The 70,437-nt window shown below is 40.5% G+C and overlaps 4 protein-coding genes and 1 long non-coding RNA gene across 9 annotated transcripts in view; 3 read left to right on the top strand and 2 right to left on the bottom strand.

Annotated features, from left to right (window-relative positions):
- Window positions 1–14,441: 14,441 nt before the first annotated feature.
- LOC115786078 (uncharacterized) lies at window positions 14,442–18,244 on the bottom strand. The gene is made up of 3 exons (XR_004020395.1): window positions 17,853–18,244; window positions 16,125–16,214; window positions 14,442–14,584 (listed from the first exon to the last, which is right to left on the bottom strand). It is a non-coding gene; the product is annotated as an uncharacterized LOC115786078 (long non-coding RNA).
- A 2,345-nt stretch (window positions 18,245–20,589) lies between these two features.
- hip1rb (huntingtin interacting protein 1 related b) lies at window positions 20,590–48,993 on the top strand. Of its 3 annotated transcripts, none has more exons than XM_030738106.1 (32): window positions 20,590–21,012; window positions 33,909–33,972; window positions 34,913–35,055; window positions 35,203–35,259; window positions 35,575–35,655; window positions 35,766–35,842; window positions 36,042–36,103; window positions 36,677–36,817; window positions 36,907–36,964; window positions 37,397–37,472; window positions 39,405–39,572; window positions 39,694–39,746; window positions 39,840–39,912; window positions 40,244–40,427; window positions 40,529–40,617; window positions 40,718–40,834; window positions 40,925–41,026; window positions 41,219–41,413; window positions 42,603–42,750; window positions 42,959–43,045; window positions 43,166–43,273; window positions 43,485–43,621; window positions 44,181–44,291; window positions 44,419–44,477; window positions 44,762–44,792; window positions 44,926–44,988; window positions 45,115–45,215; window positions 45,677–45,782; window positions 47,099–47,222; window positions 47,315–47,376; window positions 47,529–47,759; window positions 47,868–48,993. In XM_030738106.1, the coding sequence occupies exons 1-32, from the start codon at window positions 20,932–20,934 to the stop codon at window positions 47,874–47,876; spliced, it is 3,198 nt and encodes a 1,065-aa protein (XP_030593966.1). In that variant the 5' UTR covers window positions 20,590–20,931; the 3' UTR covers window positions 47,877–48,993. The 3 variants fall into 3 exon arrangements, with proteins under 3 accessions (XP_030593966.1, XP_030593965.1, XP_030593967.1); XM_030738105.1 differs by having other exon boundaries at window positions 20,592–21,012; window positions 39,691–39,746; XM_030738107.1 differs by lacking the exon at window positions 20,590–21,012 and adding an exon at window positions 27,378–27,501 and having other exon boundaries at window positions 39,691–39,746.
- A 2,161-nt stretch (window positions 48,994–51,154) lies between these two features.
- LOC115785871 (RILP-like protein 1) lies at window positions 51,155–58,552 on the top strand. 2 transcript variants are annotated; one of them, XM_030737788.1, is made up of 8 exons: window positions 51,155–51,603; window positions 53,500–53,650; window positions 55,391–55,512; window positions 55,604–55,879; window positions 55,972–56,160; window positions 57,281–57,426; window positions 57,508–57,606; window positions 57,751–58,552. In XM_030737788.1, exons 1-8 carry the CDS (start codon window positions 51,313–51,315, stop codon window positions 57,839–57,841), a joined length of 1,365 nt encoding a protein of 454 aa, XP_030593648.1. In that variant the 5' UTR covers window positions 51,155–51,312; the 3' UTR covers window positions 57,842–58,552. The 2 variants fall into 2 exon arrangements, with proteins under 2 accessions (XP_030593648.1, XP_030593649.1); XM_030737789.1 differs by having other exon boundaries at window positions 55,394–55,512.
- A 2,929-nt stretch (window positions 58,553–61,481) lies between these two features.
- On the top strand, window positions 61,482–64,521 carry rilpl2 (Rab interacting lysosomal protein-like 2). The gene is made up of 4 exons (XM_030738160.1): window positions 61,482–61,968; window positions 62,048–62,199; window positions 63,627–63,749; window positions 64,148–64,521. The coding sequence occupies exons 1-4, from the start codon at window positions 61,675–61,677 to the stop codon at window positions 64,167–64,169; spliced, it is 591 nt and encodes a 196-aa protein (XP_030594020.1). The 5' UTR covers window positions 61,482–61,674; the 3' UTR covers window positions 64,170–64,521.
- Window positions 64,522–65,913: 1,392 nt separating this feature from the next.
- kmt5ab (lysine methyltransferase 5Ab) overlaps window positions 65,914–70,437 on the bottom strand; it is a 7,174-nt gene continuing 2,650 nt past the window's right edge. Inside the window, exons 3-8 of one of the 2 annotated variants that reach the window (XM_030737846.1) lie at window positions 69,343–69,490; window positions 68,973–69,174; window positions 68,761–68,848; window positions 67,142–67,201; window positions 66,850–67,040; window positions 65,914–66,466 (exon numbers count right to left, since the gene is read on the bottom strand). In XM_030737846.1, the coding sequence (XP_030593706.1) occupies window positions 66,256–66,466; window positions 66,850–67,040; window positions 67,142–67,201; window positions 68,761–68,848; window positions 68,973–69,174; window positions 69,343–69,490 (900 nt within the window). In that variant the 3' untranslated portion in view covers window positions 65,914–66,255. Of the gene's footprint in view, window positions 66,467–66,849; window positions 67,041–67,141; window positions 67,202–68,760; window positions 68,849–68,972; window positions 69,181–69,342; window positions 69,491–70,437 lie in introns of both variants that reach the window. The other variant, XM_030737845.1, reaches the window with a different exon arrangement.

Here is a 70,437-nt window from a genome sequence, read left to right on the forward strand (position 1 = left end):
TCTTGTGTCATCTCATCAGGCATGCATTTCCTTTTCCGCTTTCGTCTCTCTTCACTCCGAAAATGATCAGGGACGTCCATTGCTTGTGCTACTAGGGAGGCCTCTGCAAGCAGCGAGTCCCATCTATTGCGAAGAGCCTGCATTTCCTCTTGTAGTGCCTTGATGTTTGCAGCCTCAACATCCAGAGAAATATCTCCTGCCTGAAGAATCACATTTTGGTTTTCAATGCACTGCAAAATCTTTACCCACACAGTAAGAAGGACGATGGCATTAAAGGTCTTAAAATAACTGATCAAACCATTTGCCTCGGACTTGGCGTCACTTGTCAGACTGCAGGTGGCTAAGACACATTCTAGTGCCTCAAGGATGGACGGCAAGTGAGTTGCCACAACTCGTACTCGCACTCCATCGAGTGTCAGAGAGAGACGATGAAGAGAGCATTCCGTCTTTTCTTTCAAGGTTGCCCATCGCTCTGGGCTAGCACTGAAGAGATTATAAAGACGATTTACAGAGCCAAAAAATGTTGCAACCTTTGGACATGACTCAGCTGCATAAACACCAACCAGATTGAGGGTGTGGGAAGCACAGGGGGAGAATGTAGCACGTGGATTGACTTTTAAAATCTGAGCTTGTACTCCTTTCACCTTCCCAGATATGTTGGCTCCATTATCATATCCTTGTCCTCTACATTCTTGTAAGGGTATGCCTTTGGACTGCAACGCTTCTAGAATCATTTCGGAAATTTCCTGGCCTGTCTTTTTGTGAAAATCTTTGAATTCGATAAACCTCTCAACTATCTTCCAAACACCACTGTCTTCTTTGTCGCGATGTACATATCTTACCAATAGCACGTTCTGTTCTGTATGAGATATGTCTGGTGTTGAGTCACATATGACAGAGTAATATATTGCATCTTCTCGTTCTTTCAGGATAGTGTTGAGCACTCTTTTGCCACAGAGCTCAATGAACTCATTCTGCGTGTCTGGAGTTATACATGACCCTTTCTTCTTTTGTCTAACTTTTTCTAAGTGCTCATGTAAGAAGGGATCATAATGGGCCAACAACTCAAGGGTTCCAAGAAAATTGCCATTATTGACATCATCCAAATTTGAGGTTTTGCCTCTGAATGCAAGATTTCTTGAAGCCAAATGAAGAGTTACATCCAAAAGCCTCTCTAAGATCTTGGTATGTTTCTCTGCTTCTGTCTGGAACTGTTTTTGAAGGTGCCCATCAACTCCTGTGGCTACCAATAATGAGTGCTGAAGGCTTTTCCATTTTACATAGCACTGCTTATGGGGAGTGTGTGTCTCATGTTCTGGGAACTTTCTATACATTTTTTGCCACTTAATGTCTGATAACTTAAGTCCATCCTTGCTGTTCAGTGCACTTTTAGATGGCCTTGTCTGCTCATGTGAGAACAGAAGGCATGGGATGCAGAGCAGAGCCTTTGCACTGTCACTGTGGATCAACCAGTCCCTCCTAATCTTCTCACGCCCATTGGCCGACTTAACGTATTGAAGATAGTCAGGGAATGCTTTGCCTTCCTTGTCTTTGGGTGCCACTTTGGTCAGGTCTACACTTTCACTAGCCAGTCTGCAAACTAGAGTCTCTCTCTGCTGAGCAGTTAGCTTGTCTGGCCACAGTCCTGGGTCCTCTGACAACAACAACTCTGCATTTCCCTCACTTGGCCCTTCCTTTTCTCTCTCTCTCTCTTTCTCTTTCTCTCGCTCTATGTCAAAAATCATAATCAATATTTTTGATTGATATTGTAATCACAGTTATTTAACATGATTATTCATTGGCTTTGGTAACATGAATTTATTGAGCATTGACAATAGCTTTTAAGCACAGCACTACACTACTAAGGCTTTTTACCAGACAAAAATAATAAATTGCTTTATTGCTTAATATATTACTAGTGTGCACTTGAGCCTACAGTGATACTGGTAGGCTATTTACATGTTGATATATGCAGCAGAAAAATTGCTAGGTGGAACATTTATTAAGTCTCAGCACGGAGTTTCACTTTCAGCTCTGCTGTGTTAGTAGACAATAGGCTACAGCACACGCACTGAACCAAAAGGCTACCAACATACCAACGTAAGGGGGGGGAGCTCGCCCTTGAATACTTGAACAACGATTTCAACTTGTCTTTGCTCATCTCTAACCTCAGGCTCATCTTCAGAAGAGCTGCCAGGACTGGCCACTGCTGCTCCAGCTGCTGTTTGTTTCTAAAACTGGTTAATGTTGACAACTAACGTTAGCCGACTCATAATTGTCTTTATACTTAAAGCCGCAAGCAACCTGGTTGGCAACTAGCTAACGACTTCACGTGAGCATACAAACATCAGCAGCAGCTGCCTGACGTGGACTACGTTAACTTTAATTGGACTTTGCATAACAAGTAAACTCGGTTCACCTTTGGGAAAGGAAGCCATCAAGAGCTGCCTCCCCTCATTCTGCCTTCTTTCTTTTTCCTTCCTTTCTTTCACCTTTTGATAACCTGATTTCTGCTTTTTGGGCAGCATGATGTCTAGCCCCCAGGTCATTCAATCTGGGCTCACTGACGTTACACTTGTCGCCGGTCACTGTCGGGTGGACTAAACCGTTTTGCGCCTCCAAGAGGGGGGCCCCCAAGAATGTCCAATATGTTGAGAGGACTGTGACTCAAGTTCATTCCCTCAGTTGATGTTATCAATATATTTGAAATATTAATAAATTATTAATTGGAGGGCCCAATTCATTCGAAATAAAACATCACAAAAAAAAAAAAAAAAAAAAAAATCAGGATTTTCATGGGCCCCCTCTCCCTACTCGGGCCCTGGGTAGTCAGGTCCACTTTTCCCCCCACTACCACGCCCCTGGATGGGACGCTCGAAACAGACGCTTCGACACTGTGTCGAGCTTCCGAAGCGCAGATGTTTCGAATCACTGCTCCGAAACCTGGTTCAAAGTCACGTGAGCGTGGCAAAGCGAGGCTTTGGTGCATTTCACCGTAGCTGCGATAGGTGGCTTACCTGCTGACACTGCCAGAAAGCATAAAAGTCAACCCCAACACATCGAAACTTAGAGGGTTTTTTATCAGAGGAGAGAGGAGGAAGAATTTGATATAGTGACATTGCAATTGATAGCGTGATTTAGTGAGTGATAGATTAGTCAAGTTAGAATATTTATTCATAGGTTACTTAAAAGCTGACAGGTAGGATTACATTAAATTAATTCAGTTTAAAATATAGTTAGTGATAGTAGCAGCGAGATAAAGATAGGTACGAGATAGTGCAGCAATTTCAGGTGTAGTCACATAGACTAGATAGATCAAGACGGAACATCCCTGTAAGAGATCCCGATCTGTAGTGTGGGAGCATTTCCATTTGGAAACACCAAATAAAGTCAGGTGTATGATTTGTGTTAAGCAGCTGGCCTACTGCAATAATACATCTTCTATGATGAGTCATTTGAGGAGTGCCCATCCTGCCATTTTACAGTAGAGGGTTCAGAGGGAGGTAATGCTCCCTCTATACGTAGGCCTGCTCCTGGGCCATCTAATCAAGGTATGCATTGTTTGAAAGATTATTCAGATTGAGCCTTAATGCATTAAAACTCACTGAGAATGGCCACAGTTTGAAATGGCACTCAGTAATGCCCAAACAATGATAAATCTCAGCCACATTACAGGACTCCATTGTCAACACTGAAATAGCAAAAGAATGCTGAAAAATGAGAATTGTATTGAATCAATATGTTTCCTGTCTGTATTTATGCAAAAACCACCAAAGTCACAATATATTTGTTTCTGTGTGTATTTGTGATAATATTAAATGTAATTCCCAAAGACTTTATTATTTTCAGATGGAAATGTGACAGCGCACTGAACAGAAACTCCCTATAACACAGCTTTGGTTGTTTAGCGTATTTTGGCAATGCTGTTGTATGGCCAAGTAACAGCCTCATACCCAAAGCGGTGTTTGAAGATACATCTACTTTTACTCTACAGTTACTCTTCTGGGATTGATTTTATGTTCTTTTTTAAAAGGCAGACAGAAAGAGTTGGATGAGGCTCTGGTGAACTTGGTGGTGAAGGATTTGCAGCCCTTCACTATTGTGGAGGATGAAGGTTTTAGGGCCTTTGTCCGAAAGCTTGACCCCAGCTACAACCTGCCATCAAGAAAAGCACTCAAAGAAATGGTGGAGAAGTACAAGATCACCAAGGAGAAAGTGACGGCAGCCTTGTTACAAAATATTTTATTTCATACATTTGTTGTGCATTAACTGAATTAATAAGCAACTGAAACGCATATTAAAACACAGTTCTTTACAGTCACAGCTTGCGGTCTTTGACAAGAGAGTTTTTCTTGCTTTTTTGGATGCTGGTTTCTCCTAAAACATGTGCGGATCATAATTATTGATAGTGTGGTGTAATAAGTACCCTCGCTTACAATTGTTCAGCACTTGTGCGTTTCATTGTTTCAGAGAACGTCATTATACAGATGTGGAATGAGCTAAAGTAGCCACTGGGTGTCACTATAGAGATGTGTTTCAGATTGTTTCGAAGCCTCGACACAATTCCGGCACAATCGCTTCAAACGGTTCAGTGTTTCAGAAAGCCTCGCTTTGCCCATCACTACAAGATACTAACTGACTTGAAAACTTGACATGAGGGCACACAACAGGAGAAACAAATGACAACAATGAGGAAGGCAAAAAAAAAAAAAAAAAGCAGACAATATATACACATCAGGGCAATCAGGGAAATAGGACACACCAGGGAGCGCAGCTGAACAGAATCTGGTTAACAAGACTAAGGAAGCAAAACTGAACAAGAGCAAGACCAAAGCTAACAAAGTAAAACAGGAAACAGGTAGACTCAAAGACAAGAATTTAGACTTGACACAGGAGGGAGGTATAATGAGGGAACAATACATAACAAAACCATACACAAGACTCACATGACTAAGCTCAGCACAGAACTGAAATATGAACATACTCAAATGGAAACAAAAGATAAGAAACCAAACCGAGGGGTCACAGAAAATAAGGCAACAAAACCTCAAGGCCATGAACATCAAAAACACTGGACCCTTGACCCAGGGCCATGATATCATGTTGCTCCATTTTTCTATCCAGATATACTTTTACTGCATTAGTTGTGCATTTGGGCTCTTTGTCATGCTAAAAAAAATGAAGCTATTACAGATAAGATGTTTTCCAGATTATATTGCATGCTAGATCAAAATCAGATGGTAATTTACTGAATTAATAATTCCATCAATTCTGACAAGATCTCCAACACCTCTGGCTGAAACACACACTAAGGACACACTGCACATGGTGCTTAGATATGCCGAGCTTTCAGCTGATAACTCTTTGGGAATCACCTTGTTGAAAACTATTATTTCAGGTCAGAAATTTGCCTTTATATCTATCTATGCACCTTCTCAATATGAATTGGATTTCTTTCCTAAACTAACATCAATCTTGGCCCAATTATATGATTATTCATTTATCATAGGTGCAGATATGAATGCTTGTGCCAATTTAATGTTGGATAAATCTGTGCAACTTTCTTCTCCTTCACAAGTACATGCATCTAAAGAACTGCAAGATCTCCTATCAGCCTTCAGTCTGGTAGACTTATACCGTGTAGTTAACCCCACCTTCAAACAATATACTTTCTACTCAGCCAGACATCAATCTTTCTCCAGGTTAGATAACTTATTAGTATCCCCGTCTTCATTCTCAAAATTCATAATGCAATAATTTTACCTTGTCCATTATCAGATCATAGTATTGTTTCAGCTCAGTTAACACTCAAAACTCTCCTACTAAAGCTTCACGTTGGCGATTCAATGTCTCACTTCTCAGAAATGAAGAATTCTGCACTTTCTTTCGTAATGCCTTAAAAACCTTCATTGAAATCAATACAGGGTCAGTAGGGGATCCCAGATTTCTGTGGGACGCAATCAAAGGGTCTATCAAAGATACTACTATTTCCTTCTCGTCTTATCTTAGGAAAGATAGATTGCAGAAAATAAGTGAATTAGAGAAGACACTTAACAGACTTGAATCAGAACAACAGATTACACAGAACGCTGCATTGTTGGGGCAAATATCGGCAGTTAAGACAGAGCTGAACTCATTGTTGAGACAAAGAGCTGAATTTCTAATACACAGAACTAGAAGAAACTACTATTTTAATGGATCTAGGCGGAGCCATCTACTGGCCTTACGCCTGAAACAAAATGAGATATACTCTAATATCATGGCCATACAAACACCCACTGGTACATTAACCGAACCCTGCGAAATTAATTTGGCTTTCAAAACTTATTATTCCACCCTCTACTCATCTGAAGTTTTTTTTTAATACAGAGACCTGCAAGCACTTCTTTGAGAATCTTGAGCTTCCTACTTTGGATACTCAGGATTCGGAAAGTCTTGGCGCTTCCATTACGTTGGAAGAGTTGAAAAAAGCCCTTGCCATCATGAAAAAAGGAAAATCCCCAGGTTGGGATGGTATCCCACCAGAGGTGTATTTGTTTTATATGACTAATGCAGCAATTGACGAGGGCTTTTTTAACCCAAACACTAATGCCGCAATAATCAATCTACTCCCTAAACCAAACAAAGACCTGACCCAATGCAGTAATTATAGACCCTTGTCGCTTCTTAATGGGGGCGTCAAACTTCACGCCAAAGTGCTTGCCATTCGACTAGAAAGATATTTGTCTAGATTAATTCATATTGACCAGACCGGATTCATGAAAAGCAGATTAGCATCTGATAATGTACGCCGTTTATTGCACATTATAAATGCGACGGTTGACTTCCCCTGCTCAGTCTTATCTCTCAATGCTGAAAAAGCGTTTGACAGACTGGAGTGGGCCTATCTTTGGGCCACCCTGGACAATTTTAAACTAGGTTCCCAATTTATCCAAATGGTAAAGGTTCTGTATGCTACCCCCTCTGCGATGGTGTACACTGGTAACATGTTTTCCACCTCATTCCCCATATTAAAGGGCACTCGCCAGGGCTGTCACCTGTCCCCATTACTTTTTGCTCTCTCTCTCGAACCACTGGCCCAGAAAATCAGACAACATCCTTCAACCCTCCCTATCTCTGTCAGCGACACTGAACATCGTATATCGTTATATGCGGATGATATTTTACTTAATATTCGTGACGCAGGGTCCTCTTTACCCCATTTACTATCCACCTTCAATTTGTTTGGCTCACTATCAGGTTATAAAATCAACTGGAGCAAATCCTCATTGTTACATTTAAATTCTGTCGTATCAGCTCTACCCATGCCACCTGATATCCCAGTGGTGAATCATTTCATTGTATTAACACATCTCCCTCAATATTTCACATAGCCTCATGTAACTTTCAAACTGCATTCGCTCTCATTGAGAAGGATTTACAATTGGTACATTTGGTCAAAACTACCAAATTCCCTTCAAGCTCGTGTTTCAATAGTTAAAATGGATGTTCTCCCTCGTGTGAATTTTTATTCTTCTATGATTCCTCTTGCTCCGCCAAAGGGCTATTGGGAAAAACTACACTCTCTCATATCTAAATTCATATGGTGTGGGAAGAAACCTCGGTTGAAATTAAGAACACTTCAGAGAGATAAACCACTGGGTGGATTAGCTCTGCCTAACTTTAAGATGTACTTTTGGTCCTTTATACTTCGGCTCTTGCTCGTATGGTTTAACCCCGAAGCCTTAGTTTCCTGGAAACCATTGGAAGAAAATCTTTCCCAACCATACAGGCTCCAGGATCTCGTGTACTCTAATATACCTCCCAAAGAAGCTAAATTAAAATTGGGTCCCATTATTTCTCATTTGCTGAGCACTTGCCATACAGTGTTGAACCACACAAAAGCTGATTTGAAATGGCATAAGCACTCTCCCATATTTAATAATTTTTCTATTCTTATTGGGAAAAAAACCCTTCTTTTTTCCGCAATGGAGGGATAAGGGGGTCAATGTTCTCAAAGATCTTTTCAGTGATCAGGGCCTGTGTTCCTTTAGTGATCTACAAATGGAGTATAACTTATCGAGTTCAACGTTTTTCTTTTACTTGCAGTTGAGATCGGCCATGAAGGCATATGGGGTACCGTGGTGCACATCTCTCAATACCCACCCTTTGCATGAAATCCTTGCCCCACAAAACCAAAATTGAGGTATTGACTCTAAATTATATAAATTTATTTCATACCCCCCAGCCAGGTTACCTCTGGAAAAGATTTGGGAAAGGGACCTCTCCGTTGTGGGAGAGGCTGAAATTGACTGGGATATAGTGTGGGAGAATCTACACAACACCTCCAAAAACCCTGACCACCAGCTCATACATTTTAAATTCATACATAGGCTTCATTTAACGCCCAGGAAGCGTCACGCTATGAAAATCATTATCTCTCCAAATTGCAATTTATGCTCACTTAATACTTTAGGATCATTTATGCATATGTATTGGGACTGTCCTAGTGTGACGACTTTCTGGAGACAAATCTCCACCACCTTGAGTGGTTTGCTTCAGGTCAACATTCCGTTGTCTCCATCCTTACTCCTACTCAATGATGATTCCAAACTAAGGATCTCCTCCCATCAAGAACGGTTACTATGGGCTGGCCTTACGGCAGCTAAGAAGATGTTGGCACTGAGATGGCAACCACCTCACACATTGCCATGGCAACAGTGGGCCAATTCTTTCTTAGATATTGTTATGATGGAGCGATCAGTAGCCAGGATGCATGCGGCCAGCCAGAAAACAATAGGAGCATGGGATGCAGCTTACACTCTGGTTAAGGAAAAAATACAGCACAATTCTCTGTGAACATCTAATCTGGTGACTGTATGTTTTATTTTCAGCTACTTAATTGTATCTTTTATTTTTGTGATTCCAATTGTTTTGAGATCCGGGGTGGGTGGGGTTGGATTGATTTTTTTTTTTTTTTTTGGGGGGGGGGGGGGGGGGGGGTTGCGTGTATGTTCTATAGTCATATTTAAGTGCCTTATTTCTCTTGATGTTGTATTTGTTTGCACATTTGTGGATTCATAATTAAAATAAAAATAATTGATCAAAAAAACCAAAAACAAAAGGGAATCACCTTGTTGGTGCAAAAATGCAATTTTATGCCTTTCAAGCTGTGTTTCATTTTTTGTAGATTCAACTAATGAAATGGAAACAAATTGTGTATTTTTATATGAAGCAGCTAGTAATAGTGCCTAAAAATCCTATTTAAACTTTGTTCTTTGCTAAGTTGTTTGTCAACAGTCATTCACCCCCTTAAGTTAGGTGCTTTTTTTATACTTGAATGATTCATAACTCAGTGTTAAGTTGCTTAAAAAACAAGAAAAATATTCCTCTGAAAATGGTCGGGTACAAGAACTGGACTAAAAATGAGCGAAAAAGCAGCCAATGTTCAAAGAAGAACTTTGAAAGACCTTCGGAAAGTGTGAAGAACTATTGCTCAAGGCCACCAATTACAGGAAGGTCTGTCTCCATGGTACTGTATGAATGTTGTTTTACTGAACAGGTGTTCAGTGAAAGGTTTCATTGTGGTTGTATTTCTGCAGAAAAAAAAATGAATAGTTATAGGAAATAGTTATGAAAGTTCATAACTAACCTATTTAGTTATGTTATGAACACATAAATGGTGAAAATGTACACATTTACTCTTTAGTCACGTCCTTTCAAGTTGAGTCATCTGTTTTCAGTGGTTTTATATAAATGAGGGTGTGAGCAGACAGCTGTGATAAAGTAACCCACGATATGCTGTATGCACTTTTAGTATTCTCATGCAAATTGTGTGAATTTAATCCTGGAAAATGTTTGAAATTTGAGGTTTATACATTTCCACATATACATTTATCTGGAAAATACAGAAGACACACACAGAAGACAATTTAATAATCAGGCGAAAAGCAGCCTATTTCAGCCTATCTATAAAGGGTAATTATGAGGCTCACAGTGACAGTCTGTTGACCTCTACTGCTGTCTAGTGGATAATGTCTGAAAATGTTCCTTTCCATACACTTGTTGTAAGAAGTTTAGATATACTCATGATGGGTAAATTATTTTAACACTTTTTTCAGGGTGGAATAATTGTACAGCATACATCTTTAATGACTTTAAAGAAAAAGAACTGGGTGCACAAGTTTGATTTTATTTTGGATTTTAGAGATACAGGCTCACCTGTACATATACACTCACTTAAATCTTTTAATAAGCAGTGCTGAAGGTTCTACAATGCCTTAACTTGACAAGGACGAGCCTTATAAACTTCTCGTTAGTTAGTGATTGACTACAACTGGTAGTTCCTCTTTGCCAGCATAAAAAGGACCACCACCACCAAGAGGAAAACTACTACCGACAAACTTGACAGAATACAAGACACAAGAGACAAGTCTAGCAAAATAAAAGTAGCAGACCATAAAGCATAGAAACACAGACTTGACTAGACATGGGGAACATAGGAAAGGCAGAGCAAATTTAATACCATAAGCACCAAAAGTAAATACTCACAACTGAACCCCTAATTAAAACTACAAAACTAAAAATTAAAATTTTAACTAAAATTTTTTTACCAAAACTCAAAACACTGGGCAAAAGGTCCAGGACCATGAAAACTGCAGATTCCAAGATCATCGGTTCAAACAATTGCACACAAGTAAAAGTTATTCAGATGTGTCACCACTTCCCAACATCTGGAAGAAGACCCAAACTGCCAAAAATTTTAACCATTAGAGATACAATTATTTATAACCATCTCTCAGACGTATCCTTAAGAACAGGTACTTTCAGTACTGCTGATTTTTATTTAGACTCTTAACGCTGAAAGATCAATCCTCCAATTGATCTTTCTGAGTTAACTTCAATAGTAACTTCCTCCAAGGCATCAATGTGTCTATTAGACCCCTTTCCTACAAGACTGCTCAAAGAAGTCCTGGTTCAATTTTAAATATGATCAACTGATCTTTATTAATTGTCTATGTGCCAAAGACTTTTGAGGTGGCAGTAATTAAACATTTCCAATAATTAAACCATCAATTGATCCATCTGTCTTAGCTAATTATAGGCCAATCTCCAACCTTCCTTTTCTCTCCAAAATCCTTGAAAAAGTAGTTGTAAAACAGCTAACTGATCATCTGCAGAGGAATGTTTCATTTGAAGAGTTTCAGTCAGGTTTCAGAATTCATCACAGTGCAGAAACAGCATTAGCGAAGATTGTCTTATGGCCTCTGACAGTGGACTCATCTCTGTGCTTGTCCAGCCAGACAAGTGTTTGATACTGTTGACCATATTTTATTACAGAGATTAGAGCATGCCATAGGTATTAAAGGTACTGTGCTGCAGTGGTTTGAATCATATTTATCAGATAGACTCCAGTTTGTTCATGTAAATGGGGAGTCTTCTTCACACACTAAGGTTAATTATGGAGTTCCACAGGGTTCTGTGCTAGGACCAATTCCATTTACACTATACATGCTCAGGCAGTATTATTAAAAAGCACTGCATACATTTTCATTGCTATGCAGATGATACCCAGCTTCATCTGTCCATCAAGCCAGATGACACACATGTCTTAAAGTCATAAAGGCCTGGATGACCTCTAATTTCCTGCTTGTAAATTCAGATAAAACTGAAGTTATTGTACTCCAGCCTACAAGCCTTAGAAACACAATATCTAACCAGATACTTACTCTGGATGGCATTACTTTGGCCTCCAGTAACTCTGTGAGGAATCTTGGAGTCATTTTTGACAAGGATATGTCCTTCAATGCACACGTTAAACAAATATGTAAGACTGCTTCTTTGCATTTGCACAAGATTTCTAAAATTAGAAACGTCCTGGCTCAGAGTGATGCTGAAAAGCTAATCCATGCATTTAATATTTATAGGCTGGACTATTGTAATTCATTACTAAGGTTGTCCTAAAATCTCCCTGAAAAGTCTTCAGCTGATCCAAAATGCTGCAGCAAGAGTACTGACAGGGACTAGAAAGAGAGCATATTTCTCCCACATCGGCTTCTCTTCATTGTCTCAGTTTTAAATCCAGAATTGAATTTAAACTTTTTCTCCTCACATACAAGGCCTTGAAAAATCAGGCCCCATCTTATCTTAAAGACCTCATAGTACTATATCACCCAAATAGAGCAATTTGCTGCTCAGGCTGCTGGTTTACTTGTGGTTCCTAGGATACTCAAGAGTATATTGGGAGGCAGAGCCTTCAGCTTTCAGCCCCTCTTCTGCTGAACCATCTCCCAGTTTGGATTCAGGTGACAGACATGCTCTCTGTTTTTAAGATTAAGCTTAAAACTTTCCCTTTTAATAAAACTTGAGCCTGAACCATCCCTTAGTTATGCTGCAATAGGCCTTGGCTGCGGGGGAGTTCCCATGATGCACTAAGCATTTCTTCTTCACTCATCACTTTTTACTCTGTGTTTACACACCACTCCACATTTATTAATTTGTTACCATTAATCTCTGGCTCTCTTCTTCAGTATGTCTTTTATCCTGTCTCCCTCCCCTCACCCACAGCCAGTAATGGTTTTGCTGGAGGGATTTTTTCCTTCCCACTGTCGGCAAGAGCTTGTTCATAGGGGGTCTGAAGCTAAATTCTAAACGCAGCTCTAAAATTTTAAATGGAATGAATTCATATGTTGAAAAGGCCGAGATACAAAGGAAATCTGATCTGAATCCACATGCGACTAGTTTGAACCATCTCAAAACCAGTCCAAATCTCCACTTGACCGCCAAGCCAACACTGTCAGTCCAAAACGCCCTGAAATATAATAGCTACCAGTTAGAGATGCTCCACAAAGCAGGACAACAATACAAATGACATATGACGCTCCAAATGTAGAATAACAATCCCATCACACTCAGGACATTTTGAGAATCGTGCAGTGTCAAAATGAGATCACTGCTTAGTTAGTCCAAGAAAATTCAGCATCTCCTTTGCCCATGAGGAATATTCCTATTTTTGATAGTGACCCTCTATACTTCAAATCTTTTCTGAAGCCTTTGATAATTGTGTGGAGGATCAAACCAACAACTCCAGCGACTGCTTGTATTTCCTGGAGGGGCGGCCTAGAGACCTGGTTAGGACCAGTGAACGTCAACTAATGGCCCACTGGCTATATCCGGCCCTCCAGAGCTTTCCATCTGGCCCTGGATCTTACTGAAATCAAGACTAGCCTAGTGAGGAAGAAAAAAATATGAAGAGTTCAGATGCAAAAGCCACTAATGATATTTAAGGAATCCATTCCACAGGTACTATACACCAATCAATTGTGTCGCGTCATAACCCGTTAAATTACCATCCCTTACTAGTCTGTATTATCAAAAGCCTCAAAACGCCCATTGCCACCAAAAGCCTCCATGTCCCCAGAACCAATCAGAATGAAAGATCGGACCCTGTGACTTATTTTCACATTATTAGAACATTTCTATCTAGGTTCACATACCCATCAATTTGGCACCAGATTATGTTCCCAATACCACTCTAATATGTCTCTGTACTGTCCTTGTGATGACCAATTTACCAGGTCCACCACCATGACCACATTATACCCATCTGTTATTTTGAGTTAGTTCCTCCTCATTGTCTGTATAAGCAAATAAGGATCTCATTTTCCTTTCTGCCATTGCTTTTAGTCAGAACACACATGCCTAATGTACATAAATTGTCAAGTGGTATGTGTTTGTGATATGCTATGCGTATTATCGATAGAGATTATTTATCAAACTGTGTTCGAACCATCAACTGGATTGAGGCAATTTAAAATGTATTGTGGTGGATGTAGACTGGACACATTTGCACAATAAAAATAAATAAACCAAAAATTAAAAAAAAAAACCCACAAACAACAAAAGTCACCCAACCCTCCTGATCCTGTTTTTCACCCAGAGCCTTCACAGCGTACAACCTTCAAACATCAGCACAGCATATACAATAATGATGCCAGAAGCCCAGTAGTGAACCGCCAACCACTCCCAAGCTGATCCTATAATCAGCTGGTATGGAAGTAGGCAATATTTCACAAGATACTCTGCCCATTATTGCCAACTGGGATCTGCCTTTTATCGTACATGGAGTTGAGAGGTCTGAATATCTTCATGCTCATGGTATTTGTCTTAATCTAATTACCAGTGTGTACAGCAAGAACACAGACTTCCCTGCATTAGCCACCTGAGAGAGAATGACAGAAACAGTAGCTGGAAATAAAAAATTCCTAAAAATCTTTATGAATCAATTTTTTAATGTATTAACAAGCAAAGAACAACAGATTAGGAGATCATAGTATGTGCTGCTGTACAAGCAAAACAGCTCATAAAGATGTTAATAGTGAACATCAGCATATGAAGTAAACTTCATTAGGATAATCTGATGCAGATTTGTTGTAATGGCAGGGTGCTCGCCTTGTGTTCCAAGTTGTTCTGTGACAGTTTAACCCCCAGAACTTTATCCTTTAACCTTTTTCTGCACAGCTGGCCCCAGGTTTTCGAGCCAGGACACAACCTCCTCATGCTGTTCCACTGGACTACTGCTCCAGCAATACACCAACACCACCACCTGGGAACATGCAGACAAATTACAAATGAGTTACATTGAAACCCTGTTTGTCTTGTATTGCACCAGAATGCAATACTTTTATTTGGATACAAAGTCTAGATTTAATCCAGAAAACTGCTGTTGGTTAGGAATAAACAGTAAGTAAGGTCTACATCATGCTTGGAATGTTCTAGAAGCTAAACTGGTCCCGAATGGATAATATGGATCTTTACAGCTGACATTTAACCGTTACTTCATCTTGCAATAATAATTCATCATCACTAGATGTCACTCCATTTGTTTAACTTGAACCTGATGCTATCCCCTCTCTTTCCTTCCACAACAGAATACCCAGAGTATCCTAAATAAACTGAGGCTTTGCACAAAGGACAACATTCAGTTCACCTCAAAAAACCCATTAATCATATCCATGAACTGTGGTCAAAAACAAAACCATGTTGTCATCTATTTACATGTTCCCAGCAGCACGCACACACACACACACACACACACAAATTTTCTGCCATGTGGCAGTCACTACTGAGGTAAGGTTAAAATATTACAATACTGATGCCTTGGTTAAAAGAAACAACCTAAAAAACACAGGAGTTCCAGCATTCAGGGTGAGGGATGAATCTAACTGAAAGTGATCAACAAAGCACACTCATACAGTAGTGACTGTCAATCACAAGGCAGCCTACTATGCTTCATCTTCCTGTTTGACTCGTGTTATATTCAATGTAACAGCTGAGACCATAAACTCACCAAGAAGGCATTTACTGAGGTTACAGAGCAAAGGAGAGGGTGATGTTCCTCTATACGTTTACACAGTCTGACATTTTGTAACCAGAGAAGCTGGCCCCTGCTCATCACTTGGGTAAAAAAAAAAAGTACTGCCTGCTGCTAGTGCTGCCCCTCAGCCTCCTGGCAGTAGAAACTTTAGGTGGCATGAATCCCCTGGAAGTAGAACACAATCACCAGGCAGATCTTAATGGTGTGCATATGAACCTCTATCACTTTAGTCACCATATCAATTCAAAAGTAAATGGCTAAGTAAGAACCAGGAAAAGAAATGCTAAAATCATAGTAAATATAAACCACTGAGAATCACTCTGATTGGCATTATTATGGTAAGAACTAAGTCATCCAAGATTTTTAGTAGATGTATTTATGGTATGAATTTGCATTAAGTTGTAATGACAATACCTCATCAGCTTTTTTGGGCTGAGGGATTTAAAAAGAAAAAGAAAAAAAGCAGGTTTAAAGGCTTGATTATATTATTTGATGAAATTTGTGTCACTCAAACCCAAATGGATCCTAGCAGACTCTCAGACAGGCAAAGTATAATCAAGGCACTGTCAGACCCAGTAGCTATGTATCTTTTACATATCAACACATCACTTAAATAAAAGAACAACTCATCTTTACTGTTGCCATGGCAATCCAGAAGCTTTGTCAATGGTACCTAATTGGTGGGTCAGAATGGTAACTTGGTACTTGAGGCTCACTACTGTTCAAGTTATTTTACTGTAAGTGAGCATTTCTAACCTTGTATACTTACAGCAACACATGTGAGTGCTGCTCGGACTCCAGAGAAGAAGCAGCGTGCATTATGCTGGTTTGGCCTGGCTCTACCTCAGTTGTTGCATATCTAAGATGAGGAAGAGAAACGAAGGGCATGTTTTGTAAAGCTGGCCCCTTTTCATGCAGAACCGAAAACAGATAAAATGCATGTAAACACATGTGACATGAATCAGGCACCAGGCAAGTTGGACTAGATAAGGTCATGATGGCAAAGGGCCAGTTTTGAGCTTTAAGCACATGAGCACCTTACCTTTCAGAGTTGAACAACAGCGTGGACGTGAAGTGCTCACAGACAGGATTTGCATAATCATGTTAAGGAAAATTTTATTAGGACACGTGGCTTCGATTTTGACCTGCCACATTGGTTTTGGTAATGAACTAATTGGTCAGAATTTCCTTTTAAGGGGGAATAGAAAGGCTTGTTGATTGCATACTGCTTTTAAGCCTTTAGTTTTCTATTGGGAGTTGCGTTTAGAGGTGCTCTCAAGGCTATCTTTGAGCCTCTCCACTGGTCAAGCTTGTAGCTGCTTTCTTTGAAACAGGCTTTAACATTAGCAAGCAGGACCAATGAATGGGTGGGGCCGGGGGGCACCCTGAGAGTGAGTCAAGCTGAATCAAACTACATTCAAATTCAAGGTATTATTATTACTAATAATAATCACAGGAACTGAGGAAAAAGTTACAGCACAGTTTTTCTTCAATTAAGCAAAATGTGCGAAAATTTGCTATTTTTATTGTTTCGGGGGGCCCTGTTTTGAGCAGGTAAAAAAAAAACTGCATCGTACTGTCTGTGTAGTGATAAACAGTGAACAAAGTCATTTGTTGTAAACTGCAAATTATGGCATTAAAAATAAAGAAAGGCAGTTTTATATTTCCACAAACTAAGACACTGGGGGTTTTTTTCAGCCTCATGCAAATGTATTTACTTTGAGTCTGCCAGTAAGTCTTTTTTCAACTGCATCTGAATAAGAAGTGAATAAGGCTGCCAAACAAACATTTCCACACCTGTTGTCATACAGATGTTTTAACCTGACTGACCCACGTTTCTTGTAAACTGCTTAGTTAGCTATTAGTTATTACAACTCACTAGTTTCTGGTTCTTTGATGGCAAAATACTTGTCTAATATCTGCTCTCATCTCTTTCAGTTGAACATGTCACATGATTCTGGGTTGCATGTATGAGGGAGAGTGAAAGTGAAACAAATTGCAGATATTTTTGTAAAAATGTTAACTTTGATGAGTTTGTTGTGCAGAGATTACCAACCCTTTTTTAAATGGAGAGGTATATGTTTATTTAAATCCTGTTGCTTTCTGCTCTGAAACCTACAGGTAAACTATGGTTACAGTAAAAAAAAAAAAAAAAAAAAAAAAAAAAGGCCATGTAGCTAGCAGTAGATCAAAACGCTGATGTAATTTTACTTGATGGGGTAAATTAAATCTACTTTCAGTTGCTCCCTTATTTTCAAGGGGTCTCCACAGCGGGTAGCTCCACGTGTTTTGATTTTGCAGATTTTCATGCCAGATCCCCCTTCCTGGTAAAACCCCAAAGAGATTCGTCTCCTCCCGGGATTGAAGCTGTCATGGACTTCACTGTGGCAGGCAGGTTGAGGACCCCAGTGCAGGACTCAGAACAAGGAAGGACTTAACTTTTTCATCAGCTTTATTGCTGGAACTCAGAGCAGCAGAACAAATTACAGAATCTCACCAAAACGAACCAGGTAATCAGGGGCACTTGACACACCAGGGAAAACAGCTGAACAGAATCACATTAACAAAACAGAGGAAGCAAAACGGAATACAGAGCACAAGATAAAGCGGACTGCCAAAGTAAAACAGGAAATGACTAAATACAGAGACTAGGACTACAAATTAAGACACTTGAACTTGACACAGAAACCAGACAAACAGAGAGACAAAACCAGACAGAAACATCAGGGAGTCAGGCACACAGAGGGACCACAGGGAGACAGGAACTAAATAAAAACACCATGACACAGAACAGAACTCAGGTGACTAAACTAAGAATCAAAACATTATCCGAATTTTGCACAGATGACACAGAATTTTGCAAGAAGCTTGTTGACAGCTGCCAAAAGTGTCTGATCTGCACTTTTAACCCTGCGTGGATTAGAGAAAATCCTAAATAAATTCAAACTTGTTCACTTTTCAAAGTATTTAAAGATGTAGGCTGTACAGTCATTCCACCCTGGAACAAGAACAGCTCCAAGAAATTATTAAAAGACCAAAATTATCATGAGATTCATTCCCGTGATGAGTGTATGTAAACCTCTGACCACAAGTTTTGGTGACTACCTCATCTAAATGATTGTTCCTTGAGTCAGAAAAATGCTGTAGGAGGGACAGTTGCTTAGAATTCTATAAAAGAACACTTTGTCTTTCCTAATAGGTTCTTTTGTGCAGGACATTCTAAAAAAACAAAAAAAACCAATGCGCTTTACAGAGAAATGCACAGTTATTGACAGTGGGGGGAACAGTTCCCACTGACCTTCACCTGAGTTCACATAACATAACTCATCAGTCATAATGACAGAGCAACACTCAAAATTTTTCACACAGATGTCACCCGGTAGTTATCCATGGATCGAACTTAGAGCTCCTCAGTTAAGATTCTGCTTGGTAATACCATCAGTGTGTGCAGAGTTGACACCGGTTAGAAAAAATGTGAAAGAGCCAGTCAGGCCTGCGGGGCAGACACGGTCTTTTGTTCCCATCTCCTGTTGTCCCATCAACCTTTGTGTTTCCTTCACGTGCATACCTGGGAATAAGACATCGTTAATGTTACTCCACCCAACAGAGTGAGCATGAAATTCCAGTCTTACAACATTGAGGAGGACAAGCAGATCCTAAAAATATATATCTAAGAAATGACTGAAGGGTCAGTATACAGTCATGAAGATTATTTGGGGTTTTTTTGTTGGTGGACTAACAAAAACTGCAAAACAGCCCTGGTAACTTAAAGCCTGACTTAAAATGCTCAGCATAAATCAGTGTAAACTATAACATGCATGCTTCTGTATGTACAACTGATTAAGATTTTTTTCGTGTGTTTTGATTATCTGAACTGATTTGTTGCTGAACATTTTTTGAAACTGTGAAAAGATAAAAGATCGAAGACACGGTGACAGGTTTTTCCTCATACCTGTCTGCCACAGGGAGTTAAATCAGAAGAGGCATGTGACACAGTACCCTATAATTCAGTGGAGGACAATTCATTTTCCCAAGGGCCCACATGAGAAACTGTCCCTGTTGTGGAGGGCTGCACCAATAATCTTAACTCAATTCTGCTATATATTAATTTAATCTCTTGATAAGCTTTCTCGTCAGCAACAATACTCCGGCAGGCTGTGGAACTGATCCTTAGGTGGTAGAAAGGTGCTCAACGTGTGGCAAAAAAATGTTCCCTAAAACCATTACACCACCACTGAAGAGGGGAAGGATCCATGCTTTCATGATATTTACATTAAATTCTGATTCCTCATCTGAATGTTGTGCACCAGCGACATTTTTCCAGTCTTCTGTTGTCCAGTTTTGGTGAGCCAGTCCAAACTGTCGTGCCAATTTCTTGTTCTTAGCTGACAGGAGTGGCACCCAGTGTGGTCTGCTGCTGCTGTAGCCATCTGCTTCAAGGTTCGAGGTGCTGTTCATGCAGAGATGCTGTTCTGCATGCCTTGGTTATAACAAGTGATTATTTAAGTTACTTTTGCCTCAAAGCCTTCTAGCTATTCTCTTCTGACTTCTGGCATCAACAAGGGATTTTCACCCAGAGAACTGCCACCCACTGGATATTTTCTCTTTTTCAGATCATGCTCCTGAGTTGCTTCCATGTGATTGCTTGATTAGTTATTTGAGATGAACAGGTGCACCTAATAAAGTGGCTGGTTCACAGCTGCTCTGCTTATATGGGTCCAGCACTTTTTTAAAAATTTTAATTTATATTACTTTGATTTGGTGAACTATTTTGATTTTAAGGTATATAAAATAACCGCACAGGTGGTCCATGTTTCCAAGTGTCATGTCAGTCATGCAGGCACATACTCCGGTTAAGTTTTTCATATGGACTTACAAACCCTAATAATAAACAACAGTGACTGCACATATTTAAACAAAAACAAACAAATTTTTCCAGATAAACGTTTCTGAATTTTAGGACATCCTCACATTTTCATCTGAGTTTAATTTCCTGGTTTATGTCATTCCAGCTTGATTGCTTCAAAGTCAGATGCAATCCCGGGATTAAAAGATAATTTAGAAATAATCCTCATGAGTTTGGATGCCATTGAAATGGCGTCACTGTCCCAAGGCAGATTCTTAAAGAACCACAAAAGCCAAAAACGCATAACTTGGCAATCTTAAGGGAAGAGCTGATGCGAAACCTGTGTTGTAATTGCAGGTGAAGAATGGGGGGGAAAAAAACGACCTGCATGTAGGAGGATGTCGGCGGCAGAGGACGCGCTGATGATTTTCTCCACCTTGGGGGAGGATCCGTCCACGTAATGCGAGGCAAACTCACCGCATTTGCGGGCATTAGCTTTTCCTCCTTCAGCCGCGGTGCATCAGCATAATGAAGCCGCAGCTTGGAGATGACCGTGGCACACTCGCACACAGCTAGAAGAGGAGACCGCTGCGCTTCGCTTTCATTCGGATGTTTTGCTGCGTTTTTTTTTTTTTCTTCTTCTTCTTTCTTCGTAAAGAGCGCAGACTGACTGTTTCTTATTAAAGCCGTCATCATAAGAAGCAAAAAAAAGCCAACCCAAAACTAGAGGATGAGCAGCATCTCAAGGGTGAAATCCAAGCGGACCGAGGTCAGACTCGGAGCGGAGAGAGATCATTTTGACAAGCAGCAGGTAAATATACAGAAAGACACCGGGAAACGCCGGGTTAATTCCCGCTGTGTGGTTGGGGAGGGGGGATCCCCCCCCCCCCCCCCCCCTTTTTTTTTCTTTCAGGCCTGCGGTGCTTTAGAGGATGACCGAAAATCTATAAGGCACATGCCCAGTCCCCAAATTAAATGTTTAACGAGTGAATTAACTGCCCAGAAGGCGTCGCAGCTTCATGGACACTGAAAGGCCCAAAGAGGGATGCCCTCTGTGTGTGTCATTGTTTTGGTCTGTAGACAGACTTATTAGGGCCCGAGCACGAACTGTGCGAAGGCCCTATTGTAATTGCTTCGTTTATTATTATTATTATTATTATTATTTTTTTTTTTTTTTTTTTTATTATTATTCAGGCAAATGAATTGGCTTTTTGGGGGCTTTATCATATTCAAAAACTCATGAAACTTTGCACATGCGTCACACCTGGTGAAAATTTAAGTATTTTAATGGGCTCGGGCAAGGGCGCGCCCAAATGGCTCGCTAGCGCCCCCTAAACTGGAGCCCCACCGCTGTGTTTCACGTACATGAATGAAACTTCATACACATGTATATCATGTCCAGGCGCACAAAAAATCCTCTTGGAGCCATGCCCTAAACCCAACAGGAAGTCCGCCATTTTGAATTAATTATGCAAATTTGGCGATTTGCAGCCCTCACACTTTTTCTAATAACTCAGAGGTTTTAGACGTTATCATCTTCATATTTGGTTTGTCTAACCTACACCCCCAGGGGAATCTAAATCTCGAAAATGGTGAGTTTTTGCTAAGGGGGAGGGGTCCTTATGCCCCTTTGAACTTTGATCATTCGCCATGAAAATTTGATTGCCTCTCATTCATACCTACATGATCCAATGTGCATCAAACTTCTCCAGTAGGATGAGGGTGCCCCCCTGAACACATACATATGACAATATTTAATGTCAGTCGCAGCGCCACCTAGTGGGAACAGGAAATGTCATATTTTACACTTGGAGGTCCAGCTCCAAGGTGGTTTAGCAGAACCATCTCAAATTTCACCTGGAAAGCCTTAAGAAGTTGGACTTACTGTGTTTTCAAAACTGTGACTTTTTGACAAAAGGGCGTGACCCTTATGGGACGGCAAAGTTCGATGATTCGCCATGAACACAAAAATGGCTGTAACTCAAAGCCAACTTGCCCAATCTGGCTCAAACTTCAGTGGTGTGATAAGCACCCTGCCCTGAACACATTCATATGCATAAAGTCCATAAACGTTAGAGCGCCGCCTAGTGGCAGCTCGGAATATCTTAAAATAGCATGTTTTTTGAGTAGCCCCGGAGCTACGTTTTATCTACATGTATGAAAATGTACAGGCTCATGTAACATACTAAGACGTACAAAAAAGTCTCTTGGACCCATACCCCAAACCCTACAGGAAGTCGGCCATCTTCAATTGAAGGTGTCAATTTTTGCGATTTCCACGCCTGCTATTTGAACGAACTCGTCCTAGGGCATTTCACCCACTGACACCAAATTGGCTCCAGATCATCTACACAAGTAGCCCATCAAATATTGTGGAAATCTTTAAAAAATATTAAACGGCCTTGTCACACCAGGCCATTAAATTTGGCCTTTGTTTTTGTCCCTCACCACCAAAATTGTTTGTGCACTTGTTCGCACATGCTTTGTCTGATCAGGCTGAAAATTTAATCACTCATGTACACACCCAGGCTGAATCCATAACTACAGATTCAAGACTGTAGGCGCAATAGCGCCCCCTACAGAAGCAAATGAAAATTTGTATGACCGTCCACAGAATTAGTTTTGCTCTGAAATACATGAAATATCTTTCACCATTCCTTACAAAATCCTCATCTATTTGATAAGCCTCCTGCCCTGAACACATTGATATGCATAAAGTCCATAAACGTTAGAGCGCCCCCTACTGGCAGCTTTAAATATCATAATATACCATGTTTTTTAGCTAGCCCCTGAGTTACATTTTATCTACAGCTCTGAAATTTTGCACACTCATGTAACATCCTAAGACATACAAAAAAGTCTCTTGGAGCCATACTCCAAACCCTACAGGAAGTCCAGCATCTTCAATTGAAAGTGTCAATTTTTGCCATTTTCAGGCCTGCTATTTGAATGAACTCCTCCTAGGGCATTTCACCCAGTGAGACCAAATTGGCTCCACATCATCTAGACAAACAGCCCATCAAAAAAGTCAATCAGACCCATGCCCTATTTTGCATGCTGGAGCCGTGACCACACCCCCAAATATTCCATTGCGTCTATGCCGAGAGCAAAAGATACCTTTTCCTATAAAAGAATTCAACTTTCTAGAGACCCATCACGATCACAAAACCTCCGAGTGCGGCACGGGTCGACGAGCGCCACAGGTCGACGCGCGCGGAGTGCGAGGGCCCGATATCACCGCTTGCGGTTTTAATTGGAATTGCTTTACAGATTTGACTATTTAAACATAATGCAGAAAAACTGAAAGTCCTTCCCCATTGCGCATTGAAGTCAGTCCATTGGTATCCTGGTAGCAAGCTGATCTAGTCCTTCCTGTTTGGCCACTTTTTCCTCCACTACACGCACTTTTCTCCCCCCCTCTTTTTAAACCTCTAACTCGTTTTTGAAACATGAACACAGACCCTTAACTTTTACACTGTATCATTCAGTAATATCCCAGTTTCTTTTGAATGTGTGCACCGAAGGAATGAAGGCTGGCCTCATTCCTCATACAACAGGTGCTTTGTGGTTTCTCCGCCTTACATGCCTGCACTGCTACACACCACCATACATACACGGGTGTATTCAGTGTATTACTGACTAAATTCTTGGACACACTGGTGCTACACTTTCAGGTGGAGTATACAGATACATGAGATCCAAAGCAAACTGAGTAACTAAACAAACAGCTGCCTGACTGGTCAGGCCTACAGCCATATGTGGTTATCTGAACTGAGTGGAGCTTTCCCTCTGCTGGGTGTGTATTTCACTGTCAGTGTTTTATTTGCTTTTCACGCACGTTTAGAGAGGTGGAGCTCAGGTGCTTAAACCACTGTGGGTCTGTCCTCTGGGCTCCTTAAGTGTAGAAAAAAAAGACATTAAATAAATATCTTTACTAACCTACTACAAATGGCAACAAGCAGGTGTGGTTTTGCTTTCGAAACTAGGCATTGTTGTCATACTAGTAGTTTCCGTTCCATTGTTGCAAAAGATACATTGCAGACGAAAGATAGATGTTGCTCAAGTTCTCAACATAATGGGATCTAGCTAATGCATTTGACACAGTGAATTTAAAATCTTAAAGCAAATACTTGTCTGTGCAGGATCATCAGAAAGAAAATCTGTTAGATGGTTTCAAAATTATTTATCAGGCAGATTAGTGTGTGCAGGTAGAAGAAATCACTTCCTGCTTGCTAAGTGTAACTAAAGGAGTGCCCCAGGGTTCAGGCCTAGGACCACTGTTACTTGTTTTATAAATAAAAAAATCTTTGGTCATATCATTCACATATTACTACAGTCCAGGGCTCTGAGATTCAGTTAGTATCTCAATATAACTGCTTAGGAATTATAATCAGTGACTCTCTTACACTTCACATTCAGCAACTGGTGAGGAGAAAACTTAAATTGAGAATGGGCTTTTTACTTTAAAATCAAGTTCTTTCTGTCCTTTGAGGCAAGAAAGAGACTTGCTGCTTCCACCTTTATGTCTCTGCTGGATTATGGTGATGATATTTATATGAATGAATACCTTCATTAGTCCCACAATGGGGAAATTACAGTTAACAGAACACCCATCCAAGAAATACAAACATGTTATCACAATGCTTGCATACACTAGACTTATTACAACCCTTAAAGCTTTTACCCATCCCCAGTGTATGTTGCATGCTTTGTTATTTTGTAGACTCAAACATTGGTATGTTCTTATTTATTTATAAGGCTATTCTTGGTCTACCCCATCTTACTTGCTGACTTACATCCATCAGCTAACTTAAGGAACTGGGCTCACTAAATGAAGTAATAAATTTAAGGTGATTTTTTTTATTTATTTATTTTTTTTTTATTTTTTAAATGACCTGGATGCAGTTACTTAAGCTTGTAAATGTTTTGCCTGAATATGGTTACCCTTGTTTCTGGCAAAAGATAAGGACTTTTACTTAATGTGTCAGGCCTTATTGCTGTTGAGTTTTATAGGTTTTGGTTGTTTTTGGTATTTTATTTTTTTATCAGCTATATTTTAGTGTAGTTAATGTGTGGATTTTTGTGTTTTTCCATGTGTGTGTTTGTTCTAGGTTTTGTAACACTGCTGATTGTACTGCTGTTGTTCTTGGCCAGGATACTCTTGTAAAAGAGAGTTTTAATCTCCAGAGGCATATTTTTCTGGTTAAATAAAGGTTAGATAAATAAAATTCAAGCATGAGTAATGTAAACTTATGGCTGCAGTGTCACCCCTGCCCATCTGAATGGGTTTACTGGGCAAAAATGCAAATGAAGTGCTGGGATAAGGAAGCAAGTGGACTCCTGACTCAACTAGCGTGCTATTTACATACAATATATACAGACTAAGCAACATTTTAAACATCAGAGTTGGTTAAATGTGTTCTTTTAATTTAATCTTTTTATATTAAAGAGGCTGTTGTGTGTAGGGGGAGAGCATCTGCTGATTCATCCAGTGCATCGACTGAAACTCCTCTGCTGCTTTTTTTTTTTTACTTCCACTCTCACTCTTTCCTGCCGTCTCCGCTTTTAATGTCGACCTCGGTACCAAGGTGAACCGTCTCACACAGTGTCCTGTGTGTTTTTGTGTGCACACTGCACTGTTTGCTTTCCCTCACTCCCGTTGCCTGAGTGTGCACCCATGAGGGAGAGAGAGAGGGAGAGGGTGAAGGGGGGATGGGAGTAGAAAAGGGCAAATACAGCTACTGAGTGGGAGTAGAGAGAATTAAAAGCTTTTTGGTTAGGATGTTTAGGCACTTCAATAACCTGCACTGATGTGTGGAGGAGAGTTTGAGTTTTTCCAGTTCCAGCTGTCTTCGTCTGTGCTGGAAAAACTACTACTAGAAACAACTTTGATACAGATGCGCACATTCTGTATACTGACTGTACATTATTTACAAAACAAGCCTCTGTGGTGCCTGTCATATTCTTGTATTTTCACTCACAATATACCAAAGATAACATCTCAAACACAGTGTAACCATAATCCTGCAGACATGATCTGGCGCCTAAATGTTGAGCCCTGGTTTCATTAAATTTATGTTCCATGGCTACTCATATTAATAAACATCATGTGAACCACGAGCTGGCTGACCAGCTCAGCAAACAGTATATGATCTGTTATTTTAATGTAATAAAGAAAATTTAATTATACGTAAAAGTGAGTCATGACCCAATGATCTCAATCTGTGAAGCAATTCTTTTCGTTCATTCAATCTAAGTTTGTCCATAGAGACTCTCATAATTTTTTTTAATAACATGGCTGCATACATGCACTTTGTCCAGTCCTCTAAAAGGCAACTACTGTAAATATGAACTTTATTGGCTTTTTGTTTGCCTTGTAGTTGTTACTAGTCATGTTTGTTCTGTTTTGTTGAAGGGGAATGTGATGAAAGATTTATTGAAGTCGACCTTTCCAGCCGCATCATTTGGAACTCCGGCCATATTTAAGCTTTCACCGTGATGTGTATATATGACAGAAAATAAGGAAACTAATAATAGGTCCCCTTTAAGTTCCTACTTTAATGTGTATTGTGAAGAATTTATACTAAATTAGTAACTAGATCTCAGGAATTATAACTTTTCTGGACATAGGATGAACACCACACTTGGTTTTTGGACTATGAGGGTGCTTTGGATATAACATCTCTTTTACTTCCCATACATTTTATGGATATTCTATTGTTGTATATGTAATAGTCATCACAGTGGTATGTGTCTTGTCCTTTCTGTTAGGACAAAAACGATGTCCAGTGTGGGGTTTCTAGGTTTATTGCCTATGTTGATGTGGGAGAGGCTGTGCTAACTCAGAAAGGGGGCACAGGAGGAATCAGCTATAAGACAAGCGAAGCAATAAAGGAAGTAGTTAATAAAGCACCACAGTGAAAAAAAGGCCATTTGATCTGAGGAAGAATATTTAAAATCACTGGGAAAACCCTTCCTCCTCCATTTCCTTGGTTGATTTTTGATCCTGCTTTCACTTTTTGGTACACCAGTCTGCTAATTTCCTACCTGGACATAGCCTCAGCTAAGAGGTGCGGTGTGTTCATGTCTGCGCTTGACCTTGTCAGCCAGATACTCAGCAGCACTCTGTTGAATTAAGCTGATAAGGACCAGCAATAAGTGCTCGAGCTTTAGGGCGTTAAGACCAGTGTGAAGCAGCTCTGGAGTCGCGTTGATGCCTTGACTTCATTAACTTCACGCACTCCTTTAAACCATTATGTCCAAGCACATGGAAACGCTGCTGAAAACCAGAGAGGACCAGGTAAGCACAAGCGTGTCAAGGTTGGAGGTATTAAAGCTGTGTATTTGGGGTATGCAGTACATAGTAATGATAGCTGGCAGCAGACCTTATGGCAGGCCTTGGGGGGATTAGTCCAGGCTTTCCTTGCCTCTCACTTTTCCTGTCTGCTGGTCAGAGGGTTTACCCACACCTGAATCCACATGCAGCACCGAGTTGCTGGAGAGCCTCACAGGAAACCGGATCAGCATGTTTGGAGCTCACGGACTGAATTGCTGCGTTAGTAGGAAGTTTGGATTTCATCTGACTTGACCATGGCATAAGGAAATGTTATCACTGTGTAGCAGTGTTTGGTGTAGGCTGATATGAGGTTTGCTAGTGAGACCTTGTGTTGTGGGTAGTAGCAGAGGTTTACAAACAAGGAGTTCTCTCACAGTTTTACTGAAATAATCACCCTAAAATAATAATTTAAATGCAGGTAGGTGGAGAAGCTGACTAATAAGAGCTGCAGTTGATTGGTAGATGAGCAGAAATGAACCAGATGCTATTTTATTAATCCGTTCTGTGCATTTTCTGCATTAGAAATCCAAACCTTCTCTTGTTTCTTCAAAGGGAAAATGTGCATTTTGAAATTTGATGACATTAATATTTAGGATTTGTGCAGGCCCAGCAAGTAATGCAGCAAATATTTGGATAAAATAATCATTATTTTTCCATTACTTCTGCAACTGTTAGTTGCAGCCCTACTAATTAGTGAAGGGTTGTTAATTTGACCCCCATGGAGCCAGCACCTGTTCTTTTCCTAATGGCCTTGAGCAAAGGCATTCAAAGGTGTGTATACTGCTGTCCTCCAAAGAGTGAGCATGCAACCTGTTATAGCTTAGAAAATGCTGCCGTTCAGACAGACTGGTCATGATGTACTTATTTTTGACAGTTAATTGTATAGTGTACTTTTATTTATTTTTTTAACTGTATAAAGCATGAGGTCGTCCTCCGCCTACTGTTCTGCAGCTGACACTCCTCCCTCTCTTTGCTCTCTCACTGTTTTCTGACAGTTAGCCATTCTGAATGTACTATGAGAGTCTCCCTGCAGCCTCGCTGCTCAGCAGCCATCTGTTGAGGCCTCTGAGCCAGGCTCTGTGTGCCAGAGCGCGGACCCCATCCAACCCAATCTTCTACCCCAGCTAACGGCCTTCCTCTCCTAACAAGCCCCTCATTGTCACACAGACAGCCATACTACCGCCCCTTCACTCGCCCCTTGCAAACGAGGGACTCACAGTTAATTTGCGTCAGAAGTAGCCGGGGAGGGAGGGTCTCCTGTTAACCACTACACCCTTCTCTCACCCTGAACCTCAGTCTTCACCCACAGTAGCCCCTCTGTGCTTTCCTGTGTGTGACCATGTATGTTCTGGGGGTTGTGTGCATGGATCAGAGTTGTGGCGACCCCCAGGTTAAAGAAGCTTTCATGGTGTTTTGTTGGATTAAGCAGAGCTGCCACTGATATGTGATTACAGTTTAAAACATAAACGTTTTTGCGTTGTGGACGTTCTGGGTCAGTGTTTTGGAGTAAGACTAAAGAACCTTGGTCTTATTTACGTTAAACCTCTACTGTACATACTGGTCACATGGTCATGTTTTAAAAAGCTTTTCTATCAGGAGAAGTAACTTGTGATAAAAGGGAGTGTGTGACTGAACGTTACAGCCTGATCTGTGTGTTGGATTATTCTCTTGTGTAATACACTCGTGGTAAATCCGGCTCACTAGAATAGTGCAGATGTGGTAGGCTGCAACAGATTTGACATAGGGACTAGGGTTGTCACGATGCTAGGATTTCAAGCTCGATATCGAAACCCAGGAAAACACTCGATACTGTTTTCCATACAGAGGAGCAAAAAAAATTAAGTGTTTTTTAAGTTGATTGACATAGAGCAAAAAAAGCCAGAGTTTTTGACTAATTTGACAAACTTTTCTGTGTATAGGTAGTGCAAAAAAGGGTGTCTGAGTTGGTGCTGGGCTTCTGGTGACTCGGCTCCACGTTTTTATTCCTGATCAAATAGAGTTGGTATTATAGACTACTTGATGCTAGACTTTCTCAACTTCTTTTTAGAGACAAGTAAATTGTGTTATCGTGTTAAATTAACACTATCTATTATAGTATTGCAGACAGGAGTGTTAATACAGTAATTTTATCCTTTATTAGCTATAAGTGCTAGCTGTTTCCTTAATGATAATAAATGGCTAATGTGAATAAAGTTACCTTATTTCCACAGGGGCTACAGCAGAAGATGGATACATGTTTGATTTGGCAGAGTTTCAGGCACTTCCCGATGCTTAATTCATGGTATTGCAATTGACTGTTTGCAGAAAAATTTGCATATAGAGAACTTTTTTTCGCCAAACCAAATGTGCTCCTCCTGCAGTCCTCCAAAAACCCCAACAATGCACAGTGTCATTCGTGTTGCTCGACAGGGATGACACTGTGCATTCGTCAAATGCTAATTGGTTGAATGCTAATAGGCTGGAACAGGGAAGCGAGGGACAGCACAGTTCACCAGGAAAAGTACAGCATGAAAAGTACAGACAGTGGCTGCAGTGGTAACTTTACATTATTTTTATCAGTTGTTTTCACTTCAGCTCTTCGTATGTTATAACTTCGCTCTTCTCTGTAGCTGGCTGATGGACCAGCAACAACATAAGCAAGAGTAGCCCACAGACCTTAAATGACACCAGTCAATAGGTTGCCAATCTATTGCATGGCTGAGACACGCTCACATTCACACCTGCAGTCAATTTAGAATCACCAGGTTATCTAATCTAACTGTGGGAGGAAACCAGAGTACCCACGGAGAACATGTAAACTCCACACAGCAAGGTCCCAGACTGGATTCAAACCCAGGACCTTCTTACTAGGCAACAGTGCTAACCACTGTGTAGTGCATTATGTGTTAATTACCTTGTGGTTGTGTGCTGGTGTTTTATATGTGGTGCCAACCACAATGGACACAAATAAATACTTTGTTGTGATTGGGATGGTTTTTTTTTTTTTTTTGCGGACAAACATGTCTCTCAAATTTTTCCCACTTCTTCATATATTCCCTCCATTCCATATTAGGTTTTTGTAGGTTTTCTGAAGGGTCTGCGGTCATGACATACCTACGATGCAAATTTAACAGAGAATTATATACAACTGGAAAAGGCAAAGACATGTAATTTTGGTGCTTTTTTTTTTTATTGTTTTTTTGACAATCCCAATAGGAACACAAGGTAAACAAGATGTGCATCTCAGTTACATTTCCATATTATCTTTTACGTGGGTCCAAATTGCCTCCCAAATGAGTCCTCACAGCTATTGTGTATTTTTCCAGTTTGCTCCATTTCATTTTTTCCCCTTGCATGTTCTAACAAAGACTAGCAGGTCTGGTTGATTGCAACACTTCAGTGGGACACTAGACTGGAAGTTTGTTTGTGCCACTTTTTTTTTTTTTTCTTTCACTCTCATGTACACATCCCAACACTCAACTATGACTCATATCAGGGCCACCGTTCAAATTTCTGAAGACTAATTTAGCAATAGATGCCATCACAGCAGTCCAGCGTAATTGTGCTGTCTAGACTCTGCTTTGATCATTATGCAGTCATTATGTGTTTGTGTGTGAGAGATTTAAATCTTTCTTTCATGTTCCCGAAAGGAAACATGATGATCAGCACTGATTTTCATCAAAGATGGTGCTTGTACGTTCCTCTGCTGTAAAGGATAAGTGTAGTCCACCTACACACATATTTGTGGAATGCATAGATTTATTTATATATTTATTTTAAATGAAGGTTTCTCTGGAAATGCAGTTCAAACTGAAGATTTACAAACTTACCGCACATCATAAAGTCCACCCTATAGAGTTTTATCCAGGCTGGGTTTGTGCGCATTTTCTTTGCATACCCTATATTGCCAAAAGTATTTTGCTTGTCTGTCTTCACACTTGAGTCGCACCACTGTTAATCCATAGGGTTCAACATGATGTTGGCCTACCCTTTGCAGCTGTAACTGCTTCACCTCTTCTGGGAAGGCATTATATAAGGTTTAGGAGTGTGTTTATGGGAATTTTTGACCCTTCTTTCAGAAGTGCATTTGTGAGGTCAGACACTGATTTTTAGACTAGAAGGCCTGGCTCACAGTCGCTGCTCTAATTCACCCCAAAGGTGTTGTATTGGGCTGAGGTCAGGACTCTGTGCAGGCCAGTCAAGTTCTTCCACACAAACTCAGTCATCCATGTCTTTATGGTCCTTGTTTTGTGCACTGGTGTGTGGTCACATGGCAGCGTGACACCACTGCATCTGACGCTTTGCATTTTTTGGTGATGTAATCCTTCAATGCAGCTGCTCAGCCATGGAAACCCATTCCATGAAGCTCTCTGCGCAGTGTTCTTGAGCTAATCTGAAAGCCACATGAAGTTTGGTGGTCTTTAGCTATTGACTCTACAGAAAGTTGCCAACCTCTGTTTACTATGTGCCTCACCATCTGCTGACCCCGCTCAGTCATTTTGTGTGGCTGAGTTGCTGTTGTTCCCAGTTGCATCCACTTTGTTATAATACCACTAACTGTTGACTAAAATATATTCGTGGCCATGGAAGTGACTGGAACTTCCATGGATGGGTGATAATCTGGATGGATGAGTGAATACTTTTGACAATATAGTGTATGTTCTTGTTCCTTTGCAAAGCCTTGACCACAGCTGCTGTTTGTTTTTGTTTTTTCTGTACTCATTTCAATAATAGTATACCATGGGGAAAAGAAAAGCTTTCATGTGAGTGAATATGTACCATGACACAGCAGCTGGGCACACCTTGTTTCTCACAGTGCAGGGAGGGGGTGGAGAAGAATCATTTTGCGTGCAGCTTGGTCTTTTCATTCACCGAGCTGCCATATCAAGCAAACTGTTTAACATGGCCTTCATGATAATAAATGCCAGTTTAAGAGAGCTCAAATTGATGCAGATATTATTGGTTCTTAAAAAATATACACAAATGTGATATTTCAATGAAGCCCACAGGGAAACTATTTCTCACAAACTGCTATAGAAAGAATTGAGAAACCACTTTGCAGTCCTAGAGGTGGCTTCATTATTTTTATAAGTACATTGACATGTAATATGATAATTGTACTAAGCAGATTCTGTCTTGTTGTGGTGTATTCTCCCTGCGATGGATTAAAATACACTATATTTCCAAATGTAGACTCTCACCTGTCTAGTTTATTGAGTTCAGGTTTTCCAATCACTTCCATGGCCACGGGTATATAAAATCAAGCACCTACAAATGCAGACTTCTTCTACAAACATTTGTGAAAGAGTGGATCACACTCAGGAGCTCAGTGAATTCTAGTGTGGTAGGATGGGACCTGTGTGACAAGTTCAGCCATTAAAGTTCCTCACATGCACAAAGCAAGGATCATAAAGACATGGATGAGTGAGTTTGGTGTGGAAGAACTTGACTGGCCTGCACAGAGTCCTGACCTCAACTCAGCATAACACCTTTGGGAGACTGTGAGCCAGGCCTTCTTGTCCAACATGTCTGACCTCACAAATGTTCTGGAAGAATGGTCAAAATTTCCCATAAAAACACTCCTAAACCTTGTGGAAAGCCTTCCCAAAAGAGTTGAAGCTGTTGTAGCTGCAAAGGGTGGGCTGACATCATATTTAAACCCTATGGATTAATAATGTCACTCAAGTTCATATGTGTGTGTGAAGACAGAAGAGCGTATACTATAGTGTAATTAAATGTCCAGGAGGATACAAATCCCGTGTGTCTGTGTGTGTGCGCATGCGTTTGCGTGTTCATTCATTTGCCTTCCTACTCGTTTTTTTTTTTTTTTTTTTTAGTGGCACTTGTTTTGCCTGCTGAGCAGGTTCTTGCTCAGCTCACTTTGTGTCCCGTGAATCTGATGACGCTCTGACATACCACATCAGCAGGATAATGGCAGATGTTAATTTTCCATGTGGGTTTGGCCTCTTTTGACCTGAGCTTCCATAGAAAAGTAATAATAAAGTTAGGCGCCATGTTCATTGGTTTTGTTGTTCCAAACAGATTACAGATGATGATATCACACTACAAACAAAACTAAGAGAAAGCTCATGAGGTCCAGTCATATCAAAACTTTTCCTTTAGTCTTATTGTCAGCTAAATTTAGTTTATTATATTCGGCAAGGTTGCTTGGTTGAAATTAGTCTAACCATGAGGTGAGAGCCAGAAATCCATCAGTACATTACTGCGTATACACAGTGTTTCTTTCATAGATTCCAGTCAATGCCGTGCAACTGGTTATTTGATTTGCTCCCTGGTCATGTCTGTTATAAGCCCTGCAAATAGGACTGATGTTTGTGTGGGTGGCGAATCAAGCCATGCGAGATCTAACAACCTCTCTTCTGCTCTTTCAGCTTAGCAGCATCAGCAAAGCCATCAATTCCACAGAGACGCCTGTGAAGGAGAAACATGCACGACGTATCCTTAATGATGAATCCAAACAAAAAGATTTTTTTGTTTGCGTCCACACAGACTTAGCTACATCCTCTAGACAAAATAAAATCCTCTGTTTTTATGTATTTATTTTTAAAAAGGGGCATTGATAGAAAACAGATGGCAACAAGAAGCATTAAATGCTCTGTCTCCTTTTGAATTTGCTTCAGAGAAAAGGCTGTAATATTTATTTCTGAAATTTATGGGTGGATTTCTGAAAATGCTGCCAGTTTGTGAATTAATATTTAAGTCACCATCAGATTGGTCAGTAAAGGTAACCCCCAAGCTTTCTTTTGTTCAAAGCTGAGCTCACGTTGAGCTCAACCAGCAATAGAGAGACTTTTTGTGTCACTCCTTCAATCAGCAATAATCCCAAGCAGAGCTGTTTCAGTCCTATCATCATGCTGGAAACCTTGTTAATAGTTACAAGGCAGCAGAAAAAGATTTGAATAGGCTGCGGGAACAATGGGAGAGGCACATCACTGTGATCTGTCTTAGTGAAGATGAATCTGCTCATGATGGTGATCCTATACATCTGTTTTTGAACATACAAATCAAAGGTTTTTAAGTGATTGACCAATGACTGCTTATGTGGAAGTCATTGTGAGTCTGCATTTTGCAAATATGTTTGATAGATTTCCTGTTTGAGCGTATCTGAAGGCAGATTCACCAGTTAGAGCAGTTTTTGATGTAAACGTCAGATCTGTAATAATGATTATTGGAACTTAATTTTAATGTTGACACATTGAAAAGTCATTAGGTACAGTAAATATTTTCAACAGTTTGTTTCATGCAAGGTGAGTAGGTTATTTTACTTGTCATTTTGCCATTAAATGAATGTGCCTTTTTTTTTTTTTTTTTAAATAAATGTAACAAAAATGGCACAGTCCTATGATAGATTTTGCTTCCTTAATGACAACAACAGGAATCATCCTGGGGACTCACAGGGAGAAGGGAGCTGTCACCTTCTGGTCCTACGCTCTGGGCTTCCCTTTTCCCAGCAGCTCCATCCTTTGCTGGAAGTTCTGCCACGTGCTGCACAAAATCCTGCGAGATGGGCACCGCAACGTAAGGCACTGAGTACCCTCCTGCCTTTCCTTTATTAGCTAAAGTGCCAGACGCTGGAGTGTGATTAAAGCTAAATATTAAAACCTGTGACTATTTTAATTTGCATGAAGGCTAATGAGTTATTCAGTCAAGCTGTTATCTTCACAGGTCCTACAAGACTGCACAAGACATTACAGCTCTCTGATTGATATTGGGGAAATATGGGTGAGTCCTGGCATCTCATAATTTGAAAAATACTTCTAATTTTGAAGTGGCAAAACTTTAAGAGCCATTATTAAAAAGGCAGTACTATAGTCTGTTTTTAAAACGTGCTGTTTTAATGAAGTTTTTAATTTACTAATTCAGTAGAAATGATACCTGATGAAATTTGCTTGCGAATCAAGCCTTTAATTGCCAGCTGAATGCAGAAATTTTTAATATTCTGTAGGCACAACATTTAGTTCTTCATGATAAATTTAAATTCAAAAATGCCTCTTGTCTGTTTTAATTTTTGCTCTTCCCTCCCCTGTTGGTTTTCAGGGCAATCTCCATGACCGATATGGTCAGCTGGTGTCTCTGTACTCCAGGCTGCTCTGCACAAAACTGAAGTTTCACACGAAGGTAAACCCACCATCAGTCATGTTTTACACTTTGTGTTAGTGGATATTTCAACAATATTCAGTTTGCGTTGTGATTGGAGCTAAAATCTCATAAACTGTACTTCAATGCAGCGTGGAGATATCCCAGCAAACCTGGAGATCAATGATGATGACCTGGAGCGCGCTGCAGGAACAGACATTAATAATGTGTGAGTTTCAGAATGCGCTGAAAGTGCCCCTTTTAATTTAAGCACCTATGCACCCTTAAATCCCAGTCTTCCTCAGTCTTAAAATGCTGTTGTATGAACAGGCCCAGTCGCTGTGTCAATGTCACAGGGTCACATGGTCATAGTTTTTGAGTGGGTACCCATTTTTGGTCTAACAAAGGTATCAACTTCTCTCCTGCAGGTTCCAGCTCTCAGTGGAAGTGTTTGATTACATGGACACAGAGCTGCAGCTGGCTGAGACAGGTGAAAACAAAAACTCCTCCCCCTCTGTCCGTCCAAGGAGGAGAAACCTGAGCTGGAGTTGAGAAGTGCTGCCTGCTGACATTATCTATTTATGCACAAAAGCTAAGAGCCTTTAAAAAAAGGGTTGTCAGCAGTTCTTGGCCTACCTGTTTTCACGGAGGGCAGTTTGATTTATTTATAAAGTGACTTCATTTACTCTTGGCCCAGTTTTAACTCATCTTTAAAAAAAAAAAAACTTGTAAGGAAATGCTTGCAATTAGAAGACATTAGGCTGACTTCCTCCAGTTTAGCAGTAATGGTATGATCCTCCCAGTCCCTGCAGGGTGGAGACACAGCAACGCGTCTCAACACCGTAAACAAATTATTGAAGCTGTATTCCGAATGAAATGTGGTTGCCCTCATTCATTTGCCCCAAGTCTAATCATTATGTTTTTGAGCCATAGCCACAAAAGAATCCTTATTCTACAAACAATGCACAAAGCACATCCAGCTCAGAAATGTCTAAAATAATAAAGCCAAATGTCAGATTTTATTTCTGACACTCCCACCACCTCTCAATTTCTTTTCCATCAGTGCTCCGACAGCTCAACACGTCCATTGCCATTTCCAGTCTCACGTCAAGCCAGTGTCGCCTGGCTCCACTCATCCAGGTTATCCAAGACTGCAGTCACCTCTACCACTTTGCCGTCAAGCTGCTTTTCAAGCTGCATGCCTGTAAGGATGGTTATTACTCATTATTCAGCGAATATCAATGTTCTGTCGCTTTAGTACGTTTCATGTGTGGACCGTCTCATTAATTTCAGGTCTCCCTGCTGATACTTTACAAGGACATCGTGATCGTTTCCATGACCAGTTCCATAAGTAGGTGGTTATGAATAAAGAAGGGTGACCGCATCAAGTGTTTGTGTTTTTTCTTATTCTTTTAAACATACGGACATCTGCAACATAATCCTGCCTCACCCAGTCACTGCAGCCCTTTGAACCAATGCGAATGCATCCCATCCCCTGCCCTCTGTTGTATGTCAGTTGGTGACAGACACATTTGTTTTCTGTAAAGTACCTGTAAGGTTCAGGGGGAGTTCTTCACAGTTTACATGCATGTTACAGTCCAATGATATAACAAAAGAAAAGAGTGTGTATAATATACAAGGTGATCAAATGTAAATAGAAAATAGAAGCTCCTTTTTTATGTTGGAATACTTCAAACTTGAGCATTAGAATAGCGTGCTTCATTATGTGCATAAATATGATTATGAATATAAAACTTCAACTTGTTTTCCTTTTGTCCTCCAGACTTAAGTCCTTCTTCAATAAAACCAGAGACATGACGTACTTTAAGAGACTGATCCAGATCCCCAAGCTGCCTGATGTAAGAACGTGGGGGAGGGGAGGGGAGGGGAGGGATGACTTCAGTGCTGAGTCAAAACTTCAATTTTGGGGTTTCAAAAGCTTCATCATAGACCCCCTACTGACTTCTGCTGTTATCTACAGTTTTGGTCAGAAGTTGACATATGAATGTCATGGTCATTTTTTTTTTATTTTTTTTTTTTAATAATTTCTGTGAACTGTTTTTTTGTTTGTTTTTTTTTCCAGGGTGGAATAATTGTACTGCATACATCTTTTAATGACTTTAAAAAACAAGAACTGGATGCACAAGTTTGAATTTATTTTGGATTTTCTCTAAGCTGCACAGGGTCAAAAGTATACAGACAGGCTCAAATATATACTTACACTCAAATCTTATTAATAAGTGATGCTGAAGGTTCTACAGTGTATTTTTAATTTGACAAGGCCTATAAACTTCTCGTTAGTGATTATGATTAACTACAGCTGATAGTTTCTCTTTGATAGCACTCCTTGGATTGACTAGTACTTAGAGCAATGGGAAAATCCAAGGAATTCAGTGAAGACCTAAGAAGAATTTTACACAAGTTGGGAAGGTTTCTTGGAGTCATTTCTAAACAACTGCAGATTCCAAACGATTCATTAGTTCAAACAACTGCACATAAGTACAAGGTATTCTGATGTGTCACCACTCTGCCAACATCTGGAAGAAAACCCAAACTGTCACCTCAAATGAGAGGAAATTGGTTGGGATGTTCAGGAACAACGCAGGATCTACCAAGGATGAAACCTGACATGAACTGGAAACTGTGGGAACACTAGCATCATTGTCCACAGTGAAGTGAATTTTACCATGGACTGAGAGGGTGCCAACCAAGAGCTCGACTGAAATTTGCAGCTGCCAACATGAACAAGCCAAATGATTTCTGGAGAAAGATTTTTGTAGTCAGATGAGACAAAGATTGAACTATTTGGCCACAGTGTTGAGAGTCATGTTTGGTGGAGTAAAGGTGAGGCTTTCAAACCTAAGATTGCTGTACCAGCTGTCGAGCTTGATGGTGATAGCATCATGTTCTTGGGCTGTTTTGCTGCCAGTGGTTCTGGTACATTGCACAAAGTAGATGGAATAATGAAGGAGGAGGACAACCTCCAAATTTTTCGGCTTCACCTCAAATCAACAGCTTGATAACTTAAACTTGGACACAAATGGGTGTTCCAACAGGACAACAATCCCAAATGCACATCAAAATGGGTTTTCAAATGGATGCAGCAGGCTAACATTAAGCTTTTGGAATGGCCTTCCCAAATCCCTGACATCACTCTTTTGTCAACTGTGCTTAAAAACTGTGTCTGGCCAGGAAACCAACCAATTAAAATGACCGCTACCAATTTTGTCAAGCGGAGTGGTCAAATATTGAGACAGAATTATGCCAGAAGCTTGTTGATGGCTACCAAAAGCATCTGGTTTAGGTGCAACTTGCTAAGTGACATTTAACCTAATGTTAGTGGGGGTGTATGTATATATTTGAGCCTGTAATATATTTTATATCTGTGGCTGCTCTTACACCTGAATTTCCCCTTTGTGGGACAATAGTCTGTTTCTTCTTCTATAAAACACTCACATTCATATGAATGGGTGAGTGTGTAGGGTGAGATTTGTGTCCAAACTTTTGATCCTGTGTGGATTAGAGAAAATAAATGAAAACTTGTGCACCCAATTCTTTTTTTTAAAGTCAGTAACAATGTATGCTGTACAATCTTTCCACCCTGGAAAAAGAACATATTATGGAAATAATTTAAATCCCCAAATTCTCATGATATTCATGCCCATGATGAGTGTATGTAAACTTTTGACCACAACTATATAAATTGACATTTATGGTCTGAACTTTACCAGTCTTGTAGAAATATATATATTTAAACAATGATTGCATTTTGTCTCTTTTTTTCTTATTAGTCCCCACCTAACTTCCTGCATGCAGCCTCACTGGCAAAACACGTGAAGCCAGTGGTGGTCATCCCCGATATGGATGAACCAGAGCAACAAGATGACGATGACGACGAACCAGAGCCACTTATTGATGTCAGCAACGTCACGACTTCCAGCCTACAGGCTCAACCGCAGGTATGTCACAGCACTAACACCTGCAGTGGTTTATACAATGATATGCATGCCTCCTCAAAAGTACCCTACTGCTGGGCACACTTCGTGTTAAATTTACCAATTCCCTCTTTTCTTTCAGCAGATGGACATATTTGATCAGGCCTTTGGGCCTCCAAATGGAGGCTTTGATGACAGGTGAGCTAGTGTGTTTTTCACTGTAAGCCTTCATTGTTCCATTGATTATTAGGTTTCAGCAGTTTCTTTGACTGAGACTTTTCTGTCTGGCAGAGACCTTCAGATTGAGAGCCTGAAGCGGGACCTTGAACTGTTGAGAGCAGAGCTGGAGAGGGTGAAAGCTGAAGTAAGAGCTCTTGAGATTGAATTGCCTGTTGCATGGGTTTTAGTCCATTGTCTGTGTGTGTGTCTGATTGTGTACGACAGTACAGTGTGTGGTTTGCTCTGTGTGAAAGAATCTGGGTCATGTGTTGGGTAGATGTGAATACTTCTCCTGCCATGTAGAATGTTGCAAGTATCTTCTGAATGAGATGAGTTTGGAACACCAGATTTGCCGGAACGAACAGATGTAAATAAATAAATGCATGTAATGGAATATTTTTTTTTACATGCATTAGACTTTGGGAACAGTTTTTTTTTTTTTTCTCCTTATTCGTATCTCTTTTCTCCCCCTGTAGGCTCAACGTTACATCACACAGCTCAAATCTCAAATCAACAGTTTGGAGGCAGAGCTGGAAGAACAGCGTGCACAGAAACAACGAGCCCTTGTGGAAAATGAACAGCTGCGCATGGAGCTTGAGGCGACCCGCCACCGAAACGCGGAACACGAGAGCTTGCAGACCACCTTCATCGAGGCTGAAAGTAAGATGCACAGTTAACACATTTGTACAGACAGGGTATAATCATGACCCCCCCACCCCTCCAAAAAAAAAAAAAAATTCTCATCCATCTTGTCTGTGCAGAAAGGGCACAAGCCACTGAGCAGCGGTACAATAAGCTGAAGGAGAAGCACACAGAGCTGGTGACCAGCCATGCTGAACTGCTCCGGAAGGTAGAGACAGACTGCAGACCAGTCCAGAGGTGTTGGCTTTAAATTAGATGTCAGCGCCTGTCTGTGTGTGGTAACATTAAATGTGCTAATGTGCTGACAGAGTGCAGACACTGTCAAGATGCTGTCAGCAACCCAGCAGACCCAGGAAGAAGTTGAGCGGACCAAACACCAGATGACCTTTGAGATGGAACGGATAAAGCAGGACTCTGACATGAAGGTTGGTGTTTGTTTTTTTTTTTGCTTTAAGGAGACTGATGCCTAGTGTAGATGTCCAGTATGGGCTTACTGCTATTTTCCATAACTGTAGTTGGAAGAGCAGAGATTCGAGATGGAGAAGCTGAAGAGAGAACTGGAAGAGAAGATCGCAGAAATGACGCGCATCAAGGCGACTCTACAGAGCAGCACGAAGGTGAATGCGATACCTTCATGATACCCAGCTAATTAATCTTGATTTATTTGTTAGTTCTGTTTGGAGGCTTACGGCGTGCAACACATTTCCACATGGACATTTCCTCCAACACTTTCAGCCATCTGCCTGTCCTGGCTCACTCACTGCTTTCTGGTGGGGGGGGGTTTGTTTTTTTTTTTTTTTTTTTGCCAGACATCGGAGCAAATGAACAGCTCGATGACAGCTCTGCAGGCGGAGAAGGAGCGTTTGATGCGGTCTGTGAGCGAGAAGGAGGCGGAGCTGTCATCACTGCGGCAGGCTACGCAGGTGCAGCAGTCATCACTTCAGCAGGAGCGAGATAGGACCAGCAGGGAGCTGGGAGAGCTGCAGGGAAAACTGAAGGAGAAGGTCAGTCAGGACTGTAGAGCAGAGCTCAGCATTCTCTGCACAGTGCTATTTTAAGCCTGTTTTGTAAAAGCAAGCCGGATCATAAATAAATGTCTCAAATATAGGGAACATTGTGTTTTACTGGGGGGTCAGTCCGTTGTATCTGTTCTAGATGGTTATATTTACACATCGTGTTATCTTCCACACCTCAAAAAAATATTGATGTGAAATTTCCAAATAGCGTGGATTTTTCTAAATAGTTGAATTCTAAACATATCGTGGCTTATAAGCTGCTTGATGACAGCGGGTTGAGAGGTTTTTTTTTTTTGGTGCAGCAACTTTCACCTAGCAACAGTTAGAAAGCTTCAGCAACCACTCATCAACCCGTTTGGGAAATACATATTTTTCCACAATGACGAGATCATCACAAAAACAGGCTTTTTAAGACTTTCTGGAGTAACATACACACTGTTAAAAGCTGAATTTACAAAAGTGCTTTACAGGACAGGCTCTAGCAGGATGCTCAGAAGGTAAATTACAACACAGAGGTAATAGTGGGTCCAGACATAATGTGACAAAAGTAAGGTAAAGTCAATACAAAGTTAAAACAAAAAAAAAAAGATGCTAAACAAAATGTCAATATAAAGACAATAAAATCCGAGACAATCAAAAGACTACATCACATAAACGTGTGTTGAGAAGGGAGAAGGTACCTTCAGCTTCTGCCTTATTTCCCAAGGGGGTCGCCACAGCAGATGGATCCACATATTTGATTTGGCACAGATTTTGTGCTGGATTCCCTTCCTAATGCAACCCTCCCATTTATCTGGACTTTAAACGGGTTCTGGGAAGACACTAGCTTGTGACTCCCTGAGGCTGGGTTTGTGTTTCCTCCCGGTATTGAACTGGGGATCTTTTGCACGAAGGGCGAATGTGGTAACAGCAGTTGATGAACAATGTTTAAAATGAAAGCATCCATGTTCTGCAGCTTTTTTGAATAGCTAAATATGCTTGTTATATTTGAAAGAACATAAAGCAGAGTGTGGGTGTACATAGACACATGGATTTACTTCTATCTCTCAACCAATTTAGTCTCTAACAGTAAATCTTGATGGGTTCATACATATGTCAACAATGTGCTTTATGTATATTACTCCTGCCATATACATGTATGTAAACATGCATGCTGTTTGTCTGTGTATAAATGTAGACAAGTCAGGAGGAGCAGATGAAGCAGAAGCTTCTGGAGGAGCAGTTTGCCCTGCTGCAGGGTACCATAACAGAAGCTGAGACCATCATCCAAGATGCTGTTGCCAAGCTGGATGATCCCCTCCATATACGCTGCACCAGCTCTCCAGGTCAGATTCCTATGCTTTCATTTTGAAATGAAATGAGAGATAAATAAAAAATGAAAATGCAAAGACCATGTCCCCACCTTGTTGACCACATACATAAATATTGCACGTCTATTGTAGAGATTAACTAAAATGTCCCAAGGTTTTTTTTTTTTTTGTTGTTGTTGTTTTGTTTTGGGGTTTTTTTAATCTTTTGCTGTCCTCCAAACAGATTACCTCATAAGTCGAGCAGAGGCTGCACTGGGCTCCATTGACAAAGTGAAAAAAGGCCATGCAGATTATCTGAGAAACATGAGTGGTGAGTTTCCTCTGCTTCCGATTTGGCTTAGGTCCTGCTGACCTCATGGCACCGTATGGCTGGTCGGTTATGCTCGTTAATATGGCCTGCTGCCCTCTCACTGTCTGATCTTGTAACCAGATGCTGGAGGGCTGCTGAGGGCTCTGACCCAGTTCTCTCACTTGACCGCGGACACAATTATTAATGGCAGCGCTACTGCACACATGGCACCCACTGACCATGCAGACAGTAAGGAGTATTTTCTTGACACTGCAACAGTTATTTTTATATTACATTTTGTTGTGTGTGTGCGTGCGTGCGTGCATGCATTGTCCTTAACATACACTGAGATGTACTGCACGTCTTTTAAATTTAATCTTTAAATGGATTTTTAGAAGTGTGTTTAGTCTGTGCATAAACAATGCAGAAATATGACTGATTAATCTTTGACGCCCCGCAGAACTGACCGAGAACTGCCGAGGCTGTGGCGCTCAGAGTCTGCAGTTCTTGAAGGAGATGAAGTCCAAGACCACACTGCAGAGAGCAGACCCAGCCACCATTCGTATAATCATACAGAAAATCCTACACTTGGGTCAGGTGAGAGAAAATAAATTAAATAAATAATGAAATCACTCTAAAGCTCCAAGTAATCATTCAACTGAAGAGCCTTTGCTTGACCATCTTGGATATAAACAGCACGTGCTAAGAAGCTGTCATACAGCGTGCTGCTTGTGGGCACAACTTCAGATATTTAGAAAAATATGACTGCTGTTACTGATACACCAGCTGTTTAACACTGTGAAAAGAAGGACTTCCAGAGGAAGTTCAACTAGCCAGCTCCTGAATTTGGAAGATTGTAATGTTTCCTTGGGTCATCTTATGGCGTTGCAATCTCACAGTGCAGTCTGTGGTATAATCATATATTGTTTAGATGAGGTGATCCTTTCAGTTTTCACCTGGCTTCTTTGGGAACACAAGGCTGCTACAAGAGTCAGGAAGTTGTATAGTTATTAAATTACATTCCTTATTGGTTATATAACCCAACCACACATGTTAACATTTAGTAGTACTTCAGGCTTCAGTTTTCGCCCGTGTGTTTTAAAATTTCCAGTCATATTCACTAATTTTTCAAAAATTTTCCACTTGTAATATCCAGGAGCTGCGGCCAAAAGGCATGGATGTTCGTCAGGAGGAGCTGGGAGACCTGGTTGACAAGGAAATGGCTTCAACATCAGCAGCTATTGAGGAGGCGGTCCGTAGGATTGATGTAAGTACTCTTGAAGTTGTTATAATTAATGTTATCTGTAAAAAAAAAACAAAAAAAACAAAACTGACTTGTATTGTGGAGTATGTTAATTTTAACACATTGACTTTTTTTTTTTCTTTGCATTTAGGAAATGATGAATCAGGCACGAAAAGACACAACAGGAATTAAACTGGAGGTCAATGAAAGGTTTGTTTTTTGGTTTTTTTGTATGTTAGTTTAATGTCTTATAACAAGATGCATCATCTTCAGATCGTATTGGTGGCTTACCAATCTCACCATTTTGAGAGTTTTAAAATATTGGCCTGTAATTGATGTGAAAGATACTTTTGACCAGTTGTTCAAATGCAGAGCAGTAATTTTAAATGGCATCCTCTGTATTCTTTTGTTTCCTCCCTGTCACGGTTCATTAAATGTTGTTTTTTAAAGACCAAAGCCATTTAAGTCTCTGTACCCCCCACCCATTCTTACAGGATCCTTAATAGCTGCACAGACCTGATGAAGGTACGGGACTTTAATGTCTTTCACTCTTGCTCGTCACAAGCATAGATTACATATATATGTACTATACTTATTGAAATAAACATTTAGCTTTCTTTAGTCTTATTCTGTGCTTTTATCCTCCTGCTTCTCTCAGGCCATCCGCATGCTGGTCATATCCTCCACAGACTTGCAGAAGGAGATTGTCGAGGGTGGGCGGGTGAGTCACACTGTTCTCACTTTGATTCCAAAAGTGGCAGCTTGTTTCTTGTTTCTAAAATCAGAGCGAGCTGCTCTGTTCCATTCAGAAATATCAGCTAACAGTACTGGTGTTTTCTTGTAAAAGGGCGCAGCCACTGTTAGGGAGTTTTATGCCAAAAACTCTCGCTGGACGGAGGGACTCATCTCTGCTGCCAAGGCTGTAGGATGGGGAGCCACAGAGATGGTGTAAGTTCTCACTGTATATTCTTTAATCTAAAATTAATGATGATGCTTATTGCAAACAAGTGGTCTGCACTGATTGGTAACAGGATGTGCACCCTCAGCTAATGTCTATTCTGAGAAGTACAAATATTAATACAGGAAAAGTATTATTGCAGCAGCTCTTCTCAGGATCATTAGTAGAAATTGTGAGCTTTACTACAGGAAGTATCCCTCCATGTTCTTTCTTAATCAGTGAGGGGAAATGTGTGTCTTCCCAAATTTTAGGCTATTTTGAACTTATCTAAATCCTTGTTTAGGGTTTTGAGGAAGAAAATGCAGGTATTCTCACTGATGACCTTAATTTTACTCGAGGCACACCAAGTAACCAAATATAAAATATTACGTGCAGTACCTTTTTGTTTGTAGAACTGTAGCCTTTCGTAGACTTGTGTTAATATTATATGTGTTCACCTGCTTTCCCACAGAGAATCTGCTGATAAGGTGGTGTTGCACACGGGCAAATATGAGGAGCTGATCGTCTGCTCTCATGAGATCGCCGCAAGCACAGCACAGCTGGTGGCGGCCTCAAAGGTAATAGGTTTTTGAAAAAATGCATACAATAGTTAAAAACGTTTTTACATTACTAATATTACTGCATAGTACTGTTAATGGCGCAAGCTTGGATGCTGAATTTAGACTAGGTGGGTGTGCCACTAAAAGAAGTGAACTGACTATGCAGCAGTTTTGCCAGTGTAACTCTCCACTTTTTTTTTTTAATCAGTCTTAGTCAGGCCCCACGCCCAGGTCCAGTTTACATTGGCACTTTCTGTAAAATAACTCCTGAGCATGTAAACATCATGAGGTTCCTTAGCAATAGTAGGAGGAACACGTTCATTTGGGAGAGATTCAGAGTAAAGCCACTTCTCCACACTGAAAGGTTGAGGTGATGTGGGCATCTGACTAAGATTCCTCCTGGATGCCTCCTAGGTGAGGTCCTTTGGGCATGTTCTATAGGGAGGAAGCCCTGAGGCAGGCCCAGGACATGCTGGAAAGATTACATCTCTCAGCTGGCTTGGGTATACCTTGGTTGCCCCCCTTGAAGAGCTGGAGGTGGTAGCAGGACCTGGGCCCTGATAAATATCAGAAAATAGATTTAAAAATATTTATGTACAATGACAAACACATACGCTTCATTGAACAAAAAAAATATTTACAGATGCAATTTGCAAACAAATAAAGGCTCATTTTTCATGAATATGATTTACCTCAATTTAACCTAAATTCTTCTGTTTCTATTTCTGTAACTAAATTGGACTTACATTTGGCCACACAGGTAAAAACAGACATTAAAATCACTGCAGCACAGACCTTATATATGAAGGTCTTATATATTAGCTCATTTTGTGTTCCAGTTTAATTTTGTGACTCCAAACCTGAGAGAATTATTTTGTTTTTTTGGGGGAAAAAAAAATTTTAATTGTGAAATTTATAAATGATGCCACATTGTGAAATTGTCATTTAATTTCATGGGAGGTTTTTATGCTTTTTGTGAGACCATAAAACCGTGATGTCTGATTAAAATATGCAGCACAGAGGACCGATGTTTATCCATCAGGCCAGCCCTCTAACATTTTGTAGTTCTTTATACAGAATGTTTGTTTGCAGTCACACAAATCATTTGCCTTGAGACGCATCAAAATAGTACGACTTGTAGATTTTATTCATTTATTATTTGCAGTAATATTTTTACTTTTAAACCATCACGGAGTGGATGGAAATGGTCTACGGGCCTGGATGTGACCCTTGGGTCATATCTTGCCTGTGTGTGCTTTAGTACATGACTTTTGTGGCTTTATTGTCTGAACAGCATCATCCAGTCTCACGTGACCGCTCTCCTGTGCTCTCAGGTTAAGGCAGATCGCCACAGCAGGAAGCTGACAGTTCTCCAGCAGGCGTCTCGCCACGTGAATGAAATGGCAGCTAATGTGGTGGCCTCGACAAAGACGGGCCAGGAGCACCTGGAGGAAAAAGGTGGGTGGAGTTCGACACATGCGGTAGATCATCACACACTCTGATGAGCATCTTTCTAATATTTTTGTTTCATGTTCCTTTTTAATGGTCAGATACAATGGACTTCTCTGGGATGTCACTAATTAAGCTGAAAAAAGAAGAAATGGAGTCACAGGTCAGTCACGAGCATACTGAGCATGTACACCTCATATTTATTCTGACTAAACTGAATGTGAGGCTGTGTAAGGCTCTGCGCGTCGCTGGAATTCAACCAGTCTAACGTGGTGGATGCAGCAGATAAAATGTGACTCCCCTCTTCCTCCTCAGGTGAAAGTGTTAGAATTGGAGAACCAGCTGGGCAACGAGCGTCTGCGGTTGGGCGAGCTCAGGAAAAAGCACTACGAGTTGGCTGGAGTCCCTCTAGAGCAGTTTGACGAGGGGAACGGTGAAACTTCCTCGCTGGTCAATCCTGTCAGCATGTCACCAAAACTCTCCAAGCCCTCTCTCATGAAGAAGCCTCCGCTGGCCCAGAAACCCAACATCCCACCCAAAAATGTGGTAAAGTCTATGAAGGGGGGAAAAATAAGAGTGTGTGGAATGTAAGATGTGGTTTGTTTGTGAAACTCATCTGTCCTCTTTTATTTCTTGTTCCCCTCTCTGGTGCAGTTCAAATGAATGCCTGAGCAGTAGATGAGAAGCACTACAGGATAGTTGGACCAAGGAGGAGGAGGAAGGCCTTTTTGTGAACCTGCACTTCCTTTAAGTTGCACGCTGACAATCCTCTGTGTTCCTGCTTCTCATTGTCTCCTTTTCCTACTTTGTTTGTGTTTTTTGTTTTTTTTGCCAAAATGGACCAGAAGTCTGATGTGTGACCCTCCATGCCTGTTAGGAATAGGCTCTTTTTTTTTGACATAACCTTTTAATTTTAATGTTAGGCATCAAGAACAAAAAGGTAAATTATAAACTTTTTGGTTGTTAAAGTATTTTTTTTTCTTCTCACTATAATTTTAAATTAAACACTACTGCTGCTTTTTAAAATCTAAACCTTGTTACCGACCACGAATCAACAGCACGTCTCGGGCTGTTAGTGTTGATCATGTTTGGACCTCCCTTTTTTTTTTTTTTTTTTTTTTTTTTTTATTTAAAACACTGTTTTGAATGTTTGTCACAGAGCACATCTCAGTGTACACTGTATAATTATGTTGAGGTGGGTTATAAAGGAAACTGGGGGAATCACTTGCATCCATGTTGCTGCGAAATTTTACATACCTCTAAGCTTTGCCTTCATGATGGACGTTGTTTCTCTCATGTGCAAAACGGCTTTCTTTCTCAACCGTACAAGATTGTCTGTCTCAGAGGCCTTGAATAGTGCTGCACCAATGCATTGAATGACACCCGTAGAGACGTACAGTCTGTATAGGAGTGTGCAACTCACACCAAGTATAATTTATATCTACACTCATCTCTCTGAATGCTCCTTTACTAGCAGAGAACCTGGATGTTATGTCAAATAGATATTTAATGATCATACACACATACTGGATGTAGGTGTGCTTAATTATCAAGTGCTTCTTTCAGGCTGAATACGCAGATTTAGGTTTAGTTATTGTATGATATCAAGGTGTTCAAGACCTCTCTGCCTCTGGGAGCCTTTTCTTACAGGGTCTTACAGGTTCTGCTCTTTTCCTCTGTATGAAATGTCTTTATACACTCAGATCTATTAATATATTTTAGTAAAGATGCTGGTGGTTTTTCCTTGTAAGATGAATGAACAATAAATGTTTGATTTTAATGTGGCATCATGTTGCTTCATCTTGTTCTCGCAGAGCTTTTTTAGGAAGAACTGTGTTCACTGACTTCCATCAGTAACAGCACACCTGATGGTTAAAAGGAATAATTTTGTCAGGCCTGTTATACTAGCAAAGAAATGTGGGTTTGAATCGTATTTACAATAGAACTGGTAGTTTAATATTAAAGACCAGGAGCTTTCAGTCTTCCAGTAGTTCAGTCATATAGATAAATACAGACCCACACATGCAGGAGTCATTAGTTGTGCTTACAAGTTGTGTGACGAGGCAAATATAGAGCAGCAGGTAGTGTACTATAAATACAGTAAGGTCCATGTTGTTTGTTGAGCAGACATTTTTTTTTTTTGTAGTTTTCTCTGTACACCACCACAGTGGAATTTAAATCAATCAGAATGTGATTGAAGTAGAGACTTGCTGCTTGAATTTGAAATTTCTTTAACATCTGGATTTCCAGAAGATTAGAACCCATCGACGTCCCCAAATGCTGCTTCCTCCCTTGTGAAATTCTGCTAGAACTGCAGTCACCTTCAGATGCTTGTTTGTGAGTCTCTCTGCATTCAGTTTTGTATTTAATAACTGAAAAGCTGCTCTGTGGGGATGAAATCAGGTGACTGACTTGGCCAATGAAGAATATCTCATTTGTTTGCCTTGAGAAACTTGGGTTACTTTGCTTTGGGTCATGATCCATTTGCCCCTTGATTTGCTGTCCAATCAGTTTTGCAACATTTGTCTGAATCTGGGCAGAGAGTATAGCCCTGTACACTTCACAATTCATCCTGCTGCTTCTATCAGCAGTCGCATCATCAATAAACACTAGTGTCCCTGTTCCACTGGCAGCCAAACATGCCTCCACCATGTCTGACAGATAATGTGATATGCTTCAGATCGTGAGCTGTTGCTGTGCTGACATCTCTTTGGACCTCATATTTAAAATTACAGAAAAAAGTCTATAAAAAATACAATTTTACATTCTCCTCTAACCAGTGGCATCAACAAAGCATTTTCTCCCAGAGGACTGTAAACCCTACAGATGGTTGTGCAGGAAAATCCCAGTAAATCAGAATTTTCAGACCAGCCTGTCTGGCACCACCAACCATGCCATGTTCAGAGTCACTTGAATCCCCTTTCTTCTCCATTGTGATGCTCAGTTTGAACTTAACCAGGCTGTCTACATGACTACATGCACTGAATTGCTCCCATGTGATCAGCTGATTAGATTTGTGTGTGTGTGTGTGTTAAAGAGCAGCTTAACAAAGTGGATGGTGAATGTTAATGTGTACTTCAGCTATAACAGTCTTGCTTTCCCTCAAATCACGTATCAGTCAAGATCCAATAAAGCAAACAGTACATGCAATTGTGTTATTTCAAATATTGGTTATTTATCACTATGTCAATAAAATGGACCAAAGACGTCACGTTTCTAACAAGTTTTCATTTTAAAGTCAACCTTTATGGCCACCCATCTGGGCATCCTTTTGTGCATTATACCCGGCAAGTGCTCAAATTATTATTCATTAGTTTAGACAATTAAAAATAACCCTAACACATACACATAAAACAAGCATTTCTACAGCAAAACATAGCAATACACTGGCTATATTTTAAAATTTTATTGAAATTATTGTTTTATGTACTGCTTATTATAGGCTGCTTGTCGCTCAAGCGCCACGTAGTGCTGGGATATTTTAGAGTCTGCATTAAGAGCATAAAAGGTGTTGCACTGCTGATATTTTGACATGCGCAGTTCGGCCTGGAGACAACGCGAAGGGAGGGCTGCTGCCTCCACAGACGGTTGTAAATATGAAAATGTCTTTAAACCACGCGTTTAACCTTTTGGACACACATAGATAGAGGTTCGTCTCGTTTTCTTAGTGTGCGACAACTGTAGCACTATTGTTTTTTTTTCAGCACTCCACACCCAACTATGCATTGCCTAAATTAATTTTAATTCCAATGTCCAAATCAAAGGCAGACTTTGCGCCAAAGTAGGGATTTTGAGTTATACGTTTGCCCCCAAACATTTCAATTCCGGTTTCTCGGAGTGCCATGTCTCTATTTTATGTCTGATAACATGCAAAGGCGTTACGTATTACCGTTGATAGTGACATGTACGAGTTTTAGCGGGTATGTGAACGCGCCATCAGAGGTGCGCAGAGAAAGTTTAAACTGTCAACAAACTGGAACAGACATTGTGTGTTCAGGCTCTTGCTACCTTATGTAAACTCGTCTTTCAGATGTGAGATTTCTCGGAGGACGTGAAGATATGTAGAAATTCTGAGTTGTAGATAAAGCAGAGCACGGGCATGGAGAGCCACGCTGTGTCGGTGTTGGACAAACCCGCGGCGGAGCTCACGGTTGTGGATGTGTATGAGATAGCAGCGGTGCTCGGCCAGGAGTTTGAGCGGATCATAGACAGGTTTGGGTGCGACACTCTCGTCGGATTGGTGCCCCGAGTGGTGCGTGTCCTAGAGCTTCTGGAGGCACTGGTGGGCCGCGGATCCACCGGGCAAGAGGCCGAGGAGCTGCGGAGGGAGCTGGATAGGCTGCGGCAGGAGCGGAGCGACAGACACGAACAGGAGAGGAAGCACCAGAAGGTAGGTAGGTAGGTGTGTGTGTGTGTGTGTGTGTGTGTGTGTGTGTGTGTGTGTTCCTGTCACAACCTAGAAGTAGAGGCAGGTGGAACTGTGGATGTCCCTAGTTCTACCTGCTTATGAGGCCGTGTCAGGTGAGTGGAAGATGGCAACACTTCACATTTCATAATCCAGGTTTTTGGGTGGTGTGGGTGAAAAAAAGAAAGAAGTGGCAATAATGTAGCTACAAAAATTTGGAGATGCTTAAAATTCACCCACCTAACACCATCATTGCTTCAGTCACTACCTGAATAATCAGTGACCCCTTTTAGCCCTTTTTTCTAAATCACACTTTCACTTAGGGTCACATTAGATTACTGTAATATGATAAACAATGTATTTAACCAGGCTACACACTAATACCTTACTTCTTGGAACACTTCTCACCCATTACATTACTAATTTATAGCACGTTGTCAACAGATTCAAGCACTGAAGACAACTTCTTACAGTGCATAATAACAAAACCAGATTTTTAAGACACACATAGGTGCATACTTGATCATTTTGACTACAGACTTTGGAAGCAATAAAACCAGATGTGCTGCTGGTTTCACCCAGCCCCATATTTCAGTTTTCTACAGCAGTGAATTAGGCCCATTAGGTTAAAAAATACAGAACCTGGGGAGTCGTAATTTTGCACAAATAACTTTACAAGAAAAACATAAAAGTTTGTTTCAGTGAAGAAACTGTGTTGTAAGCAGTGGCAGCACCACCCAATTTTTTATAAGGTTGAAACAATTACTTGCATTGGAGTGACGACAGAATTAATTTTGTTCCTTACAGTGTTGCTGCAGGCCAAATAGTGGTTTTGGTCACTCACTCATATAGTTTCCTGAAGCAGGTTCAGACTGCCAGTACAGAAATACACAGTTCCTCCAGTTTGCATATCAAAGTACACCAAATTGCTGCCTGGATGCATTCATCAGAGTGAGTGTGTGCCCGTGAATGTTAGACAGACAGGACTGTGTGTGTGTGTGTGTGTGTGTGTGTGTGTGTGTGTGTGTGTGTGTGTGTGTGTGTGTGCGTGAGTGAGTGTGAGAGACTGAGCCTTGTAATAGAAAGTAGTTTGAGCAGTCAGCTAGAATGGAAAAGCACTATATAAGTGCAATTCAAATGGGTGGTTGTGCTGTTAAAATGTCCATGAGGAGATAATGGTCATAGAGAAATGGTCCCACAAAAAAGTTTCTTTATTGGATGCAGTGTGTGTGTGTGTGTGTGTGTGTGTCCATGGCACAATTTACTCTGTGGTGGCTATGCTCACCATAGGCAAAAAGAGCAAGCTACACATATTTAAAGGAGGAGGTACAACTATGGATGACCAATATCATGCATCCAAACATCAATTTTCTGAAGTTTATCCATGTTTGAGGGTCATGGGGGGGCTATAGTCTGTCCCATGTGACTCTGAACAAGAGGCAGGACACACCATGGACAGGTGGCCAGTGCACCACAGAGCTCACACAGACAGACAATCACACTCATTTCCACACCTACAGCTAATTTCCACTCATCTGTTCCTCAGCTCATCGTTTTGGATGCACAAAGGCTGTTTTCTCTTCTGATTCGGCCCAGTTCTTGGCAATGTCTATTCGAAGTCAGGATGTTTACGATATTATGGTGAATCAGGGCTAAAATCAAAAGTATTTCCTTATTGCTAAATTTAGCTGCAAGTTAGACTTTATTTTGATTCAGTGCTGGCATAGGCGGTGGCATCTATGGTAAGATAAGTTTGATCCGTCCTTACTTGTACTTTGATAAAAGGAACAAAGAAAATTTCTATTATGCCTTGCTCCTTTTTCCCCTGCAGTATTAATGGCTCCAGAACTCTATCTGAGGTTTCCTCCTTTTTGTGCTCAGGAGTTGGAGCTGCTGGAGGATGTTTGGAGAGGAGAAGTCCAGGACCTGCTTTCTCAAATCGCTCAGCTTCAGGCAGAGAACAAGAGGCTGCTGGTGAGCCTTTCTCTTAAAGAGTCCCCAGTCACAGAGGAAGACCTGCAGAAGCATGAGGGTGAGTCGACTGGAGGAGAACTCTCAGCCAGAGATTAACACATGAACTTTGGCTGAGAGTTTTTATCGCGTTTGTTTATTGACACAACAGTCGGTTTGTTTTTGCATCTTAGTGTTTTGTCAGCTCTTTCTAAGATTTCTTCAGCTTTTCTGGTGGAATAATGAATGAACAGTTTGCACCCTACAGGAAATGCTGTGAAATATAATTTTTAAATCATACAATGATAGAGATCCACCAGCTGACCTGTTACACAGATTGTTTGGTGGTTTGTTTTTGTCTGTGTCATCAAAAATTCTGCATGAAGGCAATCTGCCGCTTCATCCGCGCGCTGTTATACATTAAAAATGGTTGTTTACTTTGATGGCTTTAACGTTTGGGAATGAAAGAGCACCGGTTTGTGGTTCGTACATCTGTGCAAACCACGTGTTACAACCAAGGTATACAGAAGAGCATCTCACGCAGATGGACTGCAGCAGCAGAAGACCACACCGAATAGGAACAGTAAACTGAGGTTACAGTTCACATCGGCTCACCAAAATTAGACAACAGAACATTGGAAAAACGCTGCCTAGTCTGATGAGACTTGATTTCTGTTGGAACATTCAGCAGTTAGCAGTTAACTCTGTCCAGGGTGGATGGACTTTCTTAAATCTGCTCCTGACGAATACCCTTCATATTACAATAATTAAAAAAAAAAAAAACTAAACAAAACTAATAAAAAAAAAAACAACCAAAATGGAAAAGAAAATCCACTCTGGAAACTAGTTGAAACTAAAGTAAATTGAAAACAAAAACTCAAATGAAATTTAATTACAAAGAAGCTAATTAGAAATGGCAAAACTGTAACAACTCTACTCTGACTCTTAATTAGATCAGTCTTGGCTGAGAATTCATGTGTTTCATATTCATAACAATCTGCGGTATGTTACACGCACTCACCCTGTGCAGTCACATGGAGCTGTACAGTAAATGCTGCATAATAAAGTAGGCTGTGCAGAGAGACGGGAGCCTCTATGAAAGACTATTTTTGAATCAGACTAAAATATAGCTCTGTGTGAAACTCATGGTGGCTGCTGCTGCTATACTTACAGGCAGAGCTGCAGCACACACACACTGCTTACAGAGAAATGGAAAGTGACTCCTCTGCCCCAAAAAATAAGTACATGGTGCTTTTAGTTTCTTGAATCCCAAGCCTGAAAATTAGCAGCTTTTAGAGGTGTTTTCCCATTTTACACATCAAATCTTTTTTTGCCCTGTTGACAGTTTCTTATAATTTGTTGGACATTATTTTTTTATTTTTTTTTTTTTGTTGTTACATACTGGTAAATTTTTTTTAATTTCATTTAAAACCAAGATACACACAATCTGACTGAAACAGATTAAAAAAGGACCCAAGTTTAAAAAAAAGAAAATGCAAAAATTGCTACATTTCAGCATCACCATCTCTTTTGATTTTGCTGAACTTGGGCTTTGGTCGATCAATAAAACACAGGCTGATTTTTGTACTACAAAGTTATCTGTCTCAAATAAACATAAATAAACTATATGCATAGTTCGGGCCAAATAACATTTGTTTCAATGTTGTAGTTTTTTTTTTTAAATATGAAAGAACAACAAATAATCTACCAGTTTGCAGATTTTCACTGTTTTCTGTTTTTTTTTTTTAACCTGATCTACTATATTTATTTGAATGCTTATATATCCCCTCTGTGAACATTAATTTATTTATTTGGATTACAGCAGGAATGTCAGAGAAAGAAAAACAAGTGATGAAGAAACTTCAAGACTTGGTGGATAAACAGAGAGATGAAATCCGGGCTAAAGATCGTGAGCTGACACTAAGAAATGAGGATGTCGAGGCGGTGAGGATTTAAAATACTAGTCTCTGAGAAAAAATGTAATGTAAAAATTACTTTCCACCAGGATCCATAAAGCAAATTCTCTGAACCACAGCTCCAGTTGCAGCAGCATCGGCTGATAAGGATGAACCAGGAGCTTCTTCACAGGACAGGTGTGATGGAGGCTCAGGGCAAGACCCTGATTCAGCAGAGGGCTGAGCTGGAGGCTGCAGCCCAGACACACCACCAGGAACTAGGGGCTCTGCGGCTGGAGGTCACGAGGCTGAAAAAGGAGCTGCGGGAGTTGGAACTAGAGAGAGAAGTTGCTGAAATAGAAGAGTTGCCTCTGCCAAACTCTGAGATTCCTTCACCTACACCACCACTGAGGACTGTAAGAAAAAATACCTTATCTTTAGCAGGTGTCAGAACCATTTGTGGATCATTTGGCTGTGCCTAAGTGGCTATTTTGTGTCACAAATTCAGTCTTCAGCAGCAGCACTTTCTAACTCCTTAAAACCAAATTCGGTGTGGGTGGAGTGTGGAGGAGACCCAGACTTCATGGAAAACTGCTTTGAGTGTGACAAGAGTCTTCCCTTTCTCCCAAAGTCAGCAAACAGAGAGGATAATGAGGAAGAGGGAAATGAAGAGGAGACTTCAACAGCATTGTTACTGGTAATGTTGACGCATACATTCTTATATATCCACTGTTACTGTGTTACAGTCTTACAGTGGGCAGAGGCCCACCTTATTAAGCAGTGAGCTGAGTGTGAAAGTGAAGCTGCTGATTTACCAGTCAATCTACATTCCTACCCTGGTTGTGAGCTTTAGGTAGTGACCAAAAAAAATAAGACTGCGACTACAAGCAGCAGAAATGGGCTGCCTCCAAAGGGTGGCTGGCTTCTCCCACAGAGACAGGGTGAAGAGTTCAGTCATTTGGGAGGGGCTCAGAGTAGAGCCATTACTCCTCCACGTCAAAGGAAGTCAGCTGAGGTGGTTTGGGCATCTTACTTGGATGCCTCTTGGGAAAGGTGTTCCAGACATGTCCTACTGGGAGGAGGCCCTGAGGTAGAACCATGAAATGCTGGAGAGATTATGTCTCAAGACTGACCTGGGAGCACCTCAGTGTTTCCCTGGATGAGCTGGAGGGAGAGGGAGGTTCTGGGCTTTTCTACTTAGGCTGCTGCTACCTGGTCCCAGTAGAGAGTTAGTGATTATTAAAAATTGAGGTGTGGGGCATGAAATTATTTCAGCTTCTGAAATGAGGCGTGTCAGCAAGGGTTTGAGAAATGCTGTTTTGAGTCAGCACTCGTGCATAGTCATGCCAAGAGACTGGTATTGCCAGAGTTTTAAGGGTGGAGCAGAGTTGAGGTAAAAATAGCTCCTCCACTTTTCGTCACTGGCTGCGCCATCAGGGGTGCCGAAAATGAGCAAACACTGGAAGTGCAAATATCCCTGAAGTGATGTACAGCTGGATGAAGACTTCATTCCCAACAGTATAACTGTTTGTATATTCATATCACAATGCCAGACAAATCAGTCAGCTCAGAGGGAGCAGAATAGACAAACTTTGTCATGTAGTGTTTGCTTAAAGCGATGGGGTCAGACATTACCTGTTTCTTTTTGTTAAACATACAGGAAACTTCAAAAGTGGTTAAAACTGTGAAGGCTCCCTTGTTCATAGCTGGAACAAATCAGTTTAACTTCAACAAAACATCTAACCTCCTTCATTTTATAGTACCTGTGTTTTCAAGCTGTGCAGGAGAAAAAAAGCGAATGTTTGCTTTGAATGCAGAATGGATCGCCCGATGCAGAGCCAGAGGAGGAGGAGTCGGACAAGCCTCGTTTCACCCTGCAGGAGCTGCGGGACGTCCTGCAGGAGAAAAATGAACTCAAAGCCCAAGTTTTTTTTCTGCAGGAGGAGCTAGCATACTATAAAAGGTATGAGTTCCCTCACAAGGTGTAAGATTTAACTAAACGTGGGATACAAAAGCTGATATTAACCTTCTTCTCATCATTCAGTGATGAGCTTGAGGAGAACACCAGTCCCATTGTCTCTACTCCGTCTCCTCCTCCGTCCTTGCCTCCTACTGATCAGCGTGAATCAGGAATAAGACGCTTGTGAGTAATGAGTTTGTGAAGGTTTTCCTGTTCCTGTTTGACATATCAGTATCTTTGTTCACTTTGGATACCCTGACTTGTAATGCTGATGTCACACAGTCTTTTCACGTGTTCTGTGTTTTCTGTCTTCTCCTCTCTGGACAGGATCTTTACAGCCATTATGCCAATGGTGGCAGCCGGTTTGATCACGGACGATCCCACATTGTTGCCGATCAGAAGACTTTCCTTCGTATGACTTTGAGTTTAAAACTTTTTTTTTTTTTAAACCATGCCATCTCAACGCCAGTTTTCTAACCTCCACATTTACAAATGGGTTTAACAGCTCCAATCATCAGTTTTTGAAAACTAAACCTATCTTGTGGTTTTTACATTGAAAACTGTGGCTATTTAACCACTGATATCAACTTTTATGATAGTACTTGCTTTTATTTTTTTTTCTAGTTTGAGCTTTACATAAACTTCAGCAGTTTAAATGTGAGACAAATGGCCATACCTGGACATTCTCAGGTGTTATCAGCTCATATTTTAAGGTCACCACTTGTGAGTGCTTCACTTTATGCAGATCTACCAAGGGAAAGTGTTGATGCTGCACATGTCAGATACTTTTGATTAGCTTCTTATTGCATGGCTTGATCCAAACACATATGGTATATGCACAATATTTGTTGAGCCTATAAACTGAACATCTTGTCTGGTTCATGCTGAGATGTATCTGATGGGAAATTGTGGCTCAGTTGCCCGAGTGTGGGATCAAGGTGCAGATGATCATGTGCCTTTATTCTCCACTGAGAAACTGGATGAGCTCATCATGTAAAGGCGTTTCTGCCGATCACTACAGCCTGGCACCAAGTGTTGAGGTGTACACTGGAAATCAATCTCCAGGAGAAGTATATTCCATCATTAATGAATACTATATGAATACAACTACTGGTATGTGCCAGGATGCACAGATAAAGTATTTGTTCAAAATAAATTAATAAAGTTCTATTTTTAAACTTTTGTTGTGTCACTTAAACATATTTATTCATTTAATAATAACCTTATTAATATTATGTAATTTGTTACAACAATAAAGCAGGAAAACGCAAAAAAGGAAAAACTAGAAAAAAGCTCCTCTTGATGTACCTGCTAATCTCTGTCCAAATAATTTTTTTTTTTAATTGCAAATTTAGAACAAAAAAAAAAATCTTTCTCCATTCAAAACATAAAACCAGACACTTCAGAGTTTACATTAACTTTAGCAGATTCTATACCTTCATAGTGTGGTCTAGGTCCATTTTGAATTGAGCTTAGAGAAAAATTTATATATATATATACACACACATACATACATACATATAAAAATCTGTGAAGTGTCTACAATCAATTTAGAATATAAATAGCCTGATATTAATACATGAGTGATTAATCCTTAATGTTTCACAGCGCTGGGAGGGTGTATTTTTTCAGGTTATAGGAACACTTGTTTTGGGAGAAAAACATCATGTCACATTGTGTCCTTTTTTTAAACTTTAAGACATGAAAACAAAACAGCCAAAAGTATTTAAATAGATTTAAAGTGAAAATGGTAAGAAAATAAATTCTGGAACTGTTGGTATCTGTTGTATAACTTATAAAACTGCTAAACACTATCCTTACTTCTTTGACATTAAAAAAAAACAAACAACCACCATCTAAAATTATCAGTATTAATTCAATTTTAACACAGGACACATTTGCTTATTGCAAACTAGTCTGCATTCAAAGCAGTGATAGGAAACCTTGTATGTGTGGGAGCTGCACATTTCCTACACTCACTGTTGATCTCATCCTTGGGTTCTTTTAAATCTGACCACTCAAAGAGCTTCTAACTACAAATCACACTTTTAACCATACATTCATTCAGAACTTTATTCTATATACCTCGAGTACTTCATCTACCTCACATTCATGGGCAATTTACAATTACTAATTAACTGAACATATTGACATTTTGCTGAACTTTTAGGGGGGATGCTCCTAACGACATGACGGATGGTGTCCTGGGAATCTCCTCCCAGATCTGGACCAGGGCATCACTGAGCTCCTGGACAGTCTGAGGTACAACTTGGCAGTATCGGATTGACTGAAACATAATGTCCCAGAGGAGTTCTTTTGGATTTAGATCAGGCAAGCATGGGGCCAGTTAATGGTATTAATTCCTTCATCCTCCAGGAACTGCCTGCATACTCTCGCCACATGAGGCCAGGCATTGTCGTGCACCAGGAGGAACCCAAGACCAGCATAGGGTCTGACAATGGGTCTAAGGATTTCATCCCAATACCTAATGGCGGTCAGGGTGCCATTGGTGTCTGTGCATCCCTCCGTGGATATGCCTCCCAGACCATCACTGACCCACTACCAAACCGGTCATGCTGAATGATATTACAGGGAGCATAACATTGTGACTTCTCCAGACCCTTTTATGCCTGTCACATGTGCTCTGGATGAACCTGCTCTCATCAATGAAAAGCACAGGGAACCAGCGGTGGACCTGCCAATCCTGGTATTCAATGGAAATACCGATCATGCTCCATGGTGCCAAGCAGTGAGCACAGGACCCACTCGAGGACATCAGGTCTTCAGGCCACCCTCCTGAAGTCTGTTTCTGATTGTTTGGTCAGAGACATTCACACCAGTGGCCTCCTGCAGGTCATTTTGTACCTTTGGCAGTGCTCATCCTATTGCTCCTTGCACAAAGGAGCAGATACCGGTCCTGCTGATGGGTTAAGGACCTTCTACCTGTCCAGGTCTCCTAGAGTAACTGCCTGCCTCCTGGAATATCCTCCATGCTCTTGAGAATATGCTGGGAGAGACAGCAAACCTTCTTACAACAACATGTATTGATGTGCCATTCCTGGAGGAGTTGGACTACCTGTGAAACCTCTGTAGGGTCCAGGTATCACCTCATGCTACCAGTAGGTACACTGACCCTAGTCAAATGCAAAACCAATGAAAAAACAGTCAGAAAAGATGAGGAGGGAAAAATGTCAGTGGCCTTCACCTGTGAAACCATTCCTGTTTTGGGGGTTGTCTCGTTGTTGCCCCTCTAGCACACCTGTTGGTAATTTCATTAACATCAAAGCAGCTGAAACTGATTAATAACCCCTAATGCTACTTAACTGATCAGATCAATGTCCCAAAAGTTTAACTGACTCGATGCTATACTCTGATTAAAAAGTGTTCCTTTAATCTGTGTATGATCACTCCTGTGTTGTTTTACTGTTTATGATCCTTCAGACCAGCAGATGTCTGTCTCTGCAGGAACCTGAGCAAATGTGGTGGGAACACGGGCAGTTCTCAATCAAGTTTCCTCTGTCACCACTGTCCCATAAAAAATGCACACAGGCTTGACACATACAGTTTCAAGATTCCCTGAAACAATTGTTTTCTTTGATTTGACCAATGCTGGAGCATAGATACGGGTCAAATTTAACTTGGAACAGCTTGAATGTACAAACATTTGTATCACCTGTACAAATATCTGTATGTTTGTGTATTTAGGGTCATATAAGGAAAAGTAATCAAGTTTCAGGCTAAAAGAATAACATTTAAGGTATTTTTGCTGCTGTCAAATTCAGAGTGACACGCTTAGCTCCAAATCAACAAACGAGCACCCATAAAATAATAATAATTTTTAAAAAATTAAATCACGTTTTCTCACCTGATTTAGACGTACCTGATTGAGAGAGGTTCAGAGAGAATTTGATGGATGATCCCTCACTCACAGACTGCATTGTTTTCTGTGCAAACCGACGCTCTGCGCTGGCCGATGGCCACAGCTGAGTGAGCGCTCTCGGCTTATACACGATCTTTGCGCTCACCTGTCGCTAGGATACTTTGCCCTCCTCTGCTGCCCTGCGAGTCACGCCATTGGTGCGTGAGTGATGGGGGAAGTGCTCCTCTGAAGTTAGCCACCTTCGCTCTCTGCGAGTATTGAGCCGAAGTCCAGAAAGGGGAGGAAGAGTTAGATTTAAGTATTTGTAAGTAGTAGTTGGTGGGTAAAAGTTGAGTTTATTTCGGTGTTTTAAAGAGTCGTCCCGCTGCGTCATGGAGTTTGGTGAGGAGTCGTCTCCAGCTCGGGCTTTCGAGAAGGACGCGTTCGAGCTCACTGTCGAGGATGTGTATGACATCTCGTACGTAATCGGAAGAGATTTGTTAAAAATCAGCAACAGTGGCGAAGAAGTGTCGGATCTGCAGTTTAGGATAGTCCGTGTGTTGGAAATGTTTGAGACTCTGGTCAACAAGTACAACTTATCTCTGGAGGAGCTGAAAATGGAGCGGGACAACCTCAAGAGTGAGCTGGATAGGATCATCAAGGAGGGCTCCTCCAGGCCGGGCACGGTGAGTTAGACACTGTAGTTCAGTTTGTAGCCTGATAGAAGCAGTCTTTTAAATATGCCTTTTGTGCCTTCAATTACAGCAAACAGCGGGACCGAACCAGCTGGTGGTGGACTTGACAGACCCCAACAGACCCCGCTTCACTATGCAGGAGCTGAAGGAGGTGCTGCAAGAGAGGAACCAGCTGAAGGCTCAGCTCATGGTGGCTCAGGAGGAGCTTCAGTTGTACAAGAGGTAACAAGTGTGAAATCTAAGAGTGCATAAAACTGAAGTACATTAGTAATAAAATAATGGTTTTCCTTTATTTACTTATATCAGAACCACATAGCTGCTATACGCCTAATGCACCAGTGCCAACAAACGACTGTAAGCTTGTTAAAAAAAAAAAAGTTTTATTGAAGGCCTGCTGTATAATGCTGTGTGAGATTGGTATGTTGAATGGCCACCATTTCCCATATCTGTTCTCCTAACTCAGTCCTTGGATAAATGCATATACTCATCAGCCACTTTATTAGGAACAGCTTGCTAGTACCAGGTTGAAGCCTCTTTAGTCTACAGAACTGCCTTAATTCTTATGCTGGAAACATTCCTCAGAGATTTTGGTCTACATTGACACGATGACATCACACAGTTACTGCACATCTGTGACACAAATCTCCACATCCCAAAGATGTTCTGTTGGATTGAGATCTGGTAACTGTAGTGGCCATCTGAGTACAGTGAACTCGCTGTCATGTTGCAACATGGTGTGTTATCCTGCTGAAAGCAGCCATCAGAAGATGGCTATGCTGTGGTTATAAAGGGATGGACGTGGGCAGCAACAATCCATTGAAAAGCTGCAGCAGAACTCGAGACCGGCAACATTTTTCTAATCTTCGGTTGTCCAATTTTGGTGACCCTGTGTGAATTTTAGCCTCAGTTTCCTGTTCTTAGCCGACAGGTGTGGCACCAGGTGTGATCTGTATCCCATTTGCTTCAAGGTTCAATATGCCATGGGTTCAGAGATACCCTGGTTGTCATGAGTGGTTATTTGAGTTACTGTTGCCTTCCTGTCAGCTCAAAGCAGTCAGGCCATTCCCCTCTGACCTCAAGCATCAACCCAGAGCACTGCCGCTCACTGGATATTTTCTCGTTTTCAGCTTAGAGATGGCTGTGTGGGAAAAATCCCAGCAAATCTGCCGTTTCTGAAATACTCAGACCAGCCCATCTAGTGTGATCAATGCGGCATTCAGAGTCACTTAAATCACCTTTCTTCCCTATTCTGATGCTCAGTTTGAACATCAGCAGCTCTTGACCATGTCTGCATGCCTAAATCTACTGAGCTGCTGCCATGTGATTGGCTGATCAGATATCTGCGTCAAAGAGCAGTTGAACAGATGTACCTAATAAAATGTGTATATGAGTAACTTGTAATCATTTGTCATACTTTTGTTCTTTGGCAAATGTAATTGTGAAATCAAGCACAGTTAGCCAGCTATCGCAAAAACATAAACACACACTATAGTAGCCTCTTATTTCATTACCACTGTTGTTTGTTTTTAAAATTTGTTGTAATTTTCATGTGACAAGATCAGTCACATCTCATAATAGCTTGTACATTAAATGCCAGCCTGTCTTACAAAATGACCCAAGTGATCACAAATCTGCACGTTGTCCTGCAGTGGGATTCTGCCGCAAGCTGAACCAGCCATGGTGGAGGTGGATCTGGAGACACCGGCAGCTACAGAGCACAGACCAGCCACGATAAATGACACAAAAGAAGAGAAGACGACCATAGGCAAGCTGTGAGTAACAAGCTGGGTTGGGTTACCAAACAAAGTGTGCACAGACACTAAAAATAATATAAAGAAAGTGGTGAAAAGGAAGTAAAAGTAGGTCTTGTTTTAAACTATAACCTCAAACAGAAAGGATTCAGAAGAATTTTGAGCAGCAACCACATGATGCTGTAATAATCTAGCAGGGAGATTGTTCTCACAGCCTGTCTCCTGTCTCCTAATGATATACTTGTGACTGAGTACATTCATGCTGACGCTCATGTTTGTCTGAGCAGTGAATGAGAGAGAGAGAGCGCCTCTGTGGAAATGCTTCCGTCAGTAATCACAGCCTCCCGTGATTCAGCATTGTCTGCATGCTCTGTGTTCACCCACGCTCCTTACACTAACTCTAACCTTTCTATTTATAGGTTTTCATTCAGGCGAAAATGAGAAAAAGCTGTCACGAGAACTGACCATGTAGGAGACAAACAGGATTTGTCGGCACAATTTTACCACTTTTGTACTTTCACAAATTTTTTTTTTTTTTTTTTAAGAAGGATTTGTCACTTTTAAGCACTGTTTTTGTACTAATATTTTTAACCTGAGATGTTTTTAGAGTAGATATCTTCATTCTGTAAAAATACAATAAGGAAAGGAAACTGGAAAGTATTATTTAAAAAGTGTTGGTGATGTTGAATACATTAAAAAAATGAAATTATTTATAAACGTGAATAATGGTTTTTATGTTGGCCACATAACCCAAAGCACATTTCCAGCACTCACCTCTCTGTTGTTAAAGTAAAATACCCAACCAAAATCTAAAAATAAAAAAAGCTATTACCTTTTCAAAAGTACTTGTGATTTGTGTGATGTTGAATATTTAAAAAGCTTCTGTTAAACATTTTTCCAAGTTCCGATTTCATGTCAGCATAAACAAGCTGCCGCAACCACATCCCAAAAATACTCCTTAATGCACAGGTCTCAAACGACAGCATCAGTTCACAGGCTTTAGTCGGCAGGGCGTGGAAAATTTTTTTTTGCCAAATATTTTAATTGAAATGTTAATTGATTTAAACAGACAAACATACTTATTACAGTCCTCTTATTTACTTCTTTTGTTTTGTGTGAAAGGAGAAAATGGAAAAAAATGTCACACTCTAATATTTCACTAGACTGCCTTTAGCTTTAGTGACATGCCAAGCGATCGCTGTGGATGCATTGTGCATCAACTTTTCACCAAGATCTCATATTAATGATGGAGAGTTGGACCACTGCATAAAGTCTCCAGTAAATCACAAAGATTCTTCTTGGGGTTAAGTCTGGACTCTGTGGTGGACAATTTACGTGTGAAAATGATGTCTCAGGGTCCCCGAGCCACGCAAATCATAACACTGCTTCCACAGGCTTGTACGCTAGGCACGAGGCATGCTGGGTGCATCACTTCATCTTCCTTCTTACCCTGAGATGCCCATCACTCTGGAAAAGGGTAGATTTGGACTCATCCGACCATGTGACCTTTTTCCATTGCTGCAGGGTCCCGTCTTTTGCTCCCAAACAAGTTGAAGCCTTTTTACCAATTAGCTTCACTGAGAAGTGGTTTTCTTAAAGCTACACAGCTTGAATCCTTTGAGTTCTCGCTGCATGTGTGGAAATGCTCTTACTTTCACTGTTAAACACATTTCACCAAACATTTAAGGGATCGCCGATCACTCAGTTAAATTCCTCAGAGATGGTAGTTCACCACCCTTCCAGGTTTTAATAATGTGTTGTACAAGCTCTTCACCCAGTTTTGGAATTTCAGCATTCTCTTTGTTTTCCTTGAGGCCGACTAAAAATTGAACCTTTCAGAAACAGTAACATCTTTTCCACAACCACGGGATGTGTATTTTGACATGGACGTTCAAGAAATGAAAAGCTACTCGCTGTATCAGTCAGTTACTTACACATCAATATAAAGCATATTCCTACCACTGTCTTTTTGATTTTACATCATAAATTTGAACCAAGACTGACTTCACAGAATCAAGTCAATTCAAAACTTTGCAGATATTCAAATTAAACTCACATCAATGCTAAAAGCTGTGCGCTATATTTGTATTTTTCCTTTCATCTCCTACCTGCACTAAAAAAAAATGTATGTAAACATATCAGTGTTTACATACATACTACATACATACCCATATTTATCTATTTTCTCAGATCTTATGCACTACTAATCATTGCACAGCAGGAATGAAGACTGCTTTATTCCTCAATTTACAGCACAGTTAATAATTTACATCAGCTAGAATGACATTTACTAAAGGAAACTCCTTTCACAGTGCAACCCCCCCTTCTTCACAAAGAAAATTACTTTTCAAGCTGCTACATTTAGTAAAAATATAAAAGTCTGATAAAATTTTGCAAAAACATTTCATGAGTTGAAGCTTTAGCTTCTACATAAAATAAAAGATTTCAAGTCTCGAGTATCACATCTTTTCCATAAAGAGAAACTGGACAGCAGAGGGGACAAATTCATATAAAAAAGGTCAAAGTTTCAGTATTTGAGCCAAGGGTGAGCCAGGATTGATGCTTTACTCCGATCGCCATAGTCATAGAGCAGCTCTTCGTCCGCTTTAATGTCTCGGGAGGCCACCAAGATCAGGTGAGGCGTTCCATCGATGGGGTGAAGTCTCGTCTGGCAGTTTCCAGTTTTACTGTGGTTGATCAGTCTTCCAAGGCGACTTGTTTCCTTTGTGGCATCAACGCTACAACATATAGATATAGATATAACTGCCACAACACAAGACAGGTATTAAAGAAATGTCTACACACACATGCGCACTCTAAGCGTAAACAGCCTTGTTTTGATGGTTCTTAAAAAAAAAAAAAAAAAAGGTCACAGCTACAATTTGTGATTTTTAGAGTTGAGCAACTAAAGAAAATATGTACATCAGATACCAAAAGTATAAAATTACACAGTCTCATAAAAATATGTAAAAAAAAAAAAAAAAAAAAATATGTATATGGTGAGATTAATATACCGATCTCTTAATCATTTCATTGGAAAGATGATTAACTTACAGACTTTGGTGGTTTTGTGTGTACATGGGTGTGAGACCTGTTGTAGACTGGTGCCATTTGGACTTACCAGTAAGTTTTGGATTGGTACTGGAAGTAGTACATGTAACAGCCCATTTGAGGATCCTCTGCGTACTGAGCCTCTCTGATTTTTGCTTCAGCCAGGTCCAGTAGGTCTCCATGGTACTCCACAACAAAATCTCCCTTTTTGAATCCACTGACAGAAAACACCCCCCTCCCTTTGCCCTCTATGTGTTTGACCTGTTAACAGTGAACATGAACACAGAATTAGCAGATGACAGTTGCTTTCCCAACATTTAGGAATCATGTCACAGTGACAAGACTGATAAGATAAAGGTTACCTGCATTCCTTCTTCAGTGCCATTCTTTATCAGGTCATCAAGGTGTCTGTGTTGCTCACTCTGTTAACAGTGATTGGATCAAAAAAAATTTTAACAATTTTTGATCATCAAGACCATTTTATGTACAACACTATGAAATAGTCTTGAGCCACCCCTTGTGTTCACTTTCTTAGGGAAAGCGGGCATGTTTGAAATATATTTCAATCACTGCAGCCAATACTGAAATATGTGCAAACACACATACAGTATACAAGGCAAAAACAGAGTTTGTACAATTCTAATAAGCTTGAAAGTCAATATTTGGATTGACCAACTTTTTCAACCCAGCCTGAACTCCTGTCATTTCTTTAAATCAGTCTTCAGGAATATTTCTCCCAGCTTCTTGAAGGACATTCAAAGCTCTTCTTTGGATGTTGTCTGCCTTTTGTTCTGTCAAGATGATCCCACACTGCTTCAACAATGCAGAGGTCCGAGCTCTGTCGAGGCCAATCCATGACTGCTTAATTGTCATGCTTTTAAAAAAAAATAAATAAATAAATAAAAGCAGCCATTGCCAATCAGACACTTTCCAGGTGGATCAAAATCTGAAGGTACTTTTCTGTGTTCATGTTTCCTTCAGTTTTGACAAGATCTCCAAAACCACTGGCTGAAATGCTGTCCCAAAACAATGACAGAGCCCCCACTGTTTTACAGATGAACTCTTGCTGTTGTACCTCTCATCTGACTTCCTCCATACATACCAACTATGGTTTGAACCAAACATTTCAAATGTGGATTCATCACTCTACAAGTCCTGTTGCCACTTATTTTCAGTTCAGCTCTTGTGTAAAGTGGCATACCTCAGCCTTTTCTCCCCATTTCCCCTCCCTAAAGAAGGGCTTCTGTTTGGACCACTTCTGATGAGGCTTCAGTGAACAGTAGGTGGATCAACTGAAGTGCCAGATGCATCTCTCAGGTCCTGCGTCAGGTCTTTTCAGGACATAGCTTTTAGATACTGTTCACCTGCAATAGTTTTTAGGCCTGTCACTTTTGTCCTCCACAAACTTGGACACACTGCACACCATGCTGAGTTAAGCCAAGTTATCAGCTAACAGCTTAATCAACTTCAGGTAGCATTTTTTTGGGAATCACTGTGCAAAAATACCATTTTATGTCTGTTATCTTTGGCATTTTTCAAAGATTCAACTAAAGAAATGGGAAATGAGGCGTTTTTACAACAGACTGCTAGTAACAAAGTGCCTAAAGATACAACTTAAAATTGGCTCTTTGTCAGTTGTGTATAGACAACACTGGCTCATGTCTTGAGTTAGATGCCCTTTTGATGCTTGAATGGTTCATAGGTCACTGTTCAGTGGCTTAAAAAACAATCGTGCATTTGAAAATGATCAGGTACAAGAACTGGACTGAAAATGGGAGAAAAAGCAGCCAATGTCTAAAGACAGACTTGGAAAGCCTGGAGAATTGTTGCTCAAGACCAAAAAAAAAGAAAAAAAAATTTGAGAGGAAAGTCTGGCTCCTTGGAAGCAAATCATATAGTAGTGAGGGGGGGCTCAAGACTTTTGCACACTGCTGTATTTACTTTTAAAGCTTTTTTTTTTTTTTTTTTTTAAATTACAGACCTTTAACTCCATTTTAGTTTTTCTGTTACTGCGTCTGATGGGAAAATAGTCTGTGACCTTCTTGTTTTGAGAAGCTTTATTCTCCATCCTGAAGAAAGAGCGTAATAAATGATTATGGTTGTGCAACTTCATGTGAAAGAGCCCATGTCTTTTTTTTTTTTTTTTTTTTTTTTTAAAAAAAAAAGCCTGACATGCTGGCTTTGTGGACTTACTTTTTTGCTCCCGGCTTGTGTCGATTTCTGCTCCGAGACTTGGATTCTGGGACTTTGCCTTCTGTTGCAGACCTGACTGTATGTGACGTGGATTCTTTCTGTCCTGGTTGCTCCGATTCCTGTTCTCTTGTTTCATGACTGTAACAAGCCATTTCAGGCTTCTGCACTTTGGACACTTCAGATTTAATTTCATTTGGTGAGCCTAAAACTTGGAAGAAACAAAAATATTTAAGCTGTTTTTAGTATAGGTCAGTAAACATTCAAATACACTGGAAAGCTGTGTGGGTCACGTGGATTTGCTGATGATATAGGAACAAAGAGGTTAACAGCCATGTAACTCAGAGCTTACGTGTATAATTTAAGTATTTACCTTTTTTCAGTCTTGGCATGTCAGGTTTAATTGAATCCAAATCATTTCCTTCCTGGATGAGCGTGCTCGAGCTGTCACGCAGAGGGGATCTCTGCTTGTTTGAACTCTGTAGACTCTGGAGAATTGACTGCACTTTACCTTTACAACCCTAAGAGAGAGGGAAGGAGGAAAAAAATAAATAAAGTGTGGCATTTTAATCACTGTTCAGAAACACCATCTAAATTTAGAGACATGTTGCACATTCAGCACTGTGATCTTTTTGAGAACAGAAAACAGATTTTGTCCATTGCTTTAATCCGGCTGAGTCCAACAGAACAAACAGTGAACAGATTGCAAAGACTGCACTGCTTTGCCTGCCAACTTTAACAGTGACTGTGTCCACAAATCAGCTGCTTCCTCGCTCAGTCCCTACTTTATAATGTATATAAGGGGAGCTCAAATAGTCTGCACTAAATTGAGATTTTCAGGGTTATGGTTCCTTTATTTGTACCCACATGTAGATGTAGTCAGCATTTGTGAACCATCCATCCTCACACGCACTTTTTCTATAAAGAAACAGCAGAGCAGATAAGCATAGTACAAAACACTGAAAGCAAAAACTACTGATAATTTTGAGCATGTAACTCAAAGTAATAAAGCTATGATTTGATTTTAAACCTTGTTCTACACTTTGGGACAAGAAACCTTGGTCCAGAAGGAAGAAACTGAAACTCACTATGCAAAGGGAAGTCTCTAAGATAAATGCACTGAATATTATTTTGAAGAACTAATGTGGCGAGGGGCTGTGCAGGAACTTAAAATAAATCAGGAGCATATGCACAGTCTTGACATACTGTGTGCATACTGTAAAATGGGGCATAAAGTTTGAAGTAGTACCATTTGAGTAAAATGCTTTGAGCCACCAAAATCATCACAGTCAGCTGTTCAGAACACGATGACTAAGTATCTTTACACTTTTCCTCATTTACTAACCCAGCGACAGACTAGCGACCTATCCAGGGTTTACCCTGCCTCTCACCCTGTGGCGGCTGGGATAGGGTGCAGTACCCTGTGGCCCTGAATTGGATAAGCTAAAGAAAATGGATGGCTGAAAGT

The sequence above is a fragment of the Archocentrus centrarchus genome, chromosome 9 (genome assembly GCF_007364275.1).
Source record: "Archocentrus centrarchus isolate MPI-CPG fArcCen1 chromosome 9, fArcCen1, whole genome shotgun sequence".
In the NCBI taxonomy this organism is placed as follows: domain Eukaryota; kingdom Metazoa; phylum Chordata; class Actinopteri; order Cichliformes; family Cichlidae; genus Archocentrus; species Archocentrus centrarchus.

What these genes read in the sequence shown, in the direction of transcription:
- hip1rb (XM_030738105.1), top strand. Translation starts at nt 20,932, where the DNA reads ATGAGCAGCATCTCAAGGGTGAAATCCAAGCGGACCGAGGTCAGACTC. An exon ending in TTCCATGACCAGTTCCATAA is followed by an intron (nt 36,965 to 37,396) that starts GTAGGTGGTTAT and finishes TTTGTCCTCCAG; the next exon opens with ACTTAAGTCCTTCTTCAATA. An exon ending in ACGCTGCACCAGCTCTCCAG is followed by an intron (nt 42,751 to 42,958) that starts GTCAGATTCCTA and finishes TCCTCCAAACAG; the next exon opens with ATTACCTCATAAGTCGAGCA.
- LOC115785871 (XM_030737788.1), top strand. Translation starts at nt 51,313, where the DNA reads ATGGAGAGCCACGCTGTGTCGGTGTTGGACAAACCCGCGGCGGAGCTC. An exon ending in AGGAGAGGAAGCACCAGAAG is followed by an intron (nt 51,604 to 53,499) that starts GTAGGTAGGTAG and finishes TTTTGTGCTCAG; the next exon opens with GAGTTGGAGCTGCTGGAGGA. An exon ending in CTACACCACCACTGAGGACT is followed by an intron (nt 55,880 to 55,971) that starts GTAAGAAAAAAT and finishes TCACAAATTCAG; the next exon opens with TCTTCAGCAGCAGCACTTTC.
- rilpl2 (XM_030738160.1), top strand. Translation starts at nt 61,675, where the DNA reads ATGGAGTTTGGTGAGGAGTCGTCTCCAGCTCGGGCTTTCGAGAAGGAC. An exon ending in GCTCCTCCAGGCCGGGCACG is followed by an intron (nt 61,969 to 62,047) that starts GTGAGTTAGACA and finishes CTTCAATTACAG; the next exon opens with CAAACAGCGGGACCGAACCA. An exon ending in GAGCTTCAGTTGTACAAGAG is followed by an intron (nt 62,200 to 63,626) that starts GTAACAAGTGTG and finishes GTTGTCCTGCAG; the next exon opens with TGGGATTCTGCCGCAAGCTG.